The following is a 72,089-nucleotide window of genomic DNA, read 5'->3' on the forward strand; positions in this document are numbered from 1 at the left end:
CCATACTCAGTGATATAACTTCACAGACACATGTATTTTTTCAATGGGAGCTGAGGATAAAAACTGTGGTATTGAAGATAGCTCTCACAGGAAAGCAGCTGCAAATGTGACACCGTGCTGGGTGATAGACTGCATGGGGACCTAGTTGCTACTGTAGCTGAGGTCTGTCTTCCTGCTTTCTTGTAGCTCCCATACGCAGTGATATAACGTAACAGACACGTATTTTTTGAATGGGAGCTGATGAGAAAAAGTGTGGTATTGAAGATAGCTCCCACAGGAAAGCAGCTGCAAATGTGACACCGTGCTGGCTGATAGACTGCATGGGGACCTACAAACTACTGTAGCTGGGGTCTGCCTTCCTGCTTTCTTGTAGCTCCCATACTCAGTGGTATACCTTAACTGACAAATGTATTCTTTCAATGGGACCTGAACAGAAAAAGTGTGGTATTGAAGATAGCTCCCACAGGAAAGCAGCTGCAAATGTGACACCGTGCTGGCTGCTAGACTACATGGGGACCTACTTACTACAGTAGCTTGGGTCTGCCTTCCTGCTTTCTTGTAGCTCCTATACTCAGCGGTATACCTTAACTGACAAATGTATTCTTTCAATGGGAGCTGAACAGAAAAAGTGTGGTATTGAAGATAGCTCCCACAGGAAAGCAGCTGCAAATGTGACACAGTGCTGGCTGCTAGACTGCATGGGGACCTACTTACTACTGTAGCTGGTTTATGCCTTCCTGCTTTCTTGTAGCTCCCATACTCAGCGGTATACCTTAACCGACAAATGTATTCTTTGAATGGGAACTGAGGAGAAAAAGTGTGGTATTGAAGATAGCTCCCACAGGAAAGCAGCTGCAAATGTGACACCGTGCTGGCTGCTAGACTGCATGGGGACCTACTTACTACAGTAGCTGAGATCTATCTTCCTGCTTTCTTGTAGCTCCCATACTCAGTGGTATACCTTAACTGAAAAATGTATGCTTTCAATGGGAGCTGAGGAGAAAAACTGTGGTATTGAGGATAGCTCCCACAGGAAAGCAGCTGCAAATGTGACACCGTGCTGGCTGCTAGACTGCATGGGGACCTACTTATTACAGTAGCTGGGATCTATCTTCCTGCTTTTTTGTAGCTCCCATACTCAGCGGTATACCTTAACTGACAAATGTATTCTTTCAATGGGAGCTGAACAGAAAAAGTGTGGTATTGAAGATAGCTCCCACAGGAAAGCAGCTGCAAATGTGACACCGTGCTGGCTGCTAGACTGCATGGGGACCTACTTACTACTGTAGCTGGGGTCTTCCTTCCTGCTTTCTTGTAGCTGCCACACTCAGCGGTATACCTTAACTGACAAATGTATTCTTTCAATGGGAGCTGAACAGAAAACGTGTGGTATTGAAGATAGCTCCCACAGGAAAGCAGCTGCAAATGTGACACCGTGCTCGCTGCTAGACTGCATGGGGACCTAATTACTACAGTAGCTGAGATCTATCTTCCTGCTTTCTTGTAGCTCCCATACTCAGTGGTATACCTTAACTGACAAACGTATTCTTTCAATGGGAGCTGAGAAGAAAAAGTGTGGTATTGAAGATAGCTCCCACAGGAAAGTAGCTGCAAATGTGACACTGTACTGGCTGCTAGACTGCATGGGGACCTACTTACTACTGTAGCTGGGGTCTGCCTTCCTGCTTTCTTGTAGCTCCCATACTCAGTGGTATACCTTAACTGACAAAATGTAGTTTTTTCAATGGGAGCTGAGAAGAAAAAGTGTGGTATTGAAGATAGCTCCCACAGGAAAGCAGCTGCAAATGTGACACCGTGCTGGGTGCTAGACTGCATGGGGACCTACTTACTACAGTAGCTGGGGTCTGCCTTCCTGCTTTCTTGTAGCTCCCATACTCAGCAGTATACCTTAACTGACAAATGCATTCTTTCAATGGGAGCTGAACAGAAAAAGTGTGGTATTGAAGATAGCTCCCACAGGAAAGCAGCTGCAAATGTGACACCGTGCTGGCTGATAGACTGCATGGGGACCTACTTACTACTGTAGCTGGGGTCTTCCTTCCTGCTTTCTTGTAGCTGCCATACTCAGCGGTATACCTTAACTGACAAATGTATTCTTTCAATGAGAGCTGAGCAGAAAAAGTGTGGTATTGAAGATAGCTCCCAGAGGAAAGCAGCTGCAAATGTGACACCGTGCTCGCTGCTAGACTGCATGGGGACCTAATTACTACAGTAGCTGAGATCTATCTTCCTGCTCTTTTGTAGCTCCCATACTCAGTGGTATACCTTAACTGACAAACGTATTCTTTCAATGGGAGCTGAACAGAAAAAGTGTGGTATTGAAGATAGCTCCCACAGGAAAGCAGCTGCAAATGTGACACCGTGCTGGCTGCTAGACTGCATGGGGACCTACTTACTACTGTAGCTGGTTTATGCCTTCCTGCTTTCTTGTAGCTCCCATACTCAGCGGTATACCTAAACCGACAAATGTATTCTTTCATAGGGAACTGAGGAGAAAAAGTGTGGTATTGAAGATAGCTCCCACAGGAAAGCAGCTGCAAATGTGACACCGTGCTGGCTGCTAGAATGCATGGGGACCTACTTACTACAGTAGCTGGCATCTATCTTCCTGCTTTTTTGTAGCTCCCATAGTCAGCAGTATACCTTAACAGACAAATGTATTCTTTCAATGGGAGCTGAACAGAAAAAGTGTGGTATTGAAGATAGCTCCCACAGGAAAGCAGCTGCAAATGTGACACCGTGCTGGGTGATAGACTGCATGGGGACCTACTTACTACTGTAGCTGGGGTCTTCCTTCCTGCTTTCTTGTAGCTCCCATACTCAGTGGTATACCTTAACTGACAAATGTATTCTTTAATGGGAGCTGAACAGAAAAAGTGTGGTATTGAAGACAGCTCCCACAGGAAAGCAGCTGCAAATGTGACACCGTGCTGGCTGCTAGACTGCATGGGGACCTACTTACTACAGTAGCTTGGGTCTGCCTTCCTGCTTTCTTGTAGCTCCTATACTCAGCGGTATACCTTAACTGACAATTGTATTCTTTCAATGGGAGCTGAACAGAAAAAGTGTGGTATTGAAGATAGCTCCCACAGGAAAGCAGCTGCAAATGTGACACCGTGCTGGCTGCTAGACTGCATGGGGACCTACTTACTACAGTAGCTGGGATCTATCTACCTGCTTTCTTGTAGCTCCCATACTCAGTGGTATACCTTAACTGACAAATGTATTCTTTCAATGGGAGCTGAGGAGAAAAACTGTGGTATTGACGATAGCTCCCACAGGAAAGCAGCTGCAAATGTGACACCGTGCTGGCTGATAGACTGCATGGGGACCTACTTATTACAGTAGCTGGGATCTATCTTCCTGCTTTTTTGTAGCTCCCATACTCAGTGGTATACCTTAACTGATAAATGTATTCTTTCAATGGGAGCTGAACAGAAAAAGTGTGGTATTGAAGATAGCTCCCACAGGAAAGCAGCTGCAAATGTGACACCGTGCTCGCTGCTAGACTGCATGGGGACCTAATTACTACAGTAGCTGGGATCTATCTTCCTGCTTTCTTGTAGCTCCCATACTCAGTGGTATACCTTAACTGACAAACGTATTCTTTCAATGGGAGCTGAACAGAAAAAGTGTGGTATTGAAGATAGCTCCCACAGGAAAGTAGCTGCAAATGTGACACCGTGCTGGCTGATAGACTGCATGGGGACCTACTTACTACAGTAGCTTGGGTCTGCCTTCCTGCTTTCTTGTAGCTCCTATACTCAGCGGTATACCTTAACTGACAAATGTATTCTTTCAATGGGAGCTGAACAGAAAAAGTGTGGTATTGAAGATAGCTCCCACAGGAAAGCAGCTACAAATGTGACACCGTGCTGGCTGCTAGACTGCATGGGAACCTACTTACTACTGTAGCTGGTTTCTGCCTTCCTGCTTTCTTGTAGCTCCCATACTCAGTGGTATACCTTAACTGACAAATGTATTCTTTAATGGGAGCTGAACAGAAAAAGTGTGGTATTGAAGATAGCTCCCACAGGAAAGCAGCTGCAAATGTGACACCGTGCTGGCTGCTAGACTGCATGGGGACCTACTTACTACAGTAGCTTGGGTCTGCCTTCCTGCTTTCTTGTAGCTCCCATACTCAGTTGTATACCTTAACCGACAAATGTATTCTTTCAAAGGGAACTGAGGAGAAAAAGTGTGGTATTGAAGATAGCTCCCACAGGAAAGCAGCTGCAAATGTGACACCGTGCTGGCTGCTAGACTGCATGGGGACCTACTTATTACAGTAGCTGGGATCTATCTACCTGCTTTCTTGTAGCTCCCATACTCAGTGGTATACCTTAACTGACAAATGTAGTCTTTCAATGGGAGCTGAGGAGAAAAACTGTGGTATTGACGATAGCTCCCACAGGAAAGCAGCTGCAAATGTGACACCGTGCTGGCTGCTAGACTGCATGGGGACCTACTTATTACAGTAGCTGGGATATATCTTCCTGCTTTTTTGTAGCTCCCATACTCAGTGGTATACCTTAACTGACAAATGTATTCTTTCAATGGGAGCTGAACAGAAAAAGTGTGGTATTGAAGATAGCTCCCACAGGAAAGGAGCTGCAAATGTGACACCGTGCTGGCTGATAGACTGCATGGGGACCTACTTACTACAGTAGCTTGGGTCTGCCTTCCTGCTTTCTTGTAGCTCCTATACTCAGCGGTATACCTTAACTGACAAATGTATTCTTTCAATGGGAGCTGAACAGAAAAAGTGTGGTATTGAAGATAGCTCCCACAGGAAAGCAGCTGCAAATGTGACACCGTGCTGGCTGCTAGACTGCATGGGGACCTACTTACTACTGTAGCTGGTTTATGCCTTCCTGCTTTCTTGTAGCTCCAATACTCAGCGGTATACCTTAACCGACAAATGTATTCTTTCACAGGGAACTGAGGAGAAAAAGTGTGGTATTGAAGATAGCTCCCACAGGAAAGCAGCTGCAAATGTGACACCGTGCTGGCTGCTAGACTGCATGGGGACCTACTTACTACAGTAGCTGGGATCTATCTACCTGCTTTCTTGTAGCTCCCATACTCAGTGGTATACCTTAACTGACAAATGTATTCTTTCAATGGGAGCTGAGGAGAAAAACTGTGGTATTGACGATAGCTCCCACAGGAAATCAGCTGCAAATGTGACACCGTGCTCGCTGCTAGACTGCATGGGGACCTAATTACTACAGTAGCTGAGATCTATCTTCCTGCTTTCTTGTAGCTCCCATAATCAGTGGTATACCTTAAGAGACAAATGCATTTTTTCAAGGGCAGCTGAACAGAGAAAATGTGGTATTGAAGATAGATCCCACAGGAAAGCAGCTGCTAATGTGACACCGTGCTCGCTGCTAGACTGCATGGGGACCTAATTACTACAGTAGCTGAGATCTATGTTCCTGCTTTCTTGTAGCTCCCATACTCAGTTGTATACCTTAAGAGACAAAACGTAGTTTTTTCAATGGGAGCTGAACAGAAAAAGTGTGGTATTGAAGATAGCTCCCACAGGAAAGCAGCTGCAAATGTGACACCCTGCTGGCTGCTAGACTGCATGGGGACCTACTAACTACTGTAGCTGGGGTGTGCCTTCCTGCTTTCTTGTAGCTCCCATACTCAGTGGTATACCTTAACTGACAAAATGTAGTTTTTTCAATGGGAGCTGAACAGAAAAAGTGTGGTATTGAAGATAGCTCCCACAGGAAAGCAGCTGCAAATGTGACACCGTGCTGGCTGCCAGACTGCATGGGACCTACTTACTACTGTAGCTGGGATCTATCTTCTTCCTTTTTTGTAGCTCCCATACTCAGTGGTATACCTTAAGAGGCAAATGTATTCTTTAAATGGGAACTGAGGAGAAAAAGTGTGGTATTGAAGATAGCTCCCACAGGAAAGCAGTTGCAAATGTGACACCGTGCTGGCTGATAGACTGCATGGGGACCTACTTACTACAGTAGCTGGGGTCTGCCTTCCTGCTTTCTTGTAGCTCCCATACTCAGCGGTATACCTTAACTGACAAATGTATTCTTTCAATGGGAGCTGAACAGAAAAAGTGTGGTATTGAAGATAGCTCCCACAGGAAAGCAGCTGCGAATGTGACACCGTGCTGGCTGCTAGACTGCATGGGGACCTAATTACTACAGTAGCTAGGATCTATCTTCCTGCTTTCTTGTAGCTCTCATACTGAGCGGTATACCTTAACCGACAAATGTATTCTTTCAATGGGAGCTGAACCGAAAAAGTGTGGTATTGAAGATAGCTCCCACAGGAAAGCAGCTGCAAATGTGACACCGTGCTGGCTGCTAGACTGCATGGGGACCTACTTATTACAGTAGCTGGGATCTATCTTCCTGCTTTCTTGTAGCTCCCATACTCTGTGGTATACCTTAACTAACAAATGTATTCTTTAATGGGAGCTGAACAGAAAAAGTGTGGTATTGAAGATAGCTCCCACAGGAAAGCAGCTGCAAATGTGACACCGTGCTGGCTGATAGACTGCATGGGGACCTATTTACTACTGTAGCTGGGGTCTTCCTTCCTGCTTTCTTGTAGCTGCCGTACTCTGCGGTATACTTTAACTGACAAATGTATTCTTTAAATGGGAGCTGAACAGAAAAAATGTGGTATTGAAGATAGCTCCCAGAGGAAAGGAGCTGCAAATGTGACACCGTGCTGGCTGATAGACTGCATGAGGACCTACTTACTACTGTAGCTGGTTTCTACCTTCCTGCTTTCTTGTAGCTCCCATACTCAGCGGTATACCTTAACCGACAAATGTATTCTTTCACAGGGAACTGAGGAGAAAAAGTGTGGTATTGAAGATAGCTCCCACAGGAAAGTAGCTGCAAATGTGACACCGTGCTGGCTGATAGACTGCATGGGGACCTACTTACTACTGTAGCTGGGATCTATCTTCCTGCTTTCTTGTAGCTCCCATACTCAGCGGTATACCTTAACTGACAAATGTATTCTTTAATGGGAGCTGAACAGAAAAAGTGTGGTATTGAAGATAGCTGCCACAGGAAAGCAGCTGCAAATGTGACACCATGCTGGCTGATAGACTACATGGGGACCTACTTACTACTGTAGCTGGGGTCTGCCTTCCAGCTTTCTTGTAGCTCCCATACTTAGTTGTATACCTTAAGAGACAAATGTATTTTTCAATGGGAGCTGAACAGAAAAAGTGTGGTATTGAAGATAGCATAATCAGGAAAGGAGCTGCAAATGTGACACCATGCTGGCTGCTAGACTGCATGGGGACCTACTTACTACTGTAGCTGGGGTCTGCCTTCCTGCATTCTTGTAGCTCCCATACTCAGTGATATAACTTCACAGACACATGTATTTTTTCAATGGGAGCTGAGGATAAAAACTGTGGTATTGAAGATAGCTCTCACAGGAAAGCAGCTGCAAATGTGACACCGTGCTGGCTGATAGACTGCATGGGGACCTAGTTGCTACTGTAGCTGAGGTCTGTCTTCCTGTTTTCTTGTAGCTCCCATACGCAGTGATATAACGTAACAGACACGTATTTTTTGAATGGGAGCTGATGAGAAAAAGTGTGGTATTGAAGATAGCTCCCACAGGAAAGCAGCTGCAAATGTGACACCGTGCTGGCTGATAGACTGCATGGGGACCTACAAACTACTGTAGCTGGGGTCTGCCTTCCTGCTTTCTTGTAGCTCCCATACTCAGTGGTATACCTTAACTGACAAATGTATTCTTTCAATGGGACCTGAACAGAAAAAGTGTGGTATTGAAGATAGCTCCCACAGGAAAGCAGCTGCAAATGTGACACCGTGCTGGCTGCTAGACTACATGGGGACCTACTTACTACAGTAGCTTGGGTCTGCCTTCCTGATTTCTTGTAGCTCCTATACTCAGCGGTATACCTTAACTGACAAATGTATTCTTTCAATGGGAGCTGAACAGAAAAAGTGTGGTATTGAAGATAGCTCCCACAGGAAAGCAGCTGCAAATGTGACACAGTGCTGGCTGCTAGACTGCATGGGGACCTACTTACTACTGTAGCTGGTTTATGCCTTCCTGCTTTCTTGTAGCTCCCATACTCAGCGGTATACCTTAACCGACAAATGTATTCTTTGAATGGGAACTGAGGAGAAAAAGTGTGGTATTGAAGATAGCTCCCACAGGAAAGCAGCTGCAAATGTGACACCGTGCTGGCTGCTAGACTGCATGGGGACCTACTTACTACAGTAGCTGAGATCTATCTTCCTGCTTTCTTGTAGCTGCCATACTCAGTGGTATACCTTAACTGAAAAATGTATGCTTTCAATGGGAGCTGAGGAGAAAAACTGTGGTATTGAGGATAGCTCCCACAGGAAAGCAGCTGCAAATGTGACACCGTGCTGGCTGCTAGACTGCATGGGGACCTACTTATTACACTAGCTGGGATCTATCTTCCTGCTTTTTTGTAGCTCCCATACTCAGTGGTATACCTTAACTGACAAATGTATTCTTTCAATGGGAGCTGAACAGAAAAAGTGTGGTATTGAAGATAGCTCCCACAGGAAAGCAGCTGCAAATGTGACACCGTGCTGGCTGCTAGACTGCATGGGGACCTACTTACTACTGTAGCTGGGGTCTTCCTTCCTGCTTTATTGTAGCTGCCACACTCAGCGGTATACCTTAACTGACAAATGTATTCTTTCAATGGGAGCTGAACAGAAAACGTGTGGTATTGAAGATAGCTCCCACAGGAATGCAGCTGCAAATGTGACACCGTGCTCGCTGCTAGACTGCATGGGGACCTAATTACTACCGTAGCTGAGATCTATCTTCCTGCTTTCTTGTAGCTCCCATACTCAGTGGTATACCTTAACTGACAAAATGTAGTTTTTTCAATGGGAGCTGAGAAGAAAAAGTGTGGTATTGAAGATAGCTCCCACAGGAAAGCAGCTGCAAATGTGACACCGTGCTGGGTGCTAGACTGCATGGGGACCTACTTACTACAGTAGCTGGGGTCTGCCTTCCTGCTTTCTTGTAGCTCCCATACTCAGCAGTATACCTTAACTGACAAATGTATTCTTTCAATGGGAGCTGAACAGAAAAAGTGTGGTATTGAAGATAGCTCCCACAGGAAAGCAGCTGCAAATGTGACACCGTGCTGGCTGATAGACTGCATGGGGACCTACTTACTACTGTAGCTGGGGTCTTCCTTCCTGCTTTCTTGTAGCTGCCATACTCAGCGGTATACCTTAACTGACAAATGTATTCTTTCAATGAGAGCTGAACAGAAAAAGTGTGGTATTGAAGATAGCTCCCAGAGGAAAGCAGCTGCAAATGTGACACCGTGCTCGCTGCTAGACTGCATGGGGACCTAATTACTACAGTAGCTGAGATCTATCTTCCTGCTCTCTTGTAGCTCCCATACTCAGTGGTATACCTTAACTGACAAACGTATTCTTTCAATGGGAGCTGAACAGAAAAAGTGTGGTATTGAAGATAGCTCCCACAGGAAAGCAGCTGCAAATGTGACACCCTGCTGGCTGATAGACTGCATGGGGACCTAATACTACAGTAGCTTGGGTCTGCCTTCCTGCTTTCTTGTAGCTCCTATACTCAGCGGTATACCTTAACTGACAAATGTATTCTTTCAATGGGAGCTGAACAGTAAAAGTGTGGTATTGAAGATAGCTCCCACAGGAAAGCAGCTGCAAATGTGACACCGTGCTGGCTGCTAGACTGCATGGGGACCTACTTACTACTGTAGCTGGTTTATGCCTTCCTGCTTTCTTGTAGCTCCCATACTCAGCGGTATACCTAAACCGACAAATGTATTCTTTCAATGGGAGCTGAACAGAAAAAGTGTGGTATTGAAGATAGCTCCCACAGGAAAGCAGCTGCAAATGTGACACCGTGCTGGGTGATAGACTGCATGGGGACCTACTTACTACTGTAGCTGGGGTCTTCCTTCCTGCTTTCTTGTAGCTCCCATACTCAGTGGTATACCTTAACTGACAAATGTATTCTTTAATGGGAGCTGAACAGAAAAAGTGTGGTATTGAAGACAGCTCCCACAGGAAAGCAGCTCCAAATGTGACACCGTGCTGGCTGCTAGACTGCATGGGGACCTACTTACTACAGTAGCTGGGATCTATCTACCTGCTTTCTTGTAGCTCCCATACTCAGTGGTATACCTTAACTGACAAATGTATTCTTTCAATGGGAGCTGAGGAGAAAAACTGTGGTATTGACGATAGCTCCCACAGGAAAGCAGCTGCAAATGTGACACCGTGCTGGCTGATAGACTGCATGGGGACCTACTTATTACAGTAGCTGGGATCTATCTTCCTGCTTTTTTGTAGCTCCCATACTCAGTGGTATACCTTAACTGACAAATGTATTCTTTCAATGGGAGCTGAACAGAAAAAGTGTGGTATTGAAGATAGCTCCCACAGGAAATCAGCTGCAAATGTGACACCGTGCTCGCTGCTAGACTGCATGGGGACCTACTTACTACTGTAGCTGAGATCTATCTTCCTGCTTTCTTGTAGCTCCCATAATCAGTGGTATACCTTAAGAGACAAATGCATTTTTTCAAGGGCAGCTGAACAGAGAAAATGTGGTATTGAAGATAGATCCCACAGGAAAGCAGCTGCTAATGTGACACCGTGCTCGCTGCTAGACTGCATGGGGACCTAATTACTACAGTAGCTGAGATCTATGTTCCTGCTTTCTTGTAGCTCCCATACTCAGTTGTATACCTTAAGAGACAAAACGTAGTTTTTTCAATGGGAGCTGAACAGAAAAAGTGTGGTATTGAAGATAGCTCCCACAGGAAAGCAGCTGCAAATGTGACACCGTGCTGGCTGCTAGACTGCATGGGGACCTACTAACTACTGTAGCTGGGGTCTGCCTTCCTGCTTTCTTGTAGCTCCCATACTCAGTGGTATACCTTAACTGACAAAATGTAGTTTTTTCAATGGGAGCTGAACAGAAAAAGTGTGGTATTGAAGATAGCTCCCACAGGAAAGCAGCTGCAAATGTGACACCGTGCTGGCTGATAGACTGCATGGGGTCCTACTTACTACAGTAGCTGGGATCTGTCTTCCTGCTTTGTTGTAGCTCCCATACTCAGTGGTATACCTTAAGAGGCAAATGTATTCTTTAAATGGGAACTGAGGAGAAAAAGTGTGGTATTGAAGATAGCTCCCACAGGAAAGCAGTTGCAAATGTGACACCGTGCTGGCTGATAGACTGCATGGGGACCTACTTACTACAGTAGCTGAGATCTATCTTCCTGCTTTCTTGTAGCTCCCATAATCAGTGGTATACCTTAAGAGACAAATGTATTTTTTCAAGGGGAGCTGAACAGAGAAAGTGTGGTATTGAAGATAGCTCCCACAGGAAATCAGCTGCAAATGTGACACCGTGCTGGCTGATAGACTGCATGGGGACCTACTTACTACTGTAGCTGGGGTCTTCCTTCCTGCTTTCTTGTAGCTACCATACTCAGTGGTATACCTTAACTGACAAATGTATTCTTTCAATGGGAGCTGAGGAGAAAAACTGTGGTATTGAAGATAGTCACCACAGGAAAGCAGCTGCAAATGTGACACCGTGCTGGCTGCTAGACTGCATGGGGAACTACTTACTACTGTAGCTGGGGTCTGCCTTCCTGCTTTCTTGTAGCTCCCATACTCAGCGGTATACCTTAACTGACAAATGTATTCTTTCAATGGGAGCTGAACAGAAAAAGTGTGGTATTGAAGATAGCTCCCACAGGAAAGCAGCTGCGAATGTGACACCGTGCTGGCTGCTAGACTGCATGGGGACCTAATTACTACAGTAGCTAGGATCTATCTTCCTGCTTTCTTGTAGCTCTCATACTGAGTGGTATACCTTAACCGACAAATGTATTCTTTCAATGGGAGCTGAACCGAAAAAGTGTGGTATTGAAGATAGCTCCCACAGGAAAGCAGCTGCAAATGTGACACCGTGCTGGCTGCTAGACTGCATGGGGACCTACTTATTACAGTAGCTGGGATCTATCTTCCTGCTTTCTTGTAGCTCCCATACTCTGTGGTATACCTTAACTAACAAATGTATTCTTTAATGGGAGCTGAACAGAAAAAGTGTGGTATTGAAGATAGCTCCCACAGGAAAGCAGCTGCAAATGTGACACCGTGCTGGCTGATAGACTGCATGGGGACCTATTTACTACTGTAGCTGGGGTCTTCCTTCCTGCTTTCTTGTAGCTGCCGTACTCTGCGGTATACTTTAACTGACAAATGTATTCTTTAAATGGGAGCTGAACAGAAAAAATGTGGTATTGAAGATAGCTCCCAGAGGAAAGGAGCTGCAAATGTGACACCGTGCTGGCTGATAGACTGCATGAGGACCTACTTACTACTGTAGCTGGTTTCTACCTTCCTGCTTTCTTGTAGCTCCCATACTCAGCGGTATACCTTAACCGACAAATGTATTCTTTCACAGGGAACTGAGGAGAAAAAGTGTGGTATTGAAGATAGCTCCCACAGGAAAGTAGCTGCAAATGTGACACCGTGCTGGCTGATAGACTGCATGGGGACCTACTTACTACTGTAGCTGGGGTCTGCCTTCCTGCTTTCTTGTAGCTCCCATACTCAGCGGTATACCTTAACTGACAAATGTATTCTTTCAATGGGAGCTGAACAGAAAAAGTGCGGTATTGAAAACAGCTCCCACAGGAAAGGAGCTGCAAATGTGACACCGTGCTGGCTGCTAGACTGCATGGGGACCTACTTATTACAGTAGCTGGGATCTATCTTCCTGCTTTCTTGTAGCTCCCATACTCAGTGGTATACCTTAACTGACAAATGTATTCTTTAATGGGAGCTGAACAGAAAAAGTGTGGTATTGAAGATAGCTCCCACAGGAAAGCAGCTGCAAATGTGACACCGTGCTGGCTGATAGACTACATGGGGACCTACTTACTACTGTAGCTGGGGTCTGCCTTCCTGCTTTCTTGTAGCTCCCATACTCAGTGGTATACCTTAACTGACAAAATGTAGTTTTTTCAATGGGAGCTGAGAAGAAAAAGTGTGGTATTGAAGATAGCTCCCACAGGAAAGCAGCTGCAAATGTGACACCGTGCTGGGTGCTAGACTGCATGGGGACCTACTTACTACAGTAGCTGGGGTCTGCCTTCCTGCTTTCTTGTAGCTCCCATACTCAGCAGTATACCTTAACTGACAAATGTATTCTTTCAATGGGAGCTGAACAGAAAAAGTGTGGTATTGAAGATAGCTCCCACAGGAAAGCAGCTGCAAATGTGACACCGTGCTGGCTGATAGACTGCATGGGGACCTACAAACTACTGTAGCTGGGGTCTTCCTTCCTGCTTTCTTGTAGCTGCCATACTCAGCGGTATACCTTAACTGACAAATGTATTCTTTCAATGAGAGCTGAACAGAAAAAGTGTGGTATTGAAGATAGCTCCCAGAGGAAAGCAGCTGCAAATGTGACACCGTGCTGGCTGCTAGACTACATGGGGACCTACTTACTACAGTAGCTTGGGTCTGCCTTCCTGCTTTCTTGTAGCTCCTATACTCAGCGGTATACCTTAACTGACAAATGTATTCTTTCAATGGGAGCTGAACAGAAAAAGTGTGGTATTGAAGATAGCTCCCACAGGAAAGCAGCTGCAAATGTGACACAGTGCTGGCTGCTAGACTGCATGGGGACCTACTTACTACTGTAGCTGGTTTATGCCTTCCTGCTTTCTTGTAGCTCCCATACTCAGCGGTATACCTTAACCGACAAATGTATTCTTTGAATGGGAACTGAGGAGAAAAAGTGTGGTATTGAAGATAGCTCCCACAGGAAAGCAGCTGCAAATGTGACACCGTGCTGGCTGCTAGACTGCATGGGGACCTACTTACTACAGTAGCTGAGATCTATCTTCCTGCTTTCTTGTAGCTCCCATACTCAGTGGTATACCTTAACTGAAAAATGTATGCTTTCAATGGGAGCTGAGGAGAAAAACTGTGGTATTGAGGATAGCTCCCACAGGAAAGCAGCTGCAAATGTGACACCGTGCTGGCTGCTAGACTGCATGGGGACCTACTTACTACTGTAGCTGGGGTCTGCCTTCCTGCTTTCTTGTAGCTCCCATACTCAGTGGTATACCTTAACTGACAAAATGTAGTTTTTTCAATGGGAGCTGAGAAGAAAAAGTGTGGTATTGAAGATAGCTCCCACAGGAAAGCAGCTGCAAATGTGACACCGTGCTGGGTGCTAGACTGCATGGGGACCTACTTACTACAGTAGCTGGGGTCTGCCTTCCTGCTTTCTTGTAGCTCCCATACTCAGCAGTATACCTTAACTGACAAATGTATTCTTTCAATGGGAGCTGAACAGAAAAAGTGTGGTATTGAAGATAGCTCCCACAGGAAAGCAGCTGCAAATGTGACACCGTGCTGGCTGCTAGACTGCATGGGGACCTACTTACTACTGTAGCTGGGGTCTTCCTTCCTGCTTTCTTGTAGCTGCCATACTCAGCGGTATACCTTAACTGACAAATGTATTCTTTCAATGAGAGCTGAACAGAAAAAGTGTGGTATTGAAGATAGCTCCCAGAGGAAAGCAGCTGCAAATGTGACACCGTGCTCGCTGCTAGACTGCATGGGGACCTAATTACTACAGTAGCTGAGATCTATCTTCCTGCTCTCTTGTAGCTCCCATACTCAGTGGTATACCTTAACTGACAAACGAATTCTTTCAATGGGAGCTGAACAGAAAAAGTGTGGTATTGAAGATAGCTCCCACAGGAAAGCAGCTGCAAATGTGACACCCTGCTGGCTGATAGACTGCATGGGGACCTACTTACTACTGTAGCTGGTTTATGCCTTCCTGCTTTCTTGTAGCTCCCATACTCAGCGGTATACCTAAACCGACAAATGTATTCTTTCATAGGGAACTGAGGAGAAAAAGTGTGGTATTGAAGATAGCTCCCACAGGAAAGCAGCTGCAAATGTGACACCGTGCTGGCTGCTAGACTGCATGGGGACCTACTTACTACAGTAGCTGGCATCTATCTTCCTGCTTTTTTGTAGCTCCCATAGTCAGCAGTATACCTTAACAGACAAATGTATTCTTTCAATGGGAGCTGAACAGAAAAAGTGTGGTATTGAAGATAGCTCCCACAGGAAAGCAGCTGCAAATGTGACACCGTGCTGGGTGATAGACTGCATGGGGACCTACTTACTACTTTAGCTGGGGTCTTCCTTCCTGCTTTCTTGTAGCTCCCATACTCAGTGGTATACCTTAACTGACAAATGTATTCTTTAATGGGAGCTGAACAGAAAAAGTGTGGTATTGAAGACAGCTCCCACAGGAAAGCAGCTGCAAATGTGACACCGTGCTGGCTGCTAGACTGCATGGGGACCTACTTACTACAGTAGCTTGGGTCTGCCTTCCTGCTTTCTTGTAGCTCCTATACTCAGCGGTATACCTTAACTGACAAATGTATTCTTTCAATGGGAGCTGAACAGAAAAAGTGTGGTATTGAAGATAGCTCCCACAGGAAAGCAGCTGCAAATGTGACACCGTGCTGGCTGCTAGACTGCATGGGGACCTACTTACTACAGTAGCTGGGATCTATCTTCCTGCTTTCTTGTAGCTCCCATACTCAGTGGTATACCTTAACTGACAAATGTATTCTTTCAATGGGAGCTGAGGAGAAAAACTGTGGTATTGACGATAGCTCCCACAGGAAAGCAGCTGCAAATGTGACACCGTGCTGGCTGATAGACTGCATGGGGACCTACTTATTACAGTAGCTGGGATCTATCTTCCTGCTTTTTTGTAGCTCCCATACTCAGTGGTATACCTTAACTGACAAATGTATTCTTTCAATGGGAGCTGAGGAGAAAAACTGTGGTATTGACGATAGCTCCCACAGGAAAGCAGCTGCAAATGTGACACCGTGCTGGCTGATAGACTGCATGGGGATCTACTTACTACTGTAGCTGGGGTCTGCCTTCCTGCTTTCTTGTACCTCCCATACTCAGCGGTATACCTTAACTGACAAAATGTAGTTTTTTCAATGGGAGCTGAGAAGAAAAAGTGTGGTATTGAAAATAGCTCCCACAGGAAAGCAGCTGCAAATGTGACACCGTGCGGGCTGCTAGACTGCATGGGGACCTACTAACTGCTGTAGCTGGGGTCTTCCTTCCTGCTTTCTTGTAGCTCCCATACTCAGCGGTATACCTTAACTGACAAATGTATTCTTTCAATGGGAGTTGATTAGAAAAACTGTGGTATTGAAGATAGCTCCCACAGGAAAGCAGCTGCAAATGTGACACCGTGCTGGCTGATAGACTGCATGGGGACCTACTTACTACTGTCGCTGGGGTCTTCCTTCCTGCTTTCTTGTAGCTCCAATACTCAGCGGTATACCTTAGCTAACCAATATCTTCTTTCATAGGGAGCTGAGGAGAAAAAGTGTGGTATTGAAGATAGCTGTTACAGGAAAGCAGCTGCAAATGTGACACCGTGCTGGCTGCTAGACTGCATGGGGACCTACTTACTACAGTAGCTGGGATCTATCTACCTGCTTTCTTGTAGCTCCCATACTCAGCGGTATACCTTAACTGACAAATGTATTCTTTCAATAGGAGCTGAACAGAAAAAGTGTGGTATTGAAGATAGCTCCCACAGGAAAGCAGCTGCAAATGTGACACCGTGCTGGCTGATAGACTGCATGGTGACCTACTTACTACTGTAGCTGGGATCTATCTTCCTACTTTCTTGTAGCTCCCATACTCAGCGGTATACCTTAACCGACAAATGTATTCTTTAAATGGGAAATGACGAGAAAAAGTGTGGTATTGAAGATAGCTCCCACAGGAAAGCAGCTGCAAATGTGACACCGTGCTGGCTGATAGACTACATGGGGACCTACTTACTACTGTAGCTGGGGTCTGCCTTCCTGCTTTCTTGTAGCTCCCATACTCAGCGGTATACCTTAACTGACAAAATGTAGTTTTTTCAATGGGAGCTGAGAAGAAAAAGTGTGGTATTGAAGATAGCTCCCACAGGAAAGCAGCTGCAAATGTGACACCGTGTGGGCTGCTAGACTGCATGGGGACCTACTTACTACAGTAGCTGAGATCTATCTTCCTGCTTTCTTGTAGCTCCCATAATCAGTGGTATACCTTAAGAGACAAATGTATTTTTTCAAGGGGAGCTGAACAGAGAAAGTGTGGTATTGAAGATAGCTCCCACAGGAAAGCAGCTGCAAATGTGACACCGTGCTCGCTGCTAGACTGCATGGGGACCTAATTACTACAGTAGCTGAGATCTATCTTCCTGCTTTCTTGTAGCTCCCATACTCAGTTGTATACCTTAAGAGACAAAACGTAGTTTTTTCAATGGGAGCTGAACAGAAAAAGTGTGGTATTGAAGATAGCTCCCACAGGAAAGCAGCTGCAAATGTGACACCGTGCTGACTGCTAGACTGCATGGGGACCTACTAACTACTGTAGCTGGGGTCTTCTTTCCTGCTTTCTTGTAGCTCCCATACTCAGTGGTATACCTTAACTGACAAATATATTCTTTCAATGGGAGCTGAGGAGAAAAAGTGTGGTATTGAAGATAGCTCCCACAGGAAAGCAGCTGCAAATGTGACACCGTGCTGGGTGATAGACTGCATGGGGACCTACTTACTACTGTCGTTGGGGTCTGCCTTCCTGCTTTCTTGTAGCTCCCATACTCAGTGGTATACCTTAAGAGACAAATGTATTCTTTAAATGGGAACTGAGGAGAAAAAGTGTGGTATTGAAGATAGCTCCCACAGGAAAGCAGCTGCAAATGTGACACCGTGTGGGCTGCTAGACTGCATGGGGACCTACTTACTACAGTAGCTGAGATCTATCTTCCTGCTTTCTTGTAGCTCCCATAATCAGTGGTATACCTTAAGAGACAAATGTATTTTTTCAAGGGGAGCTGAACAGAGAAAGTGTGGTATTGAAGATAGCTCCCACAGGAAAGCAGCTGCAAATGTGACACCGTGCTCGCTGCTAGACTGCATGGGGACCTAATTACTACAGTAGCTGAGATCTATCTTCCTGCTTTCTTGTAGCTCCCATACTCAGTTGTATACCTTAAGAGACAAAACGTAGTTTTTTCAATGGGAGCTGAACAGAAAAAGTGTGGTATTGAAGATAGCTCCCACAGGAAAGCAGCTGCAAATGTGACACCGTGTGGGCTGCTAGACTGCATGGGGACCTACTTACTACAGTAGCTGAGATCTATCTTCCTGCTTTCTTGTAGCTCCCATAATCAGTGGTATACCTTAAGAGACAAATGTATTTTTTCAAGGGGAGCTGAACAGAGAAAGTGTGGTATTGAAGATAGCTCCCACAGGAAAGCAGCTGCAAATGTGACACCGTGCTCGCTGCTAGACTGCATGGGGACCTAATTACTACAGTAGCTGAGATCTATCTTCCTGCTTTCTTGTAGCTCCCATACTCAGTTGTATACCTTAAGAGACAAAACGTAGTTTTTTCAATGGGAGCTGAACAGAAAAAGTGTGGTATTGAAGATAGCTCCCACAGGAAAGCAGCTGCAAATGTGACACCCTGCTGACTGCTAGACTGCATGGGGACCTACTAACTACTGTAGCTGGGGTCTTCTTTCCTGCTTTCTTGTAGCTCCCATACTCAGTGGTATACCTTAACTGACAAATATATTCTTTCAATGGGAGCTGAGGAGAAAAAGTGTGGTATTGAAGATAGCTCCCACAGGAAAGCAGCTGCAAATGTGACACCGTGCTGGCTGCTAGACTGCATGGGGACCTACTTACTACTGTCGTTGGGGTCTGCCTTCCTGCTTTCTTGTAGCTCCCATACTCAGTGGTATACCTTAAGAGGCAAATGTATTCTTTCAATGGGAACTGAACAGAAAAAGTGTGGTATTGAAGATAGCTCCCACAGGAAAGCAGTTGCAAATGTGACACCGTGCTGGCTGATAGACTGCATGGGAACGTACTTACTACAGTAGCTAGGATCTATCTTCCTGCTTTCTTGTAGCTCCCATACTCAGTTGTATACCTTAAGAGACAAAACGTAGTTTTTTAAATGGGAGCTGAGGAAAAAAAGTGTGGTTATGAAGATAGCTCCCACAGGAAAGCAGCTGCAAATGTGACACCGTGCTGGCTGCTAGACTGCATGGGGACCTACTTACTACTGTCGCTGGGGTCTGCCTTCCTGCTTTCTTGTAGCTCCCATACTCAGTGGTATACTTTAAGAGACAAATGTATTCTTTAAATGGGAACTGACGAGAAAAAGTGTGGTATTGAAGATAGCTCCCACAGGAAAGCAGCTGCAAATGTGACACCGTGCTGGCTGCTAGACTGCATGGGGACCTACTTACTACTGTCGCTGGGGTCTGCCTTCCTGCTTTCTTGTAGCTCCCATACTCAGTGGTATACCTTAACTGACAAATGTATTCTTTCAATGGGAGCTGAACTGAAAAAGTGTGGTATTGAAGATAGTTCCCACAGGAAAGCAGCTGCAAATGTGACACCGTGCTGACTGATAGACTGCATGGGGACCTAATTACTACTGTAGCTGGGATCTATCTTCCTGCTTTCTTGTAGCTCCCATACTCAGCGGTATACCTTAACCGACAAATGTATTCTTTAAATGGGAACTGTGGAGAAAAAGTGTGGTATTGAAGACAGCTCCCACAGGAAAGCAGCTGCAAATGTGACACCGTGCTGGCTGCTAGACTGCATGGGGACCTACTTACTACTGTAGCTGGGGTCTGTCTTCCTGCTTTCTTGTAGCTCCCATACTCAGTGGTATACTTTAACTGACAAATGTATTCTTTCAATGGGAGCAGAATAGAAAAAGTGTGGTATTGAAGATAGCTCCCACAGGAAAGCAGCTGCAAATGTGACACCGTGCTGGCTGCTAGACTGCATGGGGACCTACTTACTACTGTCGCTGGGGTCTGCCTTCCTGCTTTCTTGTAGCTCCCATACTCAGCGGTATACCTTAAGAGACAAATGTATTCTTTAAATGGGAAATGACGAGAAAAAGTGTGGTATTGAAGATAGCTCCCACAGGAAAGCAGCTGCAAATGTGACACCGTGCTGGCTGATAGACTGCGTGGCGACCTACTTACTACTGTAGCTTTGGTCTTCCTTCCTGCTTTCTTGTAGCTCCCATACTCAGCGGTATACCTTAACTGACAAAATGTAGTTTTTTCAATGGGAGCTGAGAAGAAAAAGTGTGGTATTGAAGATAGCTCCCACAGGAAAGCAGCTGCAAATGTGACACCGTGCGGGCTGCTAGACTGCATGGGGACCTACTTACTACAGTAGCTAGGATCTATCTTCCTGCTTTCTTGTAGCTCCCATACTCAGTTGTATACCTTAAGAGACAAAACGTAGTTTTTTCAATGGGAGCTGAACAGAAAAAGTGTGGTATTGAAGATAGCTCCCACAGGAAAGCAGCTGCAAATGTGACACCGTGCTGGCTGCTAGACTGCATGGGGACCTACTTACTACAGTAGCTGGGATCTATCTACCTGCTTTCTTGTAGCTCCCATACTCAGCGGTATACCTTATGAGACAAATGTATTCTTTCAATGGGAACTAACGAGAAAAAGTGTGGTATTGAAGATAGTTCCCACAGGAAAGCAGCTGCAAATGTGACACCGTACTGACTGATAGACTGCATGGGGACCTAATTACTACTGTAGCTGGGATCTATCTTCCTGCTTTCTTGTAGCTCCCATACTCAGCGGTATACCTTAACCGACAAATGTATTCTTTAAATGGGAACTGTGGAGAAAAAGTGTGGTATTGAAGACAGCTCCCACAGGAAAGCAGCTGCAAATGTGACACCGTGCGGGCTGATAGACTGCATGGGGACCTACTTACTACTGTCGCTGGGGTCTGCCTTCCTGCTTTCTTGTAGCTCCCATACTCAGTGGTATACCTTAAGAGACAAATGTATTCTTTAAATGGGAACTGACGAGAAAAAGTGTGGTATTGAAGATAGCTCCCACAGGAAAGCAGCTGCAAATGTGACACCGTGCTGGCTGATAGACTGCATGGGGACCTACTTACTACTGTCGCTGGGGTCTGCCTTCCTGCTTTCTTGTAGCTCCCATACTCAGTGGTATACCTTAACTGACAAATGTATTCTTTCAATGGGAGCTGAACTGAAAAAGTGTGGTATTGAAGATAGTTCCCACAGGAAAGCAGCTGCAAATGTGACACCGTACTGACTGATAGACTGCATGGGGACCTAATTACTACTGTAGCTGGGATCTATCTTCCTGCTTTCTTGTAGCTCCCATACTCAGCGGTATACCTTAACCGACAAATGTATTCTTTAAATGGGAACTGTGGAGAAAAAGTGTGGTATTGAAGACAGCTCCCACAGGAAAGCAGCTGCAAATGTGACACCGTGCTGGCTGCTAGACTGCATGGGGACCTACTTACTACTGTAGCTGGGGTCTGTCTTCCTGCTTTCTTGTAGCTCCCATACTCAGTGGTATACTTTAACTGACAAATGTATTCTTTCAATGGGAGCTGAACAGAAAAAGTGTGGTATTGAAGATAGCTCCCACAGGAAAGCAGCTGCAAATGTGACACCGTGCTGGCTGATAGACTGCATGGCGACCTACTTACTACTGTAGCTTTGGTCTTCCTTCCTGCTTTCTTGTAGCTCCCATACTCAGCGGTATACCTTAACTGACAAAATGTAGTTTTTTCAATGGGAGCTGAGAAGAAAAAGTGTGGTATTGAAAATAGCTTCCACAGGAAAGCAGCTGCAAAAGTGACACCGTGCGGGCTGCTAGACTGCATGGGGACCTACTTACTACAGTAGCTAGGATCTATCTTCCTGCTTTCTTGTAGCTCCCATACTCAGTTGTATACCTTAAGAGACAAAACGTAGTTTTTTCAATGGGAGCTGAAAAGAAAAAGTGTGGTATTGAAGATAGCTCCCACAGGAAAGCAGCTGCAAATGTGACACCGTGCTGGCTGCTAGACTGCATGGGGACCTACTTACTACTGTAGCTGGGGTCTGTCTTCCTGCTTTCTTGTAGCTCCCATACTCAGTGGTATAACGTAACAGACACGTATTTTTTGAATGGGAGCTGATGAGAAAAAGTGTGGTATTGAAGATAGCTCCCACAGGAAAGCAGATGCAAATGTGACACCGTGCTGGCTGATAGACTGCATGGGGACCTACAAACTACTGTAGCTGGGGTCTGCCTTCCTCCTTTCTTGTAGCTCCCATACTCAGTGGTATACCTTAACTGACAAATGTATTCTTTCAATGGGACCTGAACAGAAAAAGTGTGGTATTGAAGATAGCTCCCACAGGAAAGTAGCTGCAAATGTGACACCGTGCTGGCTGATAGACTGCATGGGGACCTATTTACTACTGTAGCTGGGGTCTTCCTTCCTGCTTTCTTGTAGCTGCCATACTCTGCGGTATACTTTAACTGACAAATGTATTCTTTAAATGGGAGCTGAACAGAAAAAATGTGGTATTGAAGATAGCTCCCACAGGAAAGGAGCTGCAAATGTGACACCGTGCTGGCTGCTAGACTGCATGGGGACCTACTTACTACTGTAGCTGGTTTCTGCCTTCCTGCTTTCTTGTAGCTCCCATACTCAGCGGTATACCTTAACCGACAAATATATTCTTTCAGAGGGAACTGAGGAGAAAAAGTGTGGTATTGAAGATAGCTCCCACAGGAAAGTAGCTGCAAATGTGACACCGTGTTGGCTGCTAGACTGCATGGGGACCTACTTACTACTGTAGCTGGGGTCTGCCTTCCTGCTTTCTTGTAGCTCCCATACTCAGCGGTATACCTTAACTGACAAATGTATTCTTTCAATGGGAGCTGAACAGAAAAAGTGTGGTATTGAAGATAGCTCCCACAGGAAAGCAGCTGCAAATGTGACACCGTGCTGGCTGCTAGACTGCATGGTGACCTACTTATTACAGTAGCTGGGATCTATCTTCCTGCTTTCTTGTAGCTCCCATACTCAGTGGTATACCTTAACTGACAAATGTATTCTTTAATGGGAGCTGAACAGAAAGAGTGTGGTATTGAAGATAGCTCCCACAGGAAAGCAGCTGCAAATGTGACACCGTGCTGGCTGCTAGACTACATGGGGACCTACTTACTACAGTAGCTTGGGTCTGCCTTCCTGCTTTCTTGTAGCTCCTATACTCAGCGGTATACCTTAACTGACAAATGTATTCTTTCAATGGGAGCTGAACAGAAAAAGTGTGGTATTGAAGATAGCTCCCACAGGAAAGCAGCTGCAAATGTGACACCGTGCTGGCTGCTAGACTGCATGTGGACCTACTTACTACAGTAGCTGAGATCTATCTTCCTGCTTTCTTGTAGCTCCCATACTCAGTGGTATACCTTAACTGAAAAATGTATTATTTCAATGGGAGCTGAGGAGAAAAACTGTGGTATTGAGGATAGCTCCCACAGGAAAGCAGCTGCAAATGTGACACCGTGCTGGCTGCTAGACTGCATGGGGACCTACTTATTACAGTAGCTGGGATCTATCTTCCTGCTTTTTTGTAGCTCCCGTACTCAGTGGTATACCTTAACTGACAAATGTATTCTTTCAATGGGAGCTGAACAGAAAAAGTGTGGTATTGAAGATAGCTCCCACAGGAAAGCAGCTGCAAATGTGACACCGTGCTGGCTGCTAGACTGCATGGGGACCTACTTACTACTGTAGCTGGGGTCTTCCTTCCTGCTTTCTTGTAGCTGCCACACTCAGCGGTATACCTTAACTGACAAATGTATTCTTTCAATGGGAGCTGAACAGAAAAAGTGTGGTATTGAAGATAGCTCCCACAGGAAAGCAGCTGCAAATGTGACACCGTGCTCGCTGCTAGACTGCATGGGGACCTAATTACTACAGTAGCTGAGATCTATCTTCCTGCTTTCTTGTAGCTCCCATACTCAGTGGTATACCTTAACTGACAAACGTATTCTTTCAATGGGAGCTGAGAAGAAAAAGTGTGGTATTGAAGATAGCTCCCACAGGAAAGTAGCTGCAAATGTGACACTGTGCTGGCTGCTAGACTGCATGGGGACCTACTTACTACTGTAGCTGGGGTCTGCCTTCCTGCTTTCTTGTAGCTCCCATACTCAGTGGTATACCTTAACTGACAAAATGTATTCTTTCAATGGGAGCTGAACAGAAAAAGTGTGGTATTGAAGATAGCTCCCACAGGAAAGCAGCTGCAAATGTGACACCGTGCTGGCTGATAGACTGCATGGGGACCTACTTACTACTGTAGCTGGGATCTATCTTCCTACTTTCTTGTAGGTCCCATACTCAGCGGTATACCTTAACCGACAAATGTATTCTTTAAATGGGAAATGACGAGAAAAAGTGTGGTATTGAAGATAGCTCCCACAGGAAAGCAGCTGCAAATGTGACACCGTGCTGGCTGATAGACTACATGGGGACCTACTTACTACTGTAGCTGGGGTCTGCCTTCCTGCTTTTTTGTAGCTCCCATACTCAGCGGTATACCTTAACTGACAAAATGTAGTTTTTTCAATGGGAGCTGAGAAGAAAAAGTGTGGTATTGAAGATAGCTCCCACAGGAAAGCAGCTGCAAATGTGACACCGTGTGGGCTGCTAGACTGCATGGGGACCTACTTACTACAGTAGCTGAGATCTATCTTCCTGCTTTCTTGTAGCTCCCATAATCAGTGGTATACCTTAAGAGACAAATGTATTTTTTCAAGGGGAGCTGAACAGAGAAAGTGTGGTATTGAAGATAGCTCCCACAGGAAAGTAGCTGCAAATGTGACACCGTGTTGGCTGCTAGACTGCATGGGGACCTACTTACTACTGTAGCTGGGGTCTGCCTTCCTGCTTTCTTGTAGCTCCCATACTCAGCGGTATACCTTAACTGACAAATGTATTCTTTCAATGGGAGCTGAACAGAAAAAGTGTGGTATTGAAGATAGCTCCCACAGGAAAGCAGCTGCAAATGTGACACCGTGCTGGCTGCTAGACTGCATGGTGACCTACTTATTACAGTAGCTGGGATCTATCTTCCTGCTTTCTTGTAGCTCCCATACTCAGTGGTATACCTTAACTGACAAATGTATTCTTTAATGGGAGCTGAACAGAAAGAGTGTGGTATTGAAGATAGCTCCCACAGGAAAGCAGCTGCAAATGTGACACCGTGCTGGCTGCTAGACTACATGGGGACCTACTTACTACAGTAGCTTGGGTCTGCCTTCCTGCTTTCTTGTAGCTCCTATACTCAGCGGTATACCTTAACTGACAAATGTATTCTTTCAATGGGAGCTGAACAGAAAAAGTGTGGTATTGAAGATAGCTCCCACAGGAAAGCAGCTGCAAATGTGACACCGTGCTGGCTGCTAGACTGCATGTGGACCTACTTACTACAGTAGCTGAGATCTATCTTCCTGCTTTCTTGTAGCTCCCATACTCAGTGGTATACCTTAACTGAAAAATGTATTATTTCAATGGGAGCTGAGGAGAAAAACTGTGGTATTGAGGATAGCTCCCACAGGAAAGCAGCTGCAAATGTGACACCGTGCTGGCTGCTAGACTGCATGGGGACCTACTTATTACAGTAGCTGGGATCTATCTTCCTGCTTTTTTGTAGCTCCCGTACTCAGTGGTATACCTTAACTGACAAATGTATTCTTTCAATGGGAGCTGAACAGAAAAAGTGTGGTATTGAAGATAGCTCCCACAGGAAAGCAGCTGCAAATGTGACACCGTGCTGGCTGCTAGACTGCATGGGGACCTACTTACTACTGTAGCTGGGGTCTTCCTTCCTGCTTTCTTGTAGCTGCCACACTCAGCGGTATACCTTAACTGACAAATGTATTCTTTCAATGGGAGCTGAACAGAAAAAGTGTGGTATTGAAGATAGCTCCCACAGGAAAGCAGCTGCAAATGTGACACCGTGCTCGCTGCTAGACTGCATGGGGACCTAATTACTACAGTAGCTGAGATCTATCTTCCTGCTTTCTTGTAGCTCCCATACTCAGTGGTATACCTTAACTGACAAACGTATTCTTTCAATGGGAGCTGAGAAGAAAAAGTGTGGTATTGAAGATAGCTCCCACAGGAAAGTAGCTGCAAATGTGACACTGTGCTGGCTGCTAGACTGCATGGGGACCTACTTACTACTGTAGCTGGGGTCTGCCTTCCTGCTTTCTTGTAGCTCCCATACTCAGTGGTATACCTTAACTGACAAAATGTATTCTTTCAATGGGAGCTGAACAGAAAAAGTGTGGTATTGAAGATAGCTCCCACAGGAAAGCAGCTGCAAATGTGACACCGTGCTGGCTGATAGACTGCATGGGGACCTACTTACTACTGTAGCTGGGATCTATCTTCCTACTTTCTTGTAGGTCCCATACTCAGCGGTATACCTTAACCGACAAATGTATTCTTTAAATGGGAAATGACGAGAAAAAGTGTGGTATTGAAGATAGCTCCCACAGGAAAGCAGCTGCAAATGTGACACCGTGCTGGCTGATAGACTACATGGGGACCTACTTACTACTGTAGCTGGGGTCTGCCTTCCTGCTTTTTTGTAGCTCCCATACTCAGCGGTATACCTTAACTGACAAAATGTAGTTTTTTCAATGGGAGCTGAGAAGAAAAAGTGTGGTATTGAAGATAGCTCCCACAGGAAAGCAGCTGCAAATGTGACACCGTGTGGGGTGCTAGACTGCATGGGGACCTACTTACTACAGTAGCTGAGATCTATCTTCCTGCTTTCTTGTAGCTCCCATAATCAGTGGTATACCTTAAGAGACAAATGTATTTTTTCAAGGGGAGCTGAACAGAGAAAGTGTGGTATTGAAGATAGCTCCCACAGGAAAGCAGCTGCAAATGTGACACCGTGCTCGCTGCTAGACTGCATGGGGACCTAATTACTACAGTAGCTGAGATCTATCTTCCTGCTTTCTTGTAGCTCCCATACTCAGTTGTATACCTTAAGAGACAAAACGTAGTTTTTTCAATGGGAGCTGAACAGAAAAAGTGTGGTATTGAAGATAGCTCCCACAGGAAAGCAGCTGCAAATGTGAAACCGTGCTGACTGCTAGACTGCATGGGGACCTACTAACTACTGTAGCTGGGGTCTTCTTTCCTTCTTTCTTGTAGCTCCCATACTCAGTGGTATACCTTAACTGACAAATATATTCTTTCAATGGGAGCTGAGGAGAAAAAGTGTGGTATTGAAGATAGCTCCCACAGGAAAGCAGCTGCAAATGTGACACCGTGCTGGCTGCTAGACTGCATGGGGACCTACTTACTACTGTCGTTGGGGTCTGCCTTCCTGCTTTCTTGTAGCTCCCATACTCAGTGGTATACCTTAAGAGACAAATGTATTCTTTAAATGGGAACTGAGGAGAAAAAGTGTGGTATTGAAGATAGCTCCCACAGGAAAGCAGCTGCAAATGTGACACCGTGTGGGCTGCTAGACTGCATGGGGACCTACTTACTACAGTAGCTGAGATCTATCTTCCTGCTTTCTTGTAGCTCCCATAATCAGTGGTATACCTTAAGAGACAAATGTATTTTTTCAAGGGGAGCTGAACAGAGAAAGTGTGGTATTGAAGATAGCTCCCACAGGAAAGCAGCTGCAAATGTGACACCGTGCTCGCTGCTAGACTGCATGGGGACCTAATTACTACAGTAGCTGAGATCTATCTTCCTGCTTTCTTGTAGCTCCCATACTCAGTTGTATACCTTAAGAGACAAAACGTAGTTTTTTCAATGGGAGCTGAACAGAAAAAGTGTGGTATTGAAGATAGCTCCCACAGGAAAGCAGCTGCAAATGTGACACCGTGTGGGCTGCTAGACTGCATGGGGACCTACTTACTACAGTAGCTGAGATCTATCTTCCTGCTTTCTTGTAGCTCCCATAATCAGTGGTATACCTTAAGAGACAAATGTATTTTTTCAAGGGGAGCTGAACAGAGAAAGTGTGGTATTGAAGATAGCTCCCACAGGAAAGCAGCTGCAAATGTGACACCGTGCTCGCTGCTAGACTGCATGGGGACCTAATTACTACAGTAGCTGAGATCTATCTTCCTGCTTTCTTGTAGCTCCCATACTCAGTTGTATACCTTAAGAGACAAAACGTAGTTTTTTCAATGGGAGCTGAACAGAAAAAGTGTGGTATTGAAGATAGCTCCCACAGGAAAGCAGCTGCAAATGTGACACCGTGCTGACTGCTAGACTGCATGGGGACCTACTAACTACTGTAGCTGGGGTCTTCTTTCCTGCTTTCTTGTAGCTCCCATACTCAGTGGTATACCTTAACTGACAAATATATTCTTTCAATGGGAGCTGAGGAGAAAAAGTGTGGTATTGAAGATAGCTCCCACAGGAAAGCAGCTGCAAATGTGACACCGTGCTGGCTGCTAGACTGCATGGGGACCTACTTACTACTGTCGTTGGGGTCTGCCTTCCTGCTTTCTTGTAGCTCCCATACTCAGTGGTATACCTTAAGAGGCAAATGTATTCTTTCAATGGGAACTGAACAGAAAAAGTGTGGTATTGAAGATAGCTCCCACAGGAAAGCAGTTGCAAATGTGACACCGTGCTGGCTGCTAGACTGCATGGGGACCTACTTACTACTGTCGTTGGGGTCTGCCTTCCTGCTTTCTTGTAGCTCCCATACTCAGTTGTATACCTTAAGAGACAAAACGTAGTTTTTTCAATGGGAGCTGAACAGAAAAAGTGTGGTATTGAAGATAGCTCCCACAGGAAAGCAGCTGCCAATGTGACACCGTGCTGGCTGCTAGACTGCATGGGGACCTACTAACTACTGTAGCTGGGGTCTTCCTTCCTGCTTTCTTGTAGCTCCCATACTCAGTGGTATACCTTATCTGACAAATATATTCTTTCAATGGGAGCTGAGGAAAAAAAGTGTGGTATTGAAGATAGCTACCACAGGAAAGCAGCTGCAAATGTGACACCGTGCTGGCTGCTAGACTGCATGGGGACCTACTTACTACTGTCGCTGGGGTCTGCCTTCCTGCTTTCTTGTAGCTCCCATACTCAGTGGTATACTTTAAGAGACAAATGTATTCTTTAAATGGGAACTGACGAGAAAAAGTGTGGTATTGAAGATAGCTCCCACAGGAAAGCAGCTGCAAATGTGACACCGTGCTGGCTGCTAGACTGCATGGGGACCTACTTACTACTGTCGCTGGGGTCTGCCTTCCTGCTTTCTTGTAGCTCCCATACTCAGTGGTATACCTTAACTGACAAATGTATTCTTTCAATGGGAGCTGAACTGAAAAAGTGTGGTATTGAAGATAGTTCCCACAGGAAAGCAGCTGCAAATGTGACACCGTGCTGACTGATAGACTGCATGGGGACCTAATTACTACTGTAGCTGGGATCTATCTTCCTGCTTTCTTGTAGCTCCCATACTCAGCGGTATACCTTAACCGACAAATGTATTCTTTAAATGGGAACTGTGGAGAAAAAGTGTGGTATTGAAGACAGCTCCCACAGGAAAGCAGCTGCAAATGTGACACCGTGCTGGCTGCTAGACTGCATGGGGACCTACTTACTACTGTAGCTGGGGTCTGTCTTCCTGCTTTCTTGTAGCTCCCACACTCAGTGGTATACTTTAACTGACAAATGTATTCTTTCAATGGGAGCAGAACAGAAAAAGTGTGGTATTGAAGATAGCTCCCACAGGAAAGCAGCTGCAAATGTGACACCGTGCTGGCTGCTAGACTGCATGGGGACCTATTTACTACTGTCGCTGGGGTCTGCCTTCCTGCTTTCTTGTAGCTCCCATACTCAGTGGTATACCTTAACTGACAAATGTATTCTTTCAATGGGAGCTGAACTGAAAAAGTGTGGTATTGAAGATAGTTCCCACAGGAAAGCAGCTGCAAATGTGACACCGTACTGACTGATAGACTGCATGGGGACCTAATTACTACTGTAGCTGGGATCTATCTTCCTGCTTTCTTGTAGCTCCCATACTCAGCGGTATACCTTAACCGACAAATGTATTCTTTAAATGGGAACTGTGGAGAAAAAGTTTGGTATTGAAGACAGCTCCCACAGGAAAGCAGCTGCAAATGTGACACCGTGCTGGCTGCTAGACTGCATGGGGACCTACTTACTACTGTAGCTGGGGTCTGTCTTCCTGCTTTCTTGTAGCTCCCATACTCAGTGGTATACTTTAACTGACAAATGTATTCTTTCAATGGGAGCTGAACAGAAAAAGTGTGGTATTGAAGATAGCTCCCACAGGAAAGCAGCTGCAAATGTGACACCGTGCTGGCTGCTAGACTGCATGGGGACCTACTTACTACTGTCGCTGGGGTCTGCCTTCCTGCTTTCTTGTAGCTCCCATACTCAGTGGTATACCTTATCTGACAAATATATTCTTTCAATGGGAGCTGAGGAAAAAAAGTGTGGTATTGAAGATAGCTCCCACAGGAAAGCAGCTGCAAATGTGACACCGTGCTGGCTGCTAGACTGCATGGGGACCTACTTACTACTGTCGCTGGGGTCTGCCTTCCTGCTTTCTTGTAGCTCCCATACTCAGTGGTATACTTTAAGAGACAAATGTATTCTTTAAATGGGAACTGACGAGAAAAAGTGTGGTATTGAAGATAGTTCCCACAGGAAAGCAGCTGCAAATGTGACACCGTACTGACTGATAGACTGCATGGGGACCTAATTACTACTGTAGCTGGGATCTATCTTCCTGCTTTCTTGTAGCTCCCATACTCAGCGGTATACCTTAACCGACAAATGTATTCTTTAAATGGGAACTGTGGAGAAAAAGTGTGGTATTGAAGACAGCTCCCACAGGAAAGCAGCTGCAAATGTGACACCGTGCTGGCTGCTAGACTGCATGGGGACCTACTTACTACTGTAGCTGGGGTCTATCTTCCTGCTTTCTTGTAGCTCCCATACTCAGTTGTATACCTTAAGAGACAAAACGTAGTTTTTTCAATGGGAGCTGAACAGAAAAAGTGTGGTATTGAAGATAGCTCCCACAGGAAAGCAGCTGCAAATGTGACACCGTGCTGGCTGCTAGACTGCATGGGGACCTACTTACTACAGTAGCTGGGATCTATCTACCTGCTTTCTTGTAGCTCCCATACTCAGCGGTATACCTTATGAGACAAATGTATTCTTTCAATGGGAACTGACGAGAAAAAGTGTGGTATTGAAGATAGTTCCCACAGGAAAGCAGCTGCAAATGTGACACCGTACTGACTGATAGACTGCATGGGGACCTAATTACTACTGTAGCTGGGATCTATCTTCCTGCTTTCTTGTAGCTCCCATACTCAGCGGTATACCTTAACCGACAAATGTATTCTTTAAATGGGAACTGTGGAGAAAAAGTGTGGTATTGAAGACAGCTCCCACAGGAAAGCAGCTGCAAATGTGACACCGTGCGGGCTGATAGACTGCATGGGGACCTACTTACTACTGTCGCTGGGGTCTGCCTTCCTGCTTTCTTGTAGCTCCCATACTCAGTGGTATACCTTAAGAGACAAATGTATTCTTTAAATGGGAACTGACGAGAAAAAGTGTGGTATTGAAGATAGCTCCCACAGGAAAGCAGCTGCAAATGTGACACCGTGCTGGCTGATAGACTGCATGGGGACCTACTTACTACTGTCGCTGGGGTCTGCCTTCCTGCTTTCTTGTAGCTCCCATATTCAGTGGTATACCTTAAAAGACACATTTATTTTTTCAATGCGATCTGAACAGAAAAGTTGTGGTATTGAAGATAGCTCCCACAGGAAAGCAGCTGCAAATGTGACACTGTGCTGGCTGATAGACTGCATGGGGACCTACTTACTACTGTAGCTGGGATCTGCCTTCCTGCTTTCTTGTAGGTCCCATTCTTACTGGCATAACTTAACAGACACATGTATTTTTTCAATGGGAGCTAAGGATAAAAACTCTGGTATTGAAGATAGCTCCCACAGGAAAGCAGCTGCAAATGTGACACCGTGCTGGCTGATAGACTGCATGGGGACCTACTTACTACTGTAGCTGGGGTCTGCCTTCCTGCTTTCTTGTAGCTCCCATATTCAGTGGTATACCTTAACAGACACATGTATTTTTTCAATGGGAGCAGAACAGAAAAAGTGTGGTATTGAAGATAGCTCCCACAGGAAAGCAGCTGCAAATGTGACACCGTGCTGGGTGCTAGACTGCATGGGGACCTACTTACTACAGTAGCTGGGATCTATCTTCCTGCTTTCTTGTAGCTCCCATACTCAGCAGTATACCTTAACTGACAAATGTATTCTTTCAATGGGAGCTGAACAGAAAAAGTGTGGTATTGAAGATAGCTCCCACAGGAAAGCAGCTGCAAATGTGACACCGTGCTGGCTGATAGACTGCATGGGGACCTACTTACTACTGTAGCTGGGATCTTCCTTCCTGCTTTCTTGTAGCTGCCATACTCAGCGGTATACCTTAACTGACAAATGTATTCTTTCAATGGGAGCTGAACAGAAAAAGTGTGGTATTGAAGATAGCTCCCAGAGGAAAGCAGCTGCAAATGTGACACCGTGCTCGCTGCTAGACTGCATGGGGACCTAATTACTACAGTAGCTGAGATCTATCTTCCTGCTTTCTTGTAGCTCCCATACTCAGTGGTATACCTTAACTGACAAACGTATTCTTTCAATGGTAGCTGAACAGAAAAAGTGTGGTATTGAAGATAGCTCCCACAGGAAAGTAGCTGCAAATGTGACACCCTGCTGGCTGATAGACTGCATGGGGACCTACTTACTACAGTAGCTTGGGTCTGCCTTCCTGCTTTCTTGTAGCTCCTATACTCAGCGGTATACCTTAACTGACAAATGTATTCTTTCAATGGGAGCTGAACAGAAAAAGTGTGGTATTGAAGATAGCTCCCACAGGAAAGCAGCTGCAAATGTCACACCGTGCTGGCTGATAGACTGCATGGGGACCTACTTACTACTGTAGCTGGTTTATGCCTTCGTGCTTTCTTGTAGCTCCCATACTCAGCGGTATACCTTAACCGACAAATGTATTCTTCCATAGGGAACTGAGGAGAAAAAGTGTGGTATTGAAGATAGCTCCCACAGGAAAGCAGCTGCAAATGTGACACCGTGCTGGCTGCTAGACTGCATGGGGACCTACTTACTACAGTAGCTGGCATCTATCTTCCTGCTTTTTTGTAGCTCCCATAGTCAGCGGTATACCTTAACAGACAAATGTATTCTTTCAATGGGAGCTGAACAGAAAAAGTGTGGTATTGAAGATAGCTCCCACAGGAAAGCAGCTGCAAATGTGACACCGTGCTGGGTGATAGACTGCATGGGGACCTACTTACTACTGTAGCTGGGGTCTTCCTTCCTGCTTTCTTGTAGCTCCCATACTCAGTGGTATACCTTAACTGACAAATGTATTCTTTAATGGGAGCTGAACAGAAAAAGTGTGGTATTGAAGATAGCTCCCACAGGAAAGCAGCTGCAAATGTGACACCGTGCTGGCTGATAGACTGCATGGGGACCTACTTACTACTGTAGCTGGTTTCTGCCTTCCTGCTTTCTTGTAGCTCCCATACTCAGTTGTATACCTTAACCGACAAATGTATTCTTTCAATGGGAACTGAGGAGAAAAAGTGTGGTATTGAAGATAGCTCCCACAGGAAAGCAGCTGCAAATGTGACACCGTGCTGGCTGCTAGACTGCATGGGGACCTACTTTCTACAGTAGCTGGGATCTATCTACCTGCTTTCTTGTAGCTCCCATACTCAGTGGTATACCTTAACTGACAAATGTAGTCTTTCAATGGGAGCTGAGGAGAAAAACTGTGGTATTGACGATAGCTCCCACAGGAAAGCAGCTGCAAATGTGACACCGTGCTGGCTGCTAGACTGCATGGGGACCTACTTATTACAGTAGCTGGGATCTATCTTCCTGCTTTTTTGTAGCTCCCATACTCAGTGGTATACCTTAACTGACAAATGTATTCTTTCAATGGGAGCTGAACAGAAAAAGTGTGGTATTGAAGATAGCTCCCACAGGAAAGCAGCTGCAAATGTGACACCGTGCTGGCTGCTAGACTGCATGGGGACCTAATTACTACAGTAGCTGGGATCTATCTTACTGCTTTCTTGTAGCTCCCATACTCAGTGGTATACCTTAACTGACAAACGTATTCTTTCAATGGTAGTTGAACAGAAAAAGTGTGGTATTGAAGATAGCTCCCACAGGAAAGTAGCTGCAAATGTGACACCGTGCTGGCTGCTAGACTGCATGGGGACCTACTTACTACAGTAGCTTGGGTCTGCCTTCCTGCTTTCTTGTAGCTCCTATACTCAGCGGTATACCTTAACTGACAAATGTATTCTTTCAATGGGAGCTGAACAGAAAAAGTGTGGTATTGAAGATAGCTCCCACAGGAAAGCAGCTACAAATGTGACACCGTGCTGGCTGCTAGACTGCATGGGAACCTACTTACTACTGTAGCTGGTTTCTGCCTTCCTGCTTTCTTGTAGCTCCCATACTCAGTGGTATACCTTAACTGACAAATGTATTCTTTAATGGGAGCTTAACAGAAAAAGTGTGGTATTGAAGATAGCTCCCACAGGAAAGCAGCTGCAAATGTGACACCGTGCTGGCTGCTAGACTGCATGGGGACCTACTTACTACAGTAGCTTGGGTCTGCCTTCCTGCTTTCTTGTAGCTCCCATACTCAGCGATATACCTTAACTGACAAATGTATTCTTTCAATGGGAGCTGAACAGAAAAAGTGTGGTATTGAAGATAGCTCCCAAAGGAAAGCAGCTGCAAATGTGACACCGTGCTGGCTGATAGACTGCATGGGGACCTACTTACTACTGTAGCTGGTTTCTGCCTTCCTGCTTTCTTGTAGCTCCCATACTCAGTTGTATACCTTAACCGACAAATGTATTCTTTCAATGGGAACTGAGGAGAAAAAGTGTGGTATTGAAGATAGCTCCCACAGGAAAGCAGCTGCAAATGTGACACCGTGCTGGTTGATAGACTGCATGGGGACCTACTTTCTACAGTAGCTGGGATCTATCTACCTGCTTTCTTGTAGCTCCCATACTCAGTGGTATACCTTAACTGACAAATGTATTCTTTCAATGGGAGCTGAACAGAAAAAGTGTGGTATTGAAGATAGCTCCCACAGGAAAGCAGCTGCAAATGTGACACCGTGCTGGCTGCTAGACTGCATGGGGACCTACTTACTACTGTAGCTGGGGTCTTCCTTCCTGCTTTCTTGTAGCTCCCATACTCAGCGGTATACCTTAACCGACAAATGTATTCTTTCATAGGGAACTGAGGAGAAAAAGTGTGTTATTGAAGATAGCTCCCACAGGAAAGCAGCTGCAAATGTGACACCGTGCTGGCTGCTAGACTGCATGGGGACCTACTTACTACAGTAGCTGGGATCTATCTACCTGCTTTCTTGTAGCTCCCATACTCAGTGGTATACCTTAACTGACAAATGTATTATTTCAATGGGAGCTGAGGAGAAAAACTGTGGTATTGACGATAGCTCCCACAGGAAAGCAGCTGCAAATGTGACACCGTGCTCACTGCTAGACTGCATGGGGACCTAATTACTACAGTAGCTGAGATCTATCTTCCTGCTTTCTTGTAGCTCCCATAATCAGTGGTATACCTTAAGAGACAAATGTATTTTTTCAAGGGGAGCTGAACAGAGAAAGTGTGGTATTGAAGATAGCTCCCACAGGAAAGCAGCTGCTAATGTGACACCGTGCTCGCTGCTAGACTGCATGTGGACCTAATTACTACAGTAGCTGAGATCTATCTTCCTGCTTTCTTGTAGCTCCCATACTCAGTTGTATACCTTAAGAGACAAAACGTAGTTTTTTCAATGGGAGCTGAACAGAAAAAGTGTGGTATTGAAGATAGCTCCCACAGGAAAGCAGCTGCAAATGTGACACCGTGCTGGCTGCTAGACTGCATGGGGACCTACTAACTACTGTAGCTGGGGTCTTCCTTCCTGCTTTCTTGTAGCTCCCATACTCAGTGGTATACCTTAACTGACAAATATATTCTTTCAATGGGAGCTGAGGAGAAAAAGTGTGGTATTGAAGATAGCTCCCACAGGAAAGCAGCTGCAAATGTGACACCGTGCTGGCTGCTAGACTGCATGGGGACCTACTTACAACTGTCGTTGGGGTCTGCCTTCCTGCTTTCTTGTAGCTCCCATACTCAGTGGTATACCTTAAGAGACAAATGTATTCTTTAAATGGGAACTGAGGAGAAAAAGTGTGGTATTGAAGATAGCTCCCACAGGAAAGCAGCTGTAAATGTGACACCGTGCTGGCTGATAGACTGCATGGGGACCTACTTACTACTGTAGCTGGGGTCTGCCTTCCTGCTTTCTTGTAGCTCCCATACTCAGCGGTATACCTTAACTGACAAATGTATTCTTTCAATGTGAGCTGAACAGAAAAAGTGTGGTATTGAAGATAGCTCCCACAGGAAAGGAGCTGCAAATGTGACACCGTGCTGGCTGATAGACTGCATGGGGACCTACTTACTACTGTAGCTGGGGTCTGCCTTCCTGCTTTCTTGTAGCTCCCATACTCAGCGGTATACCTTAACCGACAAATGTATTCTTTAAATGGAAACTGAGGAGAAAAAGTGTGGTATTGAAGATAGCTCCCACAGGAAAGCAGCTGCAAATGTGACACCGTGCTGGCTGATAGACTGCATGGGGACCTACTTACTACTGTAGCTGGGGTCTGCCTTCCTGCTTTCTTGTAGCTCCCATTCTCAGTGGTATACCTTAACTGACAAAATGTAGTTTTTTCAATGGGAGCTGAGAAGAAAAAGTGTGGTATTGAAGATAGCTCCCACAGGAAAGCAGCTGCCAATGTGACACCGTGCGGGCTGCTAGACTGCATGGGGACCTACTTACTACAGTAGCTAGGATCTATCTTCCTGCTTTCTTGTAGCTCCCATACTCAGTTGTATACCTTAAGAGACAAAACGTAGTTTTTTCAATGGGAGCTGAACAGAAAAAGTGTGGTATTGAAGATAGCTCCCACAGGAAAGCAGCTGCAAATGTGACACCGTGCTGGCTGCTAGACTGCATGGGGACCTACTTACTACAGTAGCTGGGATCTATCTACCTGCTTTCTTGTAGCTCCCATACTCAGCGGTATACCTTAACTGACAAATGTATTCTTTCAATGGGAGCTGAGGAGAAAAACTGTGGTATTGAAGATAGCTCCCACAGGAAAGCAGCTGCAAATGTGACACCGTGCTGGCTGATAGACTGCATGGGGATCTACTTACTACTGTTGCTGGGGTCTGCCTTCCTGCTTTCTTGTACCTCCCATACTCAGCGGTATACCTTAAGTGACAAAATGTAGTTTTTTCAATGGGAGCTGAGAAGAAAAAGTGTGGTATTGAAAATAGCTCCCACAGGAAAGCAGCTGCAAATGTGACACCGTGCGGGCTGCTAGACTGCATGGGGACCTACTTACTACAGTAGCTAGGATCTATCTTCCTGCTTTCTTGTAGCTCCCATAGTCAGTTGTATACCTTAAGAGACAAAACGTAGTTTTTTCAATGGGAGCTGAACAGAAAAAGTGTGGTATTGAAGATAGCTCCCACAGGAAAGCAGCTGCAAATGTGACACCGTGCTGGCTGCTAGACTGCATGGGGACCTACTAACTACTGTAGCTGGGGTCTTCCTTTTTACTTTCTTGTAGCTCCCATACTCAGTGATATACCTTAACTGACAAATATATTCTTTCAATGGGAGCTGAGGAGAAAAAGTGTGGTATTGAAGATAGCTCCCACAGGAAAGCAGCTGCAAATGTGACACCGTGCTGGCTGCTAGACTGCATGGGGACCTACTTACTACTGTCGCTGGGGTCTGCCTTCCTGCTTTCTTGTAGCTGCCATACTCAGCGGTATACCTTAACCGACAAATGTATTCTTTAAATGGGAACTGAACAGAAAATGTGTGGTATTGAAGATAGCTCCCACAGGAAAGCAGCTGCAAATGTGACACCGTGCTGGCTGCTAGACTGCATGGGGACCTACTTACTACTGTAGCTGGGGTCTGTCTTCCTGCTTTCTTGTAGCTCCCATTCTCAGTGCTATACCTTAACTGACAAATGTATTCTTTCAATGGGAGCTGAACAGAAAAAGTGTGGTATTGAAGATAGCTCCCACAGGAAAGCAGCTGCAAATGTGACACCGTGCTGGCTGCTAGACTGCATGGGGACCTACTTACTACTGTCGCTGGGGTCTGCCTTCCTGCTTTCTTGTAGCTCCCATAGTCAGCCGTATACCTTAAGAGACAAATGTATTCTTTAAATGGGAACTGACGAGAAAAAGTGTGGTATTGAAGATAGCTCCCACAGGAAAGCAGCTGCAAATGTGACACCATGCGGGCTGCTAGACTGCATGGGGACCTACTTACTACAGTAGCTAGGATCTATCTTCCTGCTTTCTTGTAGCTGCCATACTCAGTTGTATACCTTAAGAGACAAAACGTAGTTTTTTCAATGGGAGCTGAACAGAAAAAGTGTGGTATTGAAGATAGGTCCCACAGGAAAGCAGCTGCAAATGTGACACCGTGCGGGCTGCTAGACTGCATGGGGACCTACTTACTACAGTAGCTGGGGTCTGCCTTCCTGCTTTCTTGTAGCTCCCATACTCAGTGGTATACCTTAAGAGACAAAACGTAGTTTTTTCAATGGGAGCTGAACAGAAAAAGTGTGGTATTGAAGATAGCTCCCACAGGAAAGCAGCTGCAAATGTGACACCGTGCTGGCTGCTAGACTGCATGGGGACCTACTTACTACTGTAGCTGGGGTCTGCCTTCCTGCTTTCTTGTAGCTCCCATACTCAGCGATATACCTTAGCTAACAAATATATTCTTTCATTGGGAGCTGAGGAGAAAAAGTGTGGTATTGAAGATAGCTCCCACAGGAAAGCAGCTGCAAATGTGACACCGTGCGGGCTGCTATACTGCATGGGGACCTACTTACTACAGTAGCTAGGATCTATCTTCCTGCTTTCTTGTAGCTCCCATACTCAGTTGTATACCTTAAGAGACAAAACGTAGTTTTTTCAATGGGAGCTGAACAGAAAAAGTGTGGTATTGAAGATAGCTCCCACAGGAAAGCAGCTGCAAATGTGACACCGTGCTGGCTGATAGACTGCATGGGGACCTACTTACTACAGTAGCTGGGATCTATCTACCTGCTTTCTTGTAGCTCCCATTCTCAGTGGTATACCTTAACTGACAAATGTATTCTTTCAATGGGAGCTGAACAGAAAAAGTGTGGTATTGAAGATAGCTGCAACAGGAAAGCAGCTGCAAATGTGACACCGTGCTGGCTGCTAGACTGCATGGGGACCTACTTACTACTGTAGCTGGGATCTATCTTCCTGCTTTCTTGTAGCTCCCATACTCAGCAGTATACCTTAACCGACAAATGTATTCTTTAAATGGGAGCTGAGAAGAAAAAGTGTGGTATTGAAGATAGCTCCCACAGGAAAGCAGCTGCAAATGTGACACCGTGCGGGCTGCTAGACTGCATGGGGACCTACTTACTACAGTAGCGGGGGTCTGCCTTCCTGCTTTCTTGTAGCTCCCATACTCAGTGGTATACCTTAAGAGACAAAACGTAGTTTTTTCAATGGGAGCTGAACAGAAAAAGTGTGGTATTGAAGATAGCTCCCACAGGAAAGCAGCTGCAAATGTGACACCGTGCTGGCTGATAGACTGCATGGGGACCTACTTACTACTGTAGCTGGGGTCTGCCTTCCTGCTTTCTTGTAGCTCGCATACTCAGTGGTATACCTTAAGAGACAAATGTATTCTTTCAATGGGAGCTGAACAGAAAAAGTGTGGTATTGAAGATAGCTCCCACAGGAAAGCAGCTGCAAATGTGACACCGTGCTGGCTGCTAGACTGCATGGGGACCTACTTACTACTGTAGCTGGGGTCTGCCTTCCTGCTTTCTTGTAGCTCCCATACTCAGCGATATACCTTAGCTAACAAATATATTCTTTCATTGGGAGCTGAGGAGAAAAAGTGTGGTATTGAAGATAGCTCCCACAGGAAAGCAGCTGCAAATGTGACACCGTGCGGGCTGCTAGACTGCATGGGGACCTACTTACTACAGTAGCTAGGATCTATCTTCCTGCTTTCTTGTAGCTCCCATACTCAGTTGTATACCTTAAGAGACAAAACGTAGTTTTTTCAATGGGAGCTGAGGAGAAAAAGTGTGGTATTGAAGATAGCTCCCACAGGAAAGCAGCTGCAAATGTGACACCGTGCTGGCTGATAGACTGCATGGGGACCTACTTACTACAGTAGCTGGGATCTATCTACCTGCTTTCTTGTAGCTCCCATTCTCAGTGGTATACCTTAACTGACAAATGTATTCTTTCAATGGGAGCTGAACAGAAAAAGTGTGGTATTGAAGATAGCTGCAACAGGAAAGCAGCTGCAAATGTGACACCGTGCTGGCTGCTAGACTGCATGGGGACCTACTTACTACTGTAGCTGGGATCTATCTTCCTGCTTTCTTGTAGCTCCCATACTCAGCAGTATACCTTAACCGACAAATGTATTTTTAAATGGGAGCTGAGAAGAAAAAGTGTGGTATTGAAGATAGCTCCCACAGGAAAGCAGCTGCAAATGTGACACCGTGCTGGCTGCTAGACTGCATGGGGACCTACTTACTACTGTAGCTGGGGTCTGCCTTCCTGCTTTCTTGTAGCTCCCATTCTCAGTGGTATACCTTAACTGACAAATGTATTCTTTCAATGGGAGCTGAACAGAAAAAGTGTGGTATTGAAGATAGCTCCCACAGGAAAGCAGCTGCAAATGTGACACCGTGCTGGCTGATAGACTGCATGGGGTCCTACTTATTACAGTAGCTGGGGTCTGCCTTCCTGCTTTCTTGTAGCTCCCATACTCAGTGATATACCTTAAATGACAAATATATTCTTTCAATGGGAGCTGAGGAGAAAAAGTGTGGTATTGAAGATAGCTCCCACAGGAAAGCAGCTGCAAATGTGACACCGTGCTGGCTGCTAGACTGCATGGGGACCTACTTACTACTGTAGCTGGGGTCTGTCTTCCTGCTTTCTTGTAGCTGCCATACTCAGCGGTATACCTTAACCGACAAATGTATTCTTTAAATGGGAACTGAACAGAAAAAGTGTGGTATTGAAGATAGCTCCCACAGGAAAGCAGCTGCAAATGTGACACCGTGCTGGCTGCTAGACTGCATGGGGACCTACTTACTACTGTAGCTGGGGTCTGTCTTCCTGCTTTCTTGTAGCTCCCATTCTCAGTGCTATACCTTAACTGACAAATGTATTCTTTCAATGGGAGCTGAACAGAAAAAGTGTGGTATTGAAGATAGCTCCCACAGGAAAGCAGCTGCAAATGTGACACCGTGCTGGCTGCTAGACTGCATGGGGACCTACTTACTACTGTCGCTGGGGTCTGCCTTCCTGCTTTCTTGTAGCTCCCATAGTCAGCGGTATACCTTAAGAGACAAATGTATTCTTTAAATGGGAACTGACGAGAAAAAGTGTGGTATTGAAGATAGCTCCCACAGGAAAGCAGCTGCAAATGTGACACCATGCGGGCTGCTAGACTGCATGGGGACCTACTTACTACAGTAGCTGGGGCCTGCCTTCCTGCTTTCTTGTAGCTCCCATACTCAGTGGTATACCTTAAGAGACAAAACGTAGTTTTTTCAATGGGAGCTGAACAGAAAAAGTGTGGTATTGAAGATAGCTCCCACAGGAAAGCAGCTGCAAATGTGACACCGTGCTGGCTGATAGACTGCATGGGGACCTACTTACTACTGTAGCTGGGGTCTGCCTTCCTGCTTTCTTGTAGCTCGCATACTCAGTGGTATACCTTAAGAAACAAATGTATTCTTTCAATGGGAGCTGAACAGAAAAAGTGTGGTATTGAAGATAGCTCCCACAGGAAAGCAGCTGCAAATGTGACACCGTGCTGGCTGCTAGACTGCATGGGGACCTACTTACTACTGTAGCTGGGGTCTGCCTTCCTGCTTTCTTGTAGCTCCCATACTCAGCGATATACCTTAGCTAACAAATATATTCTTTCATTAGGAGCTGAGGAGAAAAAGTGTAGTATTGAAGATAGCTCCCACAGGAAAGCAGCTGCAAATGTGACACCGTGCGGGCTGCTAGACTGCATGGGGACCTACTTACTACAGTAGCTAGGATCTATCTTCCTGCTTTCTTGTAGCTCCCATACTCAGTTGTATACCTTAAGAGACAAAACGTAGTTTTTTCAATGGGAGCTGAGGAGAAAAAGTGTGGTATTGAAGATAGCTCCCACAGGAAAGCAGCTGCAAATGTGACACCGTGCTGGCTGCTTGACTGCATGGGGACCTACTTACTACAGTAGCTGGGATCTATCTACCTGCTTTCTTGTAGCTCCCATTCTCAGTGGTATACCTTAACTGACAAATGTATTCTTTCAATGGGAGCTGAACAGAAAAAGTGTGGTATTGAAGATAGCTGCAACAGGAAAGCAGCTGCAAATGTTACACCGTGGTGGCTGCTAGACTGCATGGGGACCTACTTACTACTGTAGCTGGGATCTATCTTCCTGCTTTCTTGTAGCTCCCATACTCAGCAGTATACCTTAACCGACAAATGTATTCTTTAAATGGGAGCTGAGAAGAAAAAGTGTGGTATTGAAGATAGCTCCCACAGGAAAGCAGCTGCAAATGTGACACCGTGCTGGCTGCTAGACTGCATGGGGACCTACTTACTACTGTAGCTGGGGTCTGCCTTCCTGCTTTCTTGTAGCTCCCATTCTCAGTGGTATACCTTAACTGACAAATGTATTCTTTCAATGGGAGCTGAACAGAAAAAGTGTGGTATTGAAGATAGCTCCCACAGGAAAGCAGCTGCAAATGTGACACCGTGCTGGCTGATAGACTGCATGGGGTCCTACTTATTACAGTAGCTGGGATCTATCTTCCTGCTTTCTTGTAGCTCCCATACTCAGTGGTATACCTTAACTGACAAATGTATTCTTTCAATGGGAGCTGAGGAGAAAAAGTGTGGTATTGAAGATAGCTCCCACAGGAAAGCAGCTGCAAATGTGACACCGTGCTGGCTGCTAGACTGCATGGGGACCTACTTACTACTGTAGCTGGGGTCTGCCTTCCTGCTGTCTTGTAGCTCCCATACTCAGCGGTATACCTTAACTGACAAAATGTAGTTTTTTCAATGGGAGCTGAGAAGAAAAAGTGTGGTATTGAAGATAGCTCCCACAGGAAAGCAGCTGCAAATGTGACACCGTGCTGGCTGATAGACTGCATGGGGACCTACTTACTACTGTAGCTGGGGTCTGCCTTCCTGCTTTCTTGTAGCTCCCATACTCAGTGGTATACCTTAAGAGACAAATGTATTCTTTCAATTGCAGCTGAACAGAAAAAGTGTGGTATTGAAGATAGCTCCCACAGGAAAGCAGCTGCAAATGTGACATTGTGCTGGCTGATAGACTGCATGGGGTCCTACTTATTACAGTAGCTGGGATCTATCTTCCTGCTTTCTTGTAGCTCCCATACTCAGTGGTATACCTTAACTGAGAAATGTATTCTTTCAATGGGAGCTGAACAGAAAAAGTGTGGTATTGAAGATATCTCCCACAGGAAAGCAGCTGCAAATGTGACACCGTGCTGGCTGCTAGACTGCATGGGGACCTACTTACTACTGTAGCTGGGGTCTGCCTTCCTGCTTTCTTGTAGCTCCCATACTCAGCGATATACCTTAGCTAACAAATATATTCTTTCATTGGGAGCTGAGGAGAAAAAGTGTGGTATTGAAGATAGCTCCCACAGGAAAGCAGCTGCAAATGTGACACCGTGCGGGCTGCTAGACTGCATGGGGACCTACTTACTACAGTAGCTAGGATCTATCTTCCTGCTTTCTTGTAGCTCCCATACTCAGTTGTATACCTTAAGAGACAAAACGTAGTTTTTTCAATGGGAGCTGAGGAGAAAAAGTGTGGTATTGAAGATAGCTCCCACAGGAAAGCAGCTGCAAATGTGACACCGTGCTGGCTGATAGACTGCATGGGGACCTACTTACTACAGTAGCTGGGATCTATCTACCTGCTTTCTTGTAGCTCCCATTCTCAGTGGTATACCTTAACTGACAAATGTATTCTTTCAATGGGAGCTGAACAGAAAAAGTGTGGTATTGAAGATAGCTCCCACAGGAAAGCAGCTGCAAATGTGACACCGTGCTGGCTGATAGACTGCATGGGGACCTACTTACTACTGTAGCTGGGGTCTGCCTTCCTGCTTTCTTGTAGCTCCCATACTCAGCGGTATACCTTAACTGACAAATGTATTCTTTCAATGGGAGCTGAACAGAAAAAGTGTGGTATTGAAGATAGCTCCCACAGGAAAGCAGCTGCAAATGTGACACCGTGCTGGCTGATAGACTGCATGGGGTCCTACTTATTACAGTAGCTGGGATCTATCTTCCTGCTTTCTTGTAGCTCCCATACTCAGTGGTATACCTTAACTGACAAATGTATTCTTTCAATGGGAGCTGAGGAGAAAAAGTGAGGTATTGAAGATAGCTCCCACAGGAAAGCAGCTGCAAATGTGACACCGTGCTGGCTGCTAGACTGCATGGGGACCTACTTACTACTGTAGCTGGGGTCTGCCTTCCTGCTTTCTTGTAGCTCCCATTCTCAGTGGTATACCTTAACTGACAAATGTATTCTTTCAATGGGAGCTGAACAGAAAAAGTGTGGTAATGAAGATAGCTCCCACAGGAAAGCAGCTGCAAATGTGACACCGTGCTGGCTGATAGACTGCATGGGGACCTACTTACTACTGTAGCTGGGGTCTGCCTTCCTGCTTTCTTGTAGCTCCCATACTCAGCGGTATACCTTAACTGTCAAAATGTAGTTCTTTCAATGGGAGCTGAGAAGAAAAAGTGTGGTATTGAAGATAGCTCCCACAGGAAAGCAGCTGCAAATGTGACACCGTGCGGGCTGCTAGACTGCATGGGGACCTACTTACTACAGTAGCTAGGATCTATCTTCCTGCTTTCTTGTAGCTCCCATACTTAGCGGTATACCTTAACCGACAAACGTATTCTTTAAATGGGAACTGAGGAGAAAAAGTGTGGTATTGAAGATAGCTCCCACAGGAAAGCAGCTGCAAATGTGACACCGTGCTGACCGATAGACTGCATGGGGACCTACTTACTACTGTAGCTGGGATCTATCTTCCTGCTTTCTTGTAGCTCCCATACTCAGCGGTATACCTTAACCGACAAATGTATTCTTTAAATGAGAGGTGAGAAGAAAAAGTGTGGTATTGAAGATAGCTCCCACAGGAAAGCAGCTGCAAATGTGACACCGTGCTGGCTGCTAGACTGCATGGGGACCTACTTACTACTGTAGCTGGGGTCTGCCTTCCTGCTTTCTTGTAGCTCCCATTCTCAGTGGTATACCTTAACTGACAAATGTATTCTTTCAATGGGAGCTGAACAGAAAAAGTGTGGTATTGAAGATAGCTCCCACAGGAAAGCAGCTGCAAATGTGACACCGTGCTGGCTGATAGACTGCATGGGGACCTACTTACTACTGTACCTGGGGTCTGCCTTCCTGCTTTCTTGTAGCTCCCATACTCAGCGGTATACCTTAACTGACAAAATGTAGTTCTTTCAATGGGAGCTGAGAAGAAAAAGTGTGGTATTGAAGATAGCTCCCACAGGAAAGCAGCTGCAAATGTGACACCGTGCTGGCTGCTAGACTGCATGGGGACCTATTTACTACTGTAGCTGGGGTCTGCCTTCCTGCTTTCTTGTAGCTCCCATAGTCAGCGGTATACCTTAAGAGACAAATGTATTCTTTAAATGGGAACTGACGAGAAAAAGTGTGGTATTGAAGATAGCTCCCACAGGAAAGCAGCTGCAAATGTGACACCGTGCTGGCTGCTAGACTGCATGGGGACCTACTTACTACTGTAGCTGGGGTCTTCCTTCCTGCTTTCTTGTAGCTACCATACTCAGTGGTATACCTTAACTGACAAATGTATTCTTTCAATGGGAGCTGAGGAGAAAAACTGTGGTATTGAAGATAGCTCCCACAGGAAAGCAGCTGCAAATGTGACACCGTGCTGGCTGCTAGACTGCATGGGGACCTACTTACTACAGTAGCTAGGATCTATCTTCCTGCTTTCTTGTAGCTCCCATACTCAGTTGTATACCTTAATAGACAAAACGTAGTTTTTTCAATGGGAGCTGAACAGAAAAAGTGTGGTATTGAAGATAGCTCCCACAGGAAAGCAGCTCAAATGTGACACCGTGCTGGCTGCTAGACTGCATGGGGACCTACTTACTACTGTAGCTGGGGTCTGCCTTCCTGCTTTCTTGTAGCTCCCATACTCAGTGGTATACCTTAAGAGACAAATGTATTCTTTAAATGGGAAATGACGAGAAAAAGTGTGGTATTGAAGATAGCTCCCACAGGAAAGCAGCTGCAAATGTGACACCGTGCTGGCTGCTAGACTGCATGGGGACCTACTTACTACTGTAGCTGGGATCTATCTTCCTGCTTTCTTGTAGCTCCCATACTCAGCGGTATACCTTAACCGACAAATGTATTCTTTAAATGGGAACTGAGGAGAAAAAGTGTGGTATTGAAGATAGCTCCCACAGGAAAGCAGCTGCAAATGTGACACCGTGCTGGCTGATAGACTGCATGGGGACCTACTTACTACTGTAGCTGGGGTCTGCCTTCCTGCTTTCTTGTAGCTCCCATTCTCAGTGGTATACCTTAACTGACAAATGTATTCTTTCAATGGGAGCTGAACAGAAAAAGTGTGGTATTGAAGATAGCTCACACAGGAAAGCAGCTGCAAATGTGACACCGTGCTGGCTGCTAGACTGCATGGGGACCTACTAACTGCTGTAGCTGGGGTCTTCCTTCCTGCTTTCTTGTAGCTCCCATACTCAGCGGTATACCTTAACTGACTAATGTATTCTTTCAATGGGAGTTGAGGAGAAAAACTGTGGTATTGAAGATAGCTCCCACAGGAAAGCAGCTGCAAATGTGACACCGTGCTGGCTGATAGACTGCATGGGGACCTACTTACTACTGTAGCTGGGGTCTTCCTTCCTGCTTTCTTGTAGCTCCCATACTCAGCGGTATACCTTAGCTAACCAATATATTCTTTCATTGGGAGCTGAGGAGAAAAAGTGTGGTATTGAAGATAGCTGCCACAGGAAAGCAGCTGCAAATGTGACACCGTGCTGGCTGCTAGACTGCATGGGGACCTACTTACTACAGTAGCTGGGATCTGCCTTCCTGCTTTCTTGTAGCTCCCATACTCAGCGGTATACCTTAAGAGACAAATGTATTTTTTCAAAGGGAACTGACGAGAAAAAGTGTGGTATTGAAGATAGCTCCCACAGGAAAGCAGCTGCAAATGTGACACCGTGCTGGCTGCTAGACTGCATGGGGACCTACTTACTACTGTAGCTGGGGTCTGTCTTCCTGCTTTCTTGTAGCTCCCATACTCAGCGGTATACTTTAACTGACAAAATGTAGTTCTTTCAATGGGAGCTGAACAGAAAAAGTGTGGTATTGAAGATAGCTCCCACAGGAAAGCAGCTGCAAATGTGACACCGTGCTGGCTGCTAGACTGCATGGGGACCTACTTACTACTGTAGCTGGGGTCTGCCTTCCTGCTTTCTTGTAGCTCCCATACTCAGTGGTATACCTTAACTGACAAAAGTATTCTTTCAATGGGAGCTGAACAGAAAAAGTGTGGTATTGAAGATAGCTCCCACAGGAAAGCAGCTGCAAATGTGACATCGTGCTGGCTGATAGACTGCATGGGGTCGTACTTATTACAGTAGCTGGGATCTATCTTCCTGCTTTCTTGTAGCTCCCATACTCAGTGGTATACCTTAACTGACAAATGTATTCTTTCAATGGGAGCTGAACAGAAAAAGTGTGGTATTGAAGATAGCTCCCACAGGAAAGCAGCTGCAAATGTGACACCGTGCTGGCTGATAGACTGCATGGGGACCTACTTACTACTGTAGCTGGGGTCTGCCTTCCTGCTTTCTTGTAGCTCCCATACTCAGCGGTATACCTTAGCTAACAAATATATTCTTTCAATGGGAGCTGAGGAGAAAAAGTGTGGTATTGAAGATAGCTCCCACAGGAAAGCAGCTGCAAATGTGACACCGTGCTGGCTGCTAGACTGCATGGGGACCTACTTACTACTGTAGCTGGAATCTATCTTCCTGCTTTCTTGTAGCTCCCATACTCAGCAGTATACCTTAGCTAACAAATATATTCTTTCATTGGGAGCTGAGGAGAAAAAGTGTGGTATTGAAGATAGCTGCCACAGGAAAGCAGCTGCAAATGTGACACCGTGCTGGCTGCTAGACTGCATGGGGACCTACTTACTACTATAGCTGGGGTCTGTCTTCCTGCTTTCTTGTAGCTCCCATACTCAGCGGTATACCTTAACCGACAAATGTATTCTTTCAATGGGAGCTGAACAGAAAAAGTGTGGTATTGAAGATAGCTCCCACAGGAAAGCAGCTGCAAATGTGACACCGTGCTGGCTGCTAGACTGCATGGGGACCTACTTACTACTGTAGCTGGGGTCTGTCTTCCTGCTTTCTTGTAGCTCCCATACTCAGTGATATACCTTAAGAGACAAATGTATCCTTTATGGGAACTGACGAGAAAAAGTGTGGTATTGAAGATAGCTCCCACAGGAAAGCAGCTGCAAATGTGACACCGTGATGGCTGATAGACTGCATGGGGATCTACTTACTACTGTAACTGGTGTCTGCCTTCCTACTTTCTTGTACCTCCCATACTCAGCGGTATACCTTAACTGACAAAATGTAGTTTTTTCAATGGGAGCTGAGAAGAAAAAGTGTGGTATTGAAAATAGCTCCCACAGGAAAGCAGCTGCAAATGTGACACCGTGCTGGCTGATAGACTGCATGGGGACCTACTTACTACTGTAGCTGGGGTCTGCCTTCCTGCTTTCTTGTAGCTCCCATAGTCAGCGGTATACCTTAACTGACAAATGTATTCTTTCAATGGGAGTTGAGGAGAAAAACTGTGGTATTGAAGATAGCTCCCACAGGAAAGCAGCTGCAAATGTGACACCGTGCTGGCTGCTAGACTGCATGGGGACCTACTTACTACTGTAGCTGGGGTCTTCCTTCCTGCTTTCTTGTAGCTCCCATACTCAGCGGTATACCTTAGCTAACCAATATATTCTTTCATTGGGAGCTGAGGAGAAAAAGTGTGGTATTGAAGATAGCTGCCACAGGAAAGCAGCTGCAAATGTGACACCGTGTTGGCTGCTAGACTGCATGGGGACCTACTTACTACAGTAGCTAGGATCTATCTTCCTGCTTTCTTGTAGCTCCCATACTCAGTTGTATACCTTAGGAGACAAAACATAGTTTTTTCAATGGGAGCTGAACAGAAAAAGTGTGGTATTGAAGATAGCTCCCACAGGAAAGCAGCTGCAAATGTGACACCGTGCTGGCTGGTAGACTGCATGGGGACCTACTTACTACTGTAGCTGGGGTCTGCCTTCCTGCTTTCTTGTAGCTCCCATTCTCAGTGGTATACCTTAACTGACAAATGTATTCTTTCAATGGGAGCTGAACAGAAAAAGTGTGGTATTGAAGATAGCTGCCACAGGAAAGCAGTTGCAAATGTGACACCGTGCTGGCTGCTAGACTGCATGGGGACCTACTTACTACAGTAGCTAGGATCTATCTTCCTGCTTTCTTGTAGCTCCCATACTCAGTTGTATACCTTAAGAGACAAAACGTAGTTTTTTCAATGGGATCTGAACAGAAAAAGTGTGGTATTGAAGATAGCTCCCACAGGAAAGCAGCTGTAAATGTGACACCGTGCTGGCTGCTAGACTCCATGGGGACCTACTTACTACAGTAGCTGGGATCTATCTACCTGCTTTCTTGTAGCTCCCATACTCAGCGGTATACCTTAAGAGACAAATGTATCCTTTCAATGGGAACTGACGAGAAACAGTGTGGTATTGAAGATAGCTCCCACAGGAAAGCAGCTGCAAATGTGACACCGTGCTGGCTGCTAGACTGCATGGGGACCTACTTACTACTGTAGCTGGGGTCTGTCTTCCTGCTTTCTTGTAGCTCCCATTCTCAGTGGTATACCTTAACTGACAAATGTATTCTTTCAATGGGAGCTGAGGAGAAAAACTGTGGTATTGAAGATAGCTCCCACAGGAAAGCAGCTGCAAATGTGACACCGTGCTGGCTGCTAGACTGCATGGGGACCTACTTACTACTGTAGCTGGGGTCTGTCTTCCTGCTTTCTTGTAGCTCCCATTCTCAGTGGTATACCTTAACTGACAAATGTATTCTTTCAATGGGAGCTGAACAGAAAAAGTGTGGTATTGAAGATAGCTCCCACAGGAAAGCAGCTGCAAATGTGACACCGTGAGGGCTGCTAGACTGCATGGGGACCTACTTACTACAGTAGCTAGGATCTATCTTCCTGCTTTCTTGTAGCTCCCATACTCATTTGTATACCTTAAGAGACAAAACGTAGATTTTTCAATGGGAGCTGAACAGAAAAAGTGTGGTATTGAAGATAGCTGCCACAGGAAAGCAGCTGCAAATGTGACACCGTGCTGGCTGCTAGACTGCATGGGGACCTACCTACTACTGTAGCTGGGGTCTGTCTTCCTGCTTTCTTGTAGCTCCCATACTCAGTGGTATACTTTAACTGACAAATGTATTGTTTCAATCGGAGCTGAACAGAAAAAGTGTGGTATTGAAGATAGCTCCCACAGGAAAGCAGCTGCAAATGTGACACCGTGCTGGCTGCTAGACTGCATGGGGACCTACTTACTACAGTAGCTGGGATCTATCTACCTGCTTTCTTGTAGCTCCCATACTCAGCGGTATACCTTAAGAGACAAATGTATTCTTTCAATGGGAACTGACGAGAAAAAGTGTGGTATTGAAGATAGCTCCCACAGGAAAGCAGCTGCAAATGTGACACCGTGCTGGCTGATAGACTGCATGGGGACCTACTTACTACTGTAGCTGGGGTCTGTCTTCCTGCTTTCTTGTAGCTCCCATTCTCAGTGCTATACCTTAACTGACAAATATATTCTTTCAATGGGAGCTGAGGAGAAAAACTGTGGTATTGAAGATAGCTCCCACAGGAAAGCAGCTGCAAATGTGACACCGTGCTGGCTGCTAGACTGCATGGGGACCTACTTACTACTGTAGCTGGGGTCTGTCTTCCTGCTTTCTTGTAGCTCCCATTCTCAGTGGTATACCTTAACTGACAAATGTATTCTTTCAATGGGAGCTGAATAGAAAAAGTGTGGTATTGAAGATAGCTCCCACAGGAAAGCAGCTGCAAATGTGACACTGTGCGGGCTGCTAGACTGCATGGGGACCTACTTACTACAGTAGCTAGGATCTATCTTCCTGCTTTCTTGTAGCTCCCATACTCAGTTGTATACCTTAAGAGACAAAACGTAGATTTTTCAAAGGGAGCTGAACAGAAAAAGTGTGGTATTGAAGATAGCTCCCACAGGAAAGCAGCTGCAAATGTGACATCGTGCTGGCTGCTAGACTGCATGGGGACCTACTTACTACAGTAGCTGGAATCTATCTACCTGCTTTCTTGTAGCTCCCATTCTCAGTGGTATACCTTAACTGACAAATGTATTCTTTCAATGGGAGCTGAACAGAAAAAGTGTGGTATTGAAGATAGCTGCCACAGGAAAGCAGCTGCAAATGTGACACCGTGCTGGCTGATAGACTGCATGGGGACCTACTTACTACTGTAGCTGGGGTCTGCCTTCCTGCTTTCTTGTAGCTCCCATACTCAGTGGTATACCTTAAGAGACAAATGTATTCTTTCAATGGGAGCTGAACAGAAAAAGTGTGGTATTGAAGATAGCTCCCACAGGAAAGCAGCTGCAAATGTGACACCGTGCTGGCTGATAGACTGCATGGGGACCTACTTACTACTGTAGCTGGGGTCTGCCTTCCTGCTTTCTTGTAGCTCCCATACTCAGTGGTATACCTTAACTGACAAAAGTATTCTTTCAATGGGAGCTGAACAGAAAAAGTGTGGTATTGAAGATAGCTCCCACAGGAAAGCAGCTGCAAATGTGACACCGTGCTGGCTGATAGACTGCATGGGGACCTACTTACTACTGTAGCTGGGGTCTGCCTTCCTGCTTTCTTGTAGCTCCCATACTCAGCCGTATACCTTAAGAGACAAAATGTTGTTTTTTCAATGGGAGCGGAGAAGAAAAAGTGTGGTATTGAAAATAGCTCTCACAGGAAAGCAGCTGCAAATGTGACACCGTGCGGGCTGTTAGACTACATGGGGACCTACTTACTACTGTAGCTGGGGTCTGCCTTCCTGATTTCTTGTAGCTCCCATACTCAGCGGTATACCTTAACTGACAAAATGTAGTTTTTTCAATGGGAGCTGAGAAGAAAAAGTGTTGTATTGAAAATAGCTCCCACAGGAAAGCAGCTGCAAATGTGACACCGTGCTGACCGATAGACTGCATGGGGATCTACTTACTACTGTAGCTGGGATCTATATTTCTGCTTTCTTGTAGCTCCCATACTCAGTGGTATACTTTAACTGACAAATGTATTCTTTCAATGGGAGCTGAACAGAAAAAGTGTGGTATTGAAGATAGCTCCCACAGGAAAGCAGCTGCAAATGTGACACCGTGCTGGCTGATAGACTGCATGGGGACCTACTTACTACTGTAGCTGGGGTCTGCCTTCCTGTTTCTTGTAGCTCCCATACTCAGCGGTATACCTAAACTGACAAAAGTATTCTTTCAATGGGAGCTGAGGAGAAAAACTGTGGTATTGAAGATAGGTCCCACAGGAAAGCAGCTGCAAATGTGACACCGTGCTGGCTCATAGACTGCATGGGGACCTATTACTACTGTAGCTGGGGTCTGCCTTCCTGCTTTCTTGTAGCTCCCATACTCAGTGGTATACCTTAAGAGACAAATGTATTCTTTAAAGGGAGCTGAACAGAAAAAGTGTTGTATTGAAGATAGCTCCCACAGGAAAGCAGCTGCAAATGTGACACCGTGCTGGCCGCTAGACTGCATGGGGACCTACTTACTACTGTAGCTGGGGTCTGCCTTCCTGCTTTCTTGTAGCTCCCATACTCAGCCGTATACCGTAACTGACAAAATGTTGTTTTTTCAATGGGAGCTGAGAAGAAAAAGTGTGGTATTGAAAATAGCTCTCACAGGAAAGCAGCTGCAAATGTGACACCGTGCTGGCTGCTAGACTGCATGGGGACCTACTTACTACTGTAGCTGGAATCTATCTTCCTGCTTTCTTGTAGCTCCCATACTCAGTGGTATACCTTAACCGACAAATGTATTCTTTCAATGGGAGCTGAACAGAAAAAGTGTGGTATTGAAGATAGCTCTCACAGGAAAGCAGCTGCAAATGTGACACCGTGCGGGCTGCTCGACTGCATGGGGACCTACTTATTACAGTAGCTGGTATCTATCTTCCTGCTTTCTTGTACCTCCTATACTCAGTAGTATACCTTAACTGACAAATGTATTCTGTAAAGGGAGCTGAACAGAAAAAGTGTGGTATTGAAGATAGCTCCCACAGGAAAGCAGCTGCAAATGTGACACCGTGCTGGCTGATAGACTGCATGGGGACCTACTTACTACTGTAGCTGGGGTCTGCCTTCCTGCTTTCTTGTAGCTCCCATACTCAGTGGTATACCTTAAGAGACAAATGTATTCTTTAAATGGGAACTGAGGAGAAAAAGTGTGGTATTGAAGATAGCTCCCACAGGAAAGCAGCTGCAAATGTGACACCGTGCTGGCTGATAGACTGCATGGGGACCTACTTACTACTGTAGCTGGGGTCTGCCTTCCTTCTTTCTTGTACCTCCCATACTCAGTTGTATACCTTAAGAGAAAAAATGTAGTTTTTTCAATGAGAGCTGAACAGAAAAAGTGTGGTATTGAAGATAGCTCCCACAGGAAAGCAGCTGCAAATGTGACACCGTGCTGGCTGATAGACTGCATGGGGACCTACTTACTACTGTAGCTGGGGTCTGCCTTCCTGCTTACTTGTAGCTCCCATACTCAGTGGTATACCTTAACTGACAAATGTATTCTTTCAATGGTAGCTGAACAGAAAAAGTGTGGTATTGAAGATAGCTCCCACAGGAAAGCAGCTGCAAATGTGACACCGTGCTGGCTGATAGACTGCATGGGGACCTACTTACTACTGTAGCTGGGGTCTGCCTTCCTGCTTTCTTGTAGCTCCCATACTCAGTGGTATACCTTAAGAGACAAATGTATTCTTTCAATGGGAGCTGAACAGAAAAAGTGTGGTATTGAAGATAGCTCCCACAGGAAAGCAGCTGCAAATGTGACACCGTGCTGGCTGATAGACTGCATGGGGACCTACTTACTACTGTAGCTGGGGTCTGCCTTCCTGCTTACTTGTAGCTCCCATACTCAGTGGTATACCTTAACTGACAAATGTATTCTTTCAATGGTAGCTGAACAGAAAAAGTGTGGTATTGAAGATAGCTCCCACAGGAAAGCAGCTGCAAATGTGACACCGTGCTGGCTGCTAGACTGCATGGGGACCTACTTACTACTGTAGCTGGGGTCTGCCTTCCTGCTTTCTTGTAGCTCCCATACTCAGCGGTATACCTTAACTGACAAAATGTAGTTTTTTCAATGGAGCTGAGAAGAAAAATTGTGGTATTGAAAATAGCTGCCACAGGAAAGCAGCTGCAAATGTGACACCGTGCGGGCTGGTAGACTGCATGGGGACCTACTAACTACTGTAGCTGGGGTCTTGCTTCCTGCTTTCTTGTAGCTCCCATACTCAGTGGTATACCTTAACTGACAAATGTATTCTTTCAATGGGTGCTTAACAGAAAAAGTGTGATATTGAAGATAGCTCCCACAGGAAAGCAGCTGCAAATGTGACACCGTTCTGGTTGCTAGACTGCATGGGGACCTACTTACTACTGTAGCTGGGGTCTGCCTTCCTGCTTTCTTGTAGCTCCCATATTCAGTGGTATACCTTAACTGACAAAATGTAGTTTTTTCAATGGGAGCTGAACAGAAAAAGTGTGGTATTGAAAATAGCTCCCACAGGAAAGCAGCTGCAAATGTGTCACTGTGCTGGCTGCTAGACTGCATGGGGACCTACTTACTACAGTAGCTGGGGTCTGCCTTCCTGCTTTCTTGTAGCTCCCATACTCAGTGGTATACCTTAAGAGACAACTGTATTTTTTCAATGGGAGCTGAACAGAAAAAGCGTGGTATTGAAGATAGCTCCCACAGGAAAGCAGCTGCAAATGTGACACCGTGCTGCCTGCAAGACTGCATGGGGACCTACTTACTACTGTAGCTGGGGTCTTCCTTCCTGCTTTCTTGTAGCTCCCATACTCAGCCGTATACCTTAACTGACAAAATGTTGTTTTTTCAATGGGAGCTGAGAAGAAAAAGTGTGGTATTGAAATTAGCTCTCACAGGAAAGCAGCTGCAAATGTGACACCGTGCTGGCTGATAGACTGCATGGGGACCTACTTACTACTGTAGCTGGAATCTATCTTCCTGCTTTCTTGTAGCTCCCATACTCAGCGGTATACCTTAACCGACAAATATATTCTTTAAATGGGAACTGAGGAGAAAAAGTGTGGTATTGAAGATAGCTCTCACAGGAAAGCAGCTGCAAATGTCACACCGTGCTGGCTGATAGACTGCATGGGGACCTACTTACTACTGTAGCTTGTTTCTGCCTTCCTGCTTTCTTGTACCTCCCATACTCAGTGGTATACCTTAACCGACAAATGTATTCTTTCAATGGGAGCTGAACAGAAAAAGTGTGGTATTGAAGATAGCTCTCACAGGAAAGCAGCTGCAAATGTGACACCTTGCTGGCTGATAGACTGCATGGGGACCTACTTACTACTGTAGCTGGGGTCTGCCTTCCTGCTTTCTTGTTCTCCCATACTCAGTGATATACCTTAAGAGACAAATGTATTCTTTGAATGGGAGCTGAACAGAAAAAGTGTGGTATTGAAGATAACTCCCACAGGAAAGCAGCTGCAAATGTGACACCGTGATGGCTGCTAGACTGCATGGGGACCTACTTACTACTGTAGCTGGGGTCTGCCTTCCTGCTTTCTTGTAGCTCCCATACTCAGCGGTATACCTTAACTGACAAAATGTAGTTTTTTCAATGGAGCTGAGAAGAAAAAGTGTTGTATTGAAAATAGCTCCCACAGGAAAGCAGCTGCAAATGTGTCACCGTGATGGCTGCTAGACTGCATGGGGACCTACTAACTACTGTAGCTGGGGTCTGCATTCCTGCTTTCTTGTAGCTCCCATACTCAGTGGTATACCTTAACTGACAAATGTATTCTTTCAATGAGAGCTGAACAGAAAAAGTGTGGTATTGAAGATAGCTCAGACAGGAAAGCAGCTGCAAATGTGACACCGTGCTGGCTGATAGACTGCATGGGGACCTACTTACTACTGTAGCTGGGGTCTGCCTTCCTGCTTTCTTGTACCTCCCATACTCAGCGGTATACCTTAACTGGCAAAATGTAGTTTTTTCAATGGAGCTGAGAAGAAAAAGTGTGGTATTGAAAATAGCTCACACAGGAAAGCAGCTGCAAATGTGACACCGTGCGGGCTGGTAGACTGCATGGGGACCTACTAACTACTGTAGCTGGGGTCTTGATTCCTGCTTTCTTGTAGCTCCCATACTCAGCGGTATACCTTAACTGACAAATATATTCTTTGAATGGGTGCTGAACAGAAAAAGTGTGGTATTGAAGATAGCTCCCACAGGAAAGCAGCTGCAAATGTGACACCGTGCTGGCTGATAGACTGCATGGGGACCTACTTACTACTGTAGCTGGGGTCTGCCTTCCTGCTTTCTTGTAGCTCCCATACTCAGTGGTATACCTTAACTGACAAAAGTATTCTTTCAATGGGAGCTGAACAGAAAAAGTGTGGTATTGAAGATAGCTCCCACAGGAAAGCAGCTGCAAATGTGACACCGTGCTGGCTGCTAGACTGCATGGGGACCTACTTACTACTGTAGCTGGGATCTATCTTCCTGCTTTCTTGTAGCTCCCATACTCAGTTGTATACCTTTAGAGAAAAAATGTAGTTTTTTCAATGAGAGCTGAACAGAAAAAGTGTGGTATTGAAGATAGCTCCCACAGGAAAGCAGCTGCAAATGTGACACCGTGCTGGCTGATAGACTGCATGGGGACCTACTTACTACTGTAGCTGGGGTCTGCCTTCCTGCTTTCTTGTAGCTCCCATACTCAGTGGTATACCTTAAGAGACAAATGTATTCTTTAAATGGGAACTGAGGAGAAAAAGTGTGGTATTGAAGATAGCTCCCACAGGAAAGCAGCTGCAAATGTGACACCGTGCTGGCTGATAGACTGCATGGGGACCTACTTACTACTGTAGCTGGGGTCTGCCTTCCTGATTTCTTGTAGCTCCCATACTCAGCGGTATATCTTAACTGACAAAATGTAGTATTTTCAATGGAGCTGAGAAGAAAAATTGTGGTATTGAAAATAGCTGCCACAGGAAAGCAGCTACAAATGTGACACCGTGCGGGCTGGTAGACTGCATGGGGACCTACTAACTACTGTAGCTGGGGTCTTGCTTCCTGCTTTCTTGTAGCTCCCATACTCAGTGGTATACCTTAACTGACAAATATATTCTTTCAATGGGTGCTTAACAGAAAAAGTGTGGTATTGAAGATAGCTCCCACAGGAAAGCAGCTGCAAATGTGACACCGTGCTGGCTGATAGACTGCATGGGGACCTACTAACTACTGTAGCTGGGGTCTTGCTTCCTGCTTTTTTGTAGCTCCCATATTCAGTGGTATACCTTAACTGACAAAATGTAGTTTTTTCAATGGGAGCTGAACAGAAAAAGTGTGGTATTGAAGATAGCTCCCACAGGAAAGCAGCTGCAAATGTGACACCGTGCTGGCTGCTAGACTGCATGGGGACCTACTTACTACAGTAGCTGGGGTCTGCCTTCCTGCTTTCTTGTAGCTCCCATATTCAGTGGTATACCTTAACTGACAAAATGTAGTTTTTTCAATGGGAGCTGAACAGAAAAAGTGTGGTATTGAAAATAGCTCCCACAGGAAAGCAGCTGCAAATGTGACACCGTGCTGGCTGCTAGACTGCATGGGGACCTACTTACTACAGTAGCTGGGGTCTGCCTTCCTGCTTTCTTGTAGCTCCCATACTCAGTGGTATACCTTAACAGACATATGTATTCTTTAAATGGGAACTGAGGAGAAAAAGTGTGGTATTGAAGATAGCTCCCACAGGAAAGCAGCTGCAAATGTGACACCGTGCTGGCTGCTAGACTGCATGGGGACCTACTTACTACTGTAGCTGGGGTCTGCCTTCCTGCTTTCTTGTAGCTCCCATACTCAGCGGTATACCTTAACTGACAAATGTATTCTTTCAATGGGAGCTGAACAGAAAAAGTGTGATATTGAAGATAGCTCCCACAGGAAAGCAGCTGCAAATGTGACACCGTGCTGGCTGATAGACTGCATGGGGACCTACTTACTACTGTAGCTGGGGTCTGCCTTCCTGCTTTCTTGTAGCTCCCATACTCAGTGGTATACCTTAACTGACAAATGTATTCTTTAAATGGGAACTGAGGAGAAAAAGTGTGGTATTGAAGATAGCTCCCACAGGAAAGCAGCTGCAAATGTGACACCGTGCTGGCTGATAGACTGCATGGGGACCTACTTACTACTGTAGCTGGGGTCTGCCTTCCTGCTTTCTTGTAGCTCCCATACTCAGTGGTATACCTTAAGAGACAAATGTGTTCTTTGAATGGGAGCTGAACAGAAAAAGTGTGGTATTGAAGATAGCTCCCACAGGAAAGCAGCTGCAAATGTGACACCGTGATGGCTGCTAGACTGCATGGGGACCTACTTACTACTGTAGCTGGGGTCTGCCTTCCTGCTTTCTTGTAGCTCCCATACTCAGCGGTATACCTTAACTGACAAAATGTAGTTTTTTCAATGGAGCTGAGAAGAAAAAGTGTGGTATTGAAAATAGCTCCCACAGGAAAGCAGCTGCAAATGTGTCACCGTGCGGGCTGGTAGACTGCATGGGGACCTACTAACTACTGTAGCTGGGGTCTGCATTCCTGCTTTCTTGTAGCTCCCATACTCAGTGGTATACCTTAACTGACAAATGTATTCTTTCAATGAGAGCTGAACAGAAAAAGTGTTGTATTGAAGATAGCTCCCACAGGAAAGCAGCTGCAAATGTGACACCGTGCTGGCTGATAGACTGCATGGGGACCTACTTACTACTGTAGCTGGGGTCTGCCTTCCTGCTTTCTTGTACCTCCCATACTCAGCGGTATACCTTAACTGGCAAAATGTAGTTTTTTCAATGGAGCTGAGAAGAAAAAGTGTGGTATTGAAAATAGCTCCCACAGGAAAGCAGCTGCAAATGTGACACCGTGCGGGCTGGTAGACTGCATGGGGACCTACTAACTACTGTAGCTGGGGTCTTGATTCCTGCTTTCTTGTAGCTCCCATACTCAGCGGTATACCTTAACTGACAAATATATTCTTTGAATGGGTGCTGAACAGAAAAAGTGTGGTATTGAAGATAGCTCCCACAGGAAAGCAGCTGCAAATGTGACACCGTGCTGGCTGATAGACTGCATGGGGACCTACTTACTACTGTAGCTGGGGTCTGCCTTCCTGCTTTCTTGTAGCTCCCATACTCAGTGGTATACCTTAACTGACAAAAGTATTCTTTCAATGGGAGCTGAACAGAAAAAGTGTGGTATTGAAGATAGCTCCCACAGGAAAGCAGCTGCAAATGTGACACCGTGCTGGCTGCTAGACTGCATGGGGACCTACTTACTACTGTAGCTGGGATCTATCTTCCTGCTTTCTTGTAGCTCCCATACTCAGTTGTATACCTTAAGAGAAAAAATGTAGTTTTTTCAATGAGAGCTGAACAGAAAAAGTGTGGTATTGAAGATAGCTCCCACAGGAAAGCAGCTGCAAATGTGACACCGTGCTGGCTGATAGACTGCATGGGGACCTACTTACTACTGTAGCTGGGGTCTGCCTTCCTGCTTTCTTGTAGCTCCCATACTCAGTGGTATACCTTAACTGACAAATGTATTCTTTAAATGGGAACTGAGGAGAAAAAGTGTGGTATTGAAGATAGCTCCCACAGGAAAGCAGCTGCAAATGTGACACCGTGCTGGCTGATAGACTGCATGGGAACCTACTTACTACTGTAGCTGGGGTCTGCCTTCCTGCTTTCTTGTAGCTCCCATACTCAGCGGTATACCTTAACTGACAAAATGTAGTTTTTTCAATGGAGCTGAGAAGAAAAATTGTGGTATTGAAAATAGCTGCCACAGGAAAGCAGCTGCAAATGTGACACCGTGCGGGCTGGTAGACTGCATGGGGACCTACTAACTACTGTAGCTGGGGTCTTGCTTCCTGCTTTCTTGTAGCTCCCATAGTCAGTGGTATACCTTAACTGACAAAAGTATTCTTTCAATGGGAGCTGAACAGAAAAAGTGTGGTATTGAAGATAGCTCCCACAGGAAAGCAGCTGCAAATGTGACACAGTGCTGGCTGCTAGACTGCATGGGGACCTACTTACTCCTGTAGCTGGGATCTATCTTCCTGCTTTCTTGTAGCTCCCATACTCAGTTGTATACCTTAAGAGAAAAAATGTAGTTTTTTCAATGAGAGCTGAACAGAAAAAGTGTGGTATTGAAGATAGCTCCCACAGGAAAGCAGCTGCAAATGTGACACCGTGCTGGCTGATAGACTGCATGGGGACCTACTTACTACTGTAGCTGGGGTCTGCCTTCCTGCTTTCTTGTAGCTCCCATACTCAGTGGTATACCTTAACAGACATATGTATTCTTTAAATGGGAACTGAGGAGAAAAAGTGTGGTATTGAAGATAGCTCCCACAGGAAAGCAGCTGCAAATGTGACACCGTGCTGGCTGCTAGACTGCATGGGGACCTACTTACTACTGTAGCTGGGGTCTGCCTTCCTGCTTTCTTGTAGCTCCCATACTCAGCGGTATACCTTAACTGACAAATGTATTCTTTCAATGGGAGCTGAACAGAAAAAGTGTGGTATTGAAGATAGCTCCCACAGGAAAGCAGCTGCAAATGTGACACCGTGCTGGCTGATAGACTGCATGGGGACCTACTTACTACTGTAGCTGGGGTCTGCCTTCCTGCTTTCTTGTAGCTCCCATACTCAGTGGTATACCTTAACTAACAAATGTATTCTTTAAATGGGAACTGAGGAGAAAAAGTGTGGTATTGAAGATAGCTCCCACAGGAAAGCAGCTGCAAATGTGACACCGTGCTGGCTGATAGACTGCATGGGGACCTACTTACTACTGTAGCTGGGGTCTGCCTTCCTGCTTTCTTGTAGCTCCCATACTCAGTGGTATACCTTAACTGACAAAAGTATTCTTTCAATGGGAGCTGAACAGAAAAAGTGTGGTATTGAAGATAGCTCCCACAGGAAAGCATCTGCAAATGTGACACCGTGCTGGCTGATAGACTGCATGGGGACCTACTTACTACTGTAGCTGGGGTCTGCCTTCCTGCTTTCTTGTAGCTCCCATACTCAGTGGTATACCTTAAGAGACAAATGTATTCTTTGAATGGGAGCTGAACAGAAAAAGTGTGGTATTGAAGATAGCTCCCACAGGAAAGCAGCTGCAAATGTGACACCGTGCTGGCTGCTAGACTGCATGGGGACCTACTTACTACTGTAGCTGGGGTCTGCCTTCCTGCTTTCTTGTAGCTCCCATACTCAGCGGTATACCTTAACTGACAAAATGTAGTTTTTTCAATGGAGCTGAGAAGAAAAAGTGTGGTATTGAAAATAGCTCCCACAGGAAAGCAGCTGCAAATGTGTCACCGTGCGGGCTGGTAGACTGCATGGGGACCTACTAACTACTGTAGCTGGGGTCTGCATTCCTGCTTTCTTGTAGCTCCCATACTCAGTGGTATACCTTAACTGACAAATGTATTCTTTCAATGAGAGCTGAACAGAAAAAGTGTGGTATTGAAGATAGCTCCCACAGGAAAGCAGCTGCAAATGTGACACCGTGCTGGCTGATAGACTGCATGGGGACCTACTTACTACTGTAGCTGGGGTCTGCCTTCCTGCTTTCTTGTACCTCCCATACTCAGCAATATACCTTAACTGGCAAAATGTAGTTTTTTCAATGGAGCTGAGAAGAAAAAGTGTGGTATTGAAAATAGCTCCCACAGGAAAGCAGCTGCAAATGTGACACCGTGCGGGCTGGTAGACTGCATGGGGACCTACTAACTACTGTAGCTGGGGTCTTGATTCCTGCTTTCTTGTAGCTCCCATACTCAGCGGTATACCTTAACTGACAAATATATTCTTTGAATGGGTGCTGAACAGAAAAAGTGTGGTATTGAAGATAGCTCCCACAGGAAAGCAGCTGCAAATGTGACACCGTGCTGCCTGCAAGACTGCATGGGGACCTACTTACTACTGTAGCTGGGGTCTGCCTTCCTGCTTTCTTGTAGCTCCCATACTCAGTGGTATACCTTAACTGACAAATGTATTCTTTCAATGAGAGCTGAACAGAAAAAGTGTGGTATTGAAGATAGCTCCCACAGGAAAGCAGCTGCAAATGTGACACCGTGCTGGCTGATAGACTGCATGGGGACCTACTTACTACTGTAGCTGGGGTCTGCCTTCCTGCTTACTTGTAGCTCCCATACTCAGTGGTATACCTTAACTGACAAATGTATTCTTTCAATGGGAGCTGAACAGAAAAAGTGTGGTATTGAAGATAGCTCCCACAGGAAAGCAGCTGCAAATGTGACACCGTGCTGGCTGATAGACTGCATGGGGACCTACTTACTACTGTAGCTGGGGTCTGCCTTCCTGCTTTCTTGTAGCTCCCATACTCAGTGGTATACCTTAAGAGACAAATGTATTCTTTAAATGGGAACTGAGGAGAAAAAGTGTGGTATTGAAGATACCTCCCACAGGAAAGCAGCTGCAAATGTGACACCGTGCTGGCTGATAGACTGCATGGGGACCTACTTACTACTGTAGCTGGGGTCTGCATTCCTGCTTTCTTGTAGCTCCCATACTCAGCGGTATACCTTAACTGACAAATGTATTCTTTCAATGGGAGCTGAACAGAAAAAGTGTGGTATTGAAGATAGCTCCCACAGGAAAGCAGCTGCAAATGTGACACCGTGCTGGCTGCTAGACTGCATGGGGACCTACTTACTACTGTAGCTGGGGTCTGCCTTCCTGCTTTCTTGTACCTCCCATACTCAGCGGTATACCTTAACTGGCAAAATGTAGTTTTTTCAATGGAGCTGAGAAGAAAAAGTGTGGTATTGAAAATAGCTCCCACAGGAAAGCAGCTGCAAATGTGACACCGTGCGGGCTGGTAGACTGCATGGGGACCTACTAACTACTGTAGCTGGGGTCTTGATTCCTGCTTTCTTGTAGCTCCCATACTCAGCGGTATACCTTAACTGACAAATATATTCTTTCAATGGGTGCTGAACAGAAAAAGTGTGGTATTGAAGATAGCTCTCACAGGAAAGCAGCTGCAAATGTGACACCGTGCTGGCTGATAGACTGCATGGGGACCTACTTACTACTGTAGCTGGGGTCTGCCTTCCTGCTTTCTTGTAGCTCCCATACTCAGTGGTAAACCTTAACTGACAAAAGTATTCTTTCAATGGGAGCTGAACAGAAAAAGTGTGGTATTGAAGATAGCTCCCACAGGAAAGCAGCTGCAAATGTGACACCGTGCTGGCTGCTAGACTACATGGGGACCTACTTACTACTGTAGCTGGGGTCTATCTTCCTGCTTTCTTGTAGCTCCCATACTCAGTGGTATACCTTAAGAGACAAATGTATTCTTTAAATGGGAACTGAGGAGAAAAAGTGTGGTATTGAAGATAGCTCCCACAGGAAAGCAGCTGCAAATGTGACACCGTGCTGGCTGCTAGACTGCATGGGGACCTACTTACTACTGTAGCTGGGGTCTGCCTTCCTGCTTTCTTGTAGCTCCCATACTCAGCGGTATACCTTAACTGACAATATGTAGTATTTTCAATGGAGCTCAGAAGAAAAATTGTGGTATTGAAAATAGCTGCCACAGGAAAGCAGCTACAAATGTGACACCGTGCGGGCTGGTAGACTGCATGGGGACCTACTAACTACTGTAGCTGGGGTCTTGCTTCCTGCTTTCTTGTAGCTCCCATACTCAGTGGTATACCTTAACTGACAAATATATTCTTTCAATGGGTGCTTAACAGAAAAAGTGTGGTATTGAAGATAGCTCCCACAGGAAAGCAGCTGCAAATGTGACACCGTGCTGGCTGATAGACTGCATGGGGACCTACTAACTACTGTAGCTGGGGTCTTGCTTCCTGCTTTTTTGTAGCTCCCATATTCAGTGGTATACCTTAACTGACAAAATGTAGTTTTTTCAATGGGAGCTGAACAGAAAAAGTGTGGTATTGAAGATAGCTCCCACAGGAAAGCAGCTGCAAATGTGACACCGTGCTGGCTGCTAGACTGCATGGGGACCTACTTACTACAGTAGCTGGGGTCTGCCTTCCTGTTTTCTTGTAGCTCCCATATTCAGTGGTATACCTTAACTGACAAAATGTAGTTTTTTCAATGGGAGCTGAACAGAAAAAGTGTGGTATTGAAGATAGCTCCCACAGGAAAGCAGCTGCAAATGTGACACCGTGCTGCCTGCAAGACTGCATGGGGACCTACTTACTACTGTAGCTGGGGTCTGCCTTCCTGCTTTCTTGTAGCTCCCATACTCAGTGGTATACCTTAACTGACAAATGTATTCTTTCAATGAGAGCTGAACAGAAAAAGTGTGGTATTGAAGATAGCTCCCACAGGAAAGCAGCTGCAAATGTGACACCGTGCTGGCTGCTAGACTGCATGGGGACCTACTTACTACTGTAGCTGGGGTCTGCCTTCCTGCTTACTTGTAGCTCCCATACTCAGTGGTATACCTTAACTGACAAATGTATTCTTTCAATGGGAGCTGAACAGAAAAAGTGTGGTATTGAAGATAGCTCCCACAGGAAAGCAGCTGCAAATGTGACACCGTGCTGGCTGATAGACTGCATGGGGACCTACTTACTACTGTAGCTGGGGTCTGCCTTCCTGCTTTCTTGTAGCTCCCATACTCAGTGGTATACCTTAAGAGACAAATGTATTCTTTAAATGGGAACTGTGGAGAAAAAGTGTGGTATTGAAGATAGCTCCCACAGGAAAGCAGCTGCAAATGTGACACCGTGCTGGCTGATAGACTGTATGGGGACCTACTTACTACTGTAGCTGGGGTCTGCCTTCCTGCTTTCTTGTAGCTCCCATACTCAGCGGTATACCTTAACTGACAAATGTATTCTTTCAATGGGAGCTGAACAGAAAAAGTGTGGTATTGAAGATAGCTCCCACAGGAAAGCAGCTGCAAATGTGACACCGTGCTGGCTGATAGACTGCATGGGGACCTACTTACTACTGTAGCTGGGGTCTGCCTTCCTGCTTTCTTGTACCTCCCATACTCAGCGGTATACCTTAACTGGCAAAATGTAGTTTTTTCAATGGAGCTGAGAAGAAAAAGTGTGGTATTGAAAATAGCTCCCACAGGAAAGCAGCTGCAAATGTGACACCGTGCGGGCTGGTAGACTGCATGGGGACCTACTAACTACTGTAGCTGGGGTCTTGATTCCTGCTTTCTTGTAGCTCCCATACTCAGCGGTATACCTTAACTGACAAATATATTCTTTCAATGGGTGCTGAACAGAAAAAGTGTGGTATTGAAGATAGCTCTCACAGGAAAGCAGCTGCAAATGTGACACCGTGCTGGCTGATAGACTGCATGGGGACCTACTTACTACTGTAGCTGGGGTCTGCCTTCCTGCTTTCTTGTAGCTCCCATACTCAGTGGTATACCTTAACTGACAAAAGTATTCTTTCAATGGGAGCTGAACAGAAAAAGTGTGGTATTGAAGATAGCTCCCACAGGAAAGCAGCTGCAAATGTGACACCGTGCTGGCTGCTAGACTGCATGGGGACCTACTTACTCCTGTAGCTGGGATCTATCTTCCTGCTTTCTTGTAGCTCCCATACTCAGTTGTATACCTTAAGAGAAAAAATGTAGTTTTTTCAATGAGAGCTGAACAGAAAAAGTGTGGTATTGAAGATAGCTCCCACAGGAAAGCAGCTGCAAATGTGACACCGTGCTGGCTGATAGACTGCATGGGGACCTACTTACTACTGTAGCTGGGGTCTGCCTTCCTGCTTTCTTGTAGCTCCCATACTCAGTGGTATACCTTAACAGACATATGTATTCTTTAAATGGGAACTGAGGAGAAAAAGTGTGGTATTGAAGATAGCTCCCACAGGAAAGCAGCTGCAAATGTGACACCGTGCTGGCTGCTAGACTGCATGGGGACCTACTTACTACTGTAGCTGGGGTCTGCCTTCCTGCTTTCTTGTAGCTCCCATACTCAGCGGTATACCTTAACTGACAAATGTATTCTTTCAATGGGAGCTGAACAGAAAAAGTGTGGTATTGAAGATAGCTCCCACAGGAAAGCAGCTGCAAATGTGACACCGTGCTGGCTGATAGACTGCATGGGGACCTACTTACTACTGTAGCTGGGGTCTGCCTTCCTGCTTTCTTGTAGCTCCCATACTCAGTGGTATACCTTAACTGACAAATGTATTCTTTAAATGGGAACTGAGGAGAAAAAGTGTGGTATTGAAGATAGCTCCCACAGGAAAGCAGCTGCAAATGTGACACCGTGCTGGCTGATAGACTGCATGGGGACCTACTTACTACTGTAGCTGGGGTCTGCCTTCCTGCTTTCTTGTAGCTCCCATACTCAGTGGTATACCTTAACTGACAAAAGTATTCTTTCAATGGGAGCTGAACAGAAAAAGTGTGGTATTGAAGATAGCTCCCACAGGAAAGCATCTGCAAATGTGACACCGTGCTGGCTGATAGACTGCATGGGGACCTACTTACTACTGTAGCTGGGGTCTGCCTTCCTGCTTTCTTGTAGCTCCCATACTCAGTGGTATACCTTAAGAGACAAATGTGTTCTTTGAATGGGAGCTGAACAGAAAAAGTGTGGTATTGAAGATAGCTCCCACAGGAAAGCAGCTGCAAATGTGACACCGTGATGGCTGCTAGACTGCATGGGGACCTACTTACTACAGTAGCTGGGGTCTGCCTTCCTGCTTTCTTGTAGCTCCCATACTCAGCGGTATACCTTAACTGACAAAATGTAGTTTTTTCAATGGAGCTGAGAAGAAAAAGTGTGGTATTGAAAATAGCTCCAACAGGAAAGCAGCTGCAAATGTGTCACCGTGCGGGCTGGTAGACTGCATGGGGACCTACTAACTACTGTAGCTGGGGTCTGCATTCCTGCTTTCTTGTAGCTCCCATACTCAGTGGTATACCTTAACTGACAAATGTATTCTTTCAATGAGAGCTGAACAGAAAAAGTGTGGTATTGAAGATAGCTCCCACAGGAAAGCAGCTGCAAATGTGACACCGTGCTGGCTGATAGACTGCATGGGGACCTACTTACTACTGTAGCTGGGGTCTGCCTTCCTGCTTTCTTGTACCTCCCATACTCAGCGGTATACCTTAACTGGCAAAATGTAGTTTTTTCAATGGAGCTGAGAAGAAAAAGTGTGGTATTGAAAATAGCTCCCACAGGAAAGCAGCTGCAAATGTGACACCGTGCGGGCTGGTAGACTGCATGGGGACCTACTAACTACTGTAGCTGGGGTCTTGATTCCTGCTTTCTTGTAGCTCCCATACTCAGCGGTATACCTTAACTGACAAATATATTCTTTGAATGGGTGCTGAACAGAAAAAGTGTGGTATTGAAGATAGCTCCCACAGGAAAGCAGCTGCAAATGTGACACCGTGCTGGCTGATAGACTGCATGGGGACCTACTTACTACTGTAGCTGGGGTCTGCCTTCCTGCTTTCTTGTAGCTCCCATACTCAGTGGTATACCTTAAGAGACAAATGTATTCTTTAAATGGGAACTGAGGAGAAAAAGTGTGGTATTGAAGATAGCTCCCACAGGAAAGCAGCTGCAAATGTGACACCGTGCTGGCTGCTAGACTGCATGGGGACCTACTTACTACTGTAGCTGGGGTCTGCCTTCCTGCTTTCTTGTAGCTCCCATACTCAGCGGTATACCTTAACTGACAAATGTATTCTTTCAATGGGAGCTGAACAGAAAAAGTGTGGTATTGAAGATAGCTCCCACAGGAAAGCAGCTGCAAATGTGACACCGTGCTGGCTGCTAGACTGCATGGGGACCTACTTACTCCTGTAGCTGGGATCTATCTTCCTGCTTTCTTGTAGCTCCCATACTCAGTTGTATACCTTAAGAGAAAAAATGTAGTTTTTTCAATGAGAGCTGAACAGAAAAAGTGTGGTATTGAAGATAGCTCCCACAGGAAAGCAGCTGCAAATGTGACACCGTGCTGGCTGATAGACTGCATGGGGACCTACTTACTACTGTAGCTGGGGTCTGCCTTCCTGCTTTCTTGTAGCTCCCATACTCAGTGGTATACCTTAACTGACAAATGTATTCTTTAAATGGGAACTGAGGAGAAAAAGTGTGGTATTGAAGATAGCTCCCACAGGAAAGCAGCTGCAAATGTGACACCGTGCTGGCTGATAGACTGCATGGGGACCTACTTACCACTGTAGCTGGGGTCTGCCTTCCTGCTTTCTTGTAGCTCCCATACTCAGTGGTATACCTTAACTGACAAAAGTATTCTTTCAATGGGAGCTGAACAGAAAAAGTGTGGTATTGAAGATAGCTCCCACAGGAAAGCAGCTGCAAATGTGACACCGTGATGGCTGCTAGACTGCATGGGGACCTACTTACTACAGTAGCTGGGGTCTGCCTTCCTGCTTTCTTGTAGCTCCCATACTCAGCGGTATACCTTAACTGACAAAATGTAGTTTTTTCAATGGAGCTGAGAAGAAAAAGTGTGGTATTGAAAATAGCTCCAACAGGAAAGCAGCTGCAAATGTGTCACCGTGCGGGCTGGTAGACTGCATGGGGACCTACTAACTACTGTAGCTGGGGTCTGCATTCCTGCTTTCTTGTAGCTCCCATACTCAGTGGTATACCTTAACTGACAAATGTATTCTTTCAATGAGAGCTGAACAGAAAAAGTGTGGTATTGAAGATAGCTCCCACAGGAAAGCAGCTGCAAATGTGACACCGTGCTGGCTGATAGACTGCATGGGGACCTACTTACTACTGTAGCTGGGGTCTGCCTTCCTGCTTTCTTGTACCTCCCATACTCAGCGGTATACCTTAACTGGCAAAATGTAGTTTTTTCAATGGAGCTGAGAAGAAAAAGTGTGGTATTGAAAATAGCTCCCACAGGAAAGCAGCTGCAAATGTGACACCGTGCGGGCTGGTAGACTGCATGGGGACCTACTAACTACTGTAGCTGGGGTCTTGATTCCTGCTTTCTTGTAGCTCCCATACTCAGCGGTATACCTTAACTGACAAATATATTCTTTGAATGGGTGCTGAACAGAAAAAGTGTGGTATTGAAGATAGCTCCCACAGGAAAGCAGCTGCAAATGTGACACCGTGCTGGCTGATAGACTGCATGGGGACCTACTTACTACTGTAGCTGGGGTCTGCCTTCCTGCTTTCTTGTAGCTCCCATACTCAGTGGTATACCTTAAGAGACAAATGTATTCTTTAAATGGGAACTGAGGAGAAAAAGTGTGGTATTGAAGATAGCTCCCACAGGAAAGCAGCTGCAAATGTGACACCGTGCTGGCTGCTAGACTGCATGGGGACCTACTTACTACTGTAGCTGGGGTCTGCCTTCCTGCTTTCTTGTAGCTCCCATACTCAGCGGTATACCTTAACTGACAAATGTATTCTTTCAATGGGAGCTGAACAGAAAAAGTGTGGTATTGAAGATAGCTCCCACAGGAAAGCAGCTGCAAATGTGACACCGTGCTGGCTGCTAGACTGCATGGGGACCTACTTACTCCTGTAGCTGGGATCTATCTTCCTGCTTTCTTGTAGCTCCCATACTCAGTTGTATACCTTAAGAGAAAAAATGTAGTTTTTTCAATGAGAGCTGAACAGAAAAAGTGTGGTATTGAAGATAGCTCCCACAGGAAAGCAGCTGCAAATGTGACACCGTGCTGGCTGATAGACTGCATGGGGACCTACTTACTACTGTAGCTGGGGTCTGCCTTCCTGCTTTCTTGTAGCTCCCGTACTCAGCGGTATACCTTAACTGACAAATGTATTCTTTAAATGGGAACTGAGGAGAAAAAGTGTGGTATTGAAGATAGCTCCCACAGGAAAGCAGCTGCAAATGTGACACCGTGCTGGCTGATAGACTGCATGGGGACCTACTTACTACTGTAGCTGGGGTCTGCCTTCCTGCTTTCTTGTAGCTCCCATACTCAGCGGTATACCTTAACTGACAAAATGTAGTTTTTTCAATGGAGCTGAGAAGAAAAATTGTGGTATTGAAGATAGCTCCCACAGGAAAGCAGCTGCAAATGTGACACCGTGCTGGCTGATAGACTGCATGGGGACCTACTTACTACTGTAGCTGGGGTCTGCCTTCCTGCTTTCTTGTAGCTCCCATACTCAGTGGTATACCTTAACTGACAAATGTATTCTTTAAATGGGAACTGAGGAGAAAAAGTGTGGTATTGAAGATAGCTCCCACAGGAAAGCAGCTGCAAATGTGACACCGTGCTGGCTGATAGACTGCATGGGGACCTACTTACTACTGTAGCTGGGGTCTGCCTTCCTGCTTTCTTGTAGCTCCCATACTCAGCGGTATACCTTAACTGACAAAATGTAGTTTTTTCAATGGAGCTGAGAAGAAAAATTGTGGTATTGAAAATAGCTGCCACAGGAAAGCAGCTGCAAATGTGACACCGTGCGGGCTGGTAGACTGCATGGGGACCTACTAACTACTGTAGCTGGGGTCTTGCTTCCTGCTTTCTTGTAGCTCCCATACTCAGTGGTATACCTTAACTGACAAAAGTATTCTTTCAATGGGAGCTGAACAGAAAAAGTGTGGTATTGAAGATAGCTCCCACAGGAAAGCAGCTGCAAATGTGACACCGTGCTGGCTGCTAGACTGCATGGGGACCTACTTACTACTGTAGCTGGGGTCTGCCTTCCTGCTTTCTTGTAGCTCCCATACTCAGCGGTATACCTTAACTGACAAATGTATTCTTTCAATGGGAACTGAGGAGAAAAAGTGTGGTATTGAAGATAGCTCCCACAGGAAAGCAGCTGCAAATGTGACACCGTGCTGGCTGATAGACTGCATGGGGACCTACTTACTACTGTAGCTGGGGTCTGCCTTCCTGCTTTCTTGTAGCTCCCATACTCAGCGGTATACCTTAACTGACAAAATGTAGTTTTTTCAATGGAGCTGAGAAGAAAAAGTGTGGTATTGAAAATAGCTCCAACAGGAAAGCAGCTGCAAATGTGTCACCGTGCGGGCTGGTAGACTGCATGGGGACCTACTAACTACTGTAGCTGGGGTCTGCATTCCTGCTTTCTTGTAGCTCCCATACTCAGTGGTATACCTTAACTGACAAATGTATTCTTTCAATGAGAGCTGAACAGAAAAAGTGTGGTATTGAAGATAGCTCCCACAGGAAAGCAGCTGCAAATGTGACACCGTGCTGGCTGATAGACTGCATGGGGACCTACTTACT

Source organism: Colius striatus, unplaced genomic scaffold, assembly GCF_028858725.1.
Source record: "Colius striatus isolate bColStr4 unplaced genomic scaffold, bColStr4.1.hap1 scaffold_34, whole genome shotgun sequence".
Lineage (NCBI taxonomy): Eukaryota > Metazoa > Chordata > Aves > Coliiformes > Coliidae > Colius > Colius striatus.